Raw genomic sequence first — 72,089 nt, 5'->3', positions numbered from 1 at the left:
TATCTGCGATCTCCCATCCATCGGTCAAGATTTCTCTTGAACAAGGCCAGCGAGGTGCTCTGCCTCACATATACCGGGATTTTGTCCCACAGCATAGGGAGTCTTTGGGTGATGAATCTATCCCTCCAGCACGTCCTATTAATAGCCGTGTCGAGGTTTAAGTCTCCGCCTTGTGGCTCTGATGGATCTAGATTTTTTGAGGTGAAGCATATTCATCAAATCTGGGTTTGACATGGCCTTGTATGTTAGGCAAAGGTCACCTCTGAGCAAGCGTAAGCGACTGAATAGAGCTGGAGTTCTTTCAGTCGGGCAGCATAGGACAGATTTTTGAGACCCTTTATCCTTTTGGTGAGGAACTTTGTGGCCTCTCCAGCTGCTGCAAGTGTCGGGTCAGATACATTCGAATGGGGCATTGTACTCAATCATTGGTCTGATGAGTGATGAGTAAAGGGAGACTATGACCTCCCTTGATCTAGATGAGAATCCCTTCATGATAAGGTGGGCAATGTAGAAGGTCTTCCTAACTACTTTAGCTACATGGGTGTCGAATGTCAGACTACTATCAACCTGGGTCCCCAGGTCCCTGATAACTTCTTCTGTGCTCAGTGGATTGCCACCTATTTGGTAGCTAGGGTAACCTTGTTTTTCCCGAAGGGTATGACTATGCATTTTTGGCATTCAACTTTAGGCCGTGGCTCTGGCACCAGTTATCCGTTTCTGTGAGACCCTTCTGAAGGATATCTGTGTCAGATGTATTTTCTACTATGGCCCAGTTTGCAGTCATCTGCAAACTTTGTCAGCCATAACCCTCCTGTGTTTGCTTGTACTTCAGAAAAGTAGATGCCAAACAAGAGTGGGCCCAGGACTGAGCCCTGTGGGACACCACTTGTGACAGGCTTTGAGTCTGACATGGCGCCAGCAACTCGGACCCTGTGGGTTCTGTCACTCAGCCAGTTTGCAACCCATCTTGTAATGTATGGGTTAACATTTAAGCTGATGAGTTTTTCAATGATACCCGAGTGGGGTATTGTATCAAAGGCCTTAGCCAGATAGAGGTAGGCTGTATGGACTGCCTTTCCCTCATCAATGGCTTTGGTGACTGTTTCGAAAAAGTCAACCAAGTTTAAAAGGCATGATCTGCCTTTGACAAAGCCAAACTACTACATAACGCAGGGGGGCAAGCACCCCCCCACGTGGGGGGCTGTGCCCCCCACACCCCCCTACTTAAATATTCTTACTCCGAGGTTGCACTCCATACAAACACACACAAAACACCACCACACAAGCTACATTCTCCTTGCACACACACATCACAGCAACAAAACACACTAACACACACCACAGCTCCTACCCAACATCCTTAACACATACACACTTACTTGCATCCATAACCACAGCGAAACCTCAGAAGAGTGAAATTCAAAACCTCCGGTATTTGAGGTTTTGAATTTCACGCTTCTGAGGTTTCACTCTTTTCAGGATTCCACTTTATGGGCTCGAAATACTAAATTTCGATATTTCAGTATTTCGAGCTTCTAAAGTGACTCCATATAGATATATATATATATATATATATATATATATATATATATATATATATATATATATATATATATACATATATATACACACACACACACACACACACACACACACACACACACACAGAGCTATTCATAGACATATATTTCTACAGAATCAAATGTTATATTTACATCTAAACTAATTATTGATAACTCATTTTTTATACTGTTGGCATAATCAATTACTGTAATTATTCCTTTGATATTATCATACATTTGGGGGAATTTAATAAAGCCTACATGGTGTTTTTTACCATATAGGCACTGCGTTGCACTGCTTACACAAAAGTAAGCAGGTTTCAGATGCGGTAAACACTGTTGAGTGGCGTACACACATGCACCAACACAGGAAGTTCTATTGGTAGGCAAATCACCTCATAATCAAGTGAATCTCATGCAAACGAGTCAGGTAGAGTGATCCAGCAAGCAGATAGCCAGCTCTTCAAACCCTGTGTCAGTGTCTGTAGTGTACATGGAAAAATTCCATGTACAGGAGTGTAGACAGACAAAAGGGGCTGTAAAAATGTAGCTATATGGCCATAAATAGCATACCACATGCAGATATGAGTGAAATTATCCTCTTGTGTGTCTGAAAAATTAAAGGAAATAAGTTAAATTAATTTTATTTTTTTTAATAATCTGGGCATGTTTGCACAGTGTGGTGCAGTGCACAAACTTGCTTTATAAAAAAAAAATTGGAAAAAAAACAAAATTAATATTGTGTGACAGAAATAAGTTACAAGATCTTGAATGGATTATCTACAATGGTACATTGGTGCTGTTGCTAATGTGCTAGGGCTAGGAAACATAGAGTTTCCAAACTGTGAGCATAGATCCCTATGCAAATCGGTGGAGTTACTGAATAGCATAAAGGAGTTATCGTGTCCACATATCCCCTTCGTGTAGGCAGAGAATCATGTAGGTGTTTACAGAGGAGGTAGCTGACATCAGGGGAGGGTGTGTCCAATGCCTTCTATACTTATTTCAGTGTAGCTGTGCCTGTTTGCATGGTGTGCTGCCTTGCTGAGTGTGTCCTTTCAGGTGGGGTGTATACACTAACTTCTAAGCTTTGTTTAGTTAAGGGGCATGAGTTTGTGTTGTGCACCACTATGCTGAGTGTAGAAGTCTGGGGGGCAGTGTACAATCAGTGCTTAGCTTTGTTTATTTACAGGGCACATGTTTTCATGGCATGCCATAGTGCTGAGTGTATCTAAAAGCCAATGACATATTAATTAGTTTTCACCCTGTTTAACTTAAACTAGGTCCATTAAATTATGTTAATGATATACTAGACAGGTGGAATGCATCAAAGGTAGCCAATCACACAGTCTGCACTTACAGCAGAGGACTATAAACTATGCATACATCTTACAATCTGATTTTCCACAGACTTTGCACCATTGGAGTACAGACTTGGGAATTTTAACTGAGAGAATGCTAGGGGCTGCTGCAGGTCTGCTACATCTCTATGTGCTAGATGCTGAGGTAAGTGCTGTTGGTGCTGCTGACAATAGGCCTAGGCAGAGAAGGAAAAGAGTGCTCAGGCCCAGGGTGACCTTCCAGGAGTTACATGAGCTGGAGTTTGTAGAGCACTACAGGATGGACAGGGACATATTACAAGAACTCACTGAGCTCTGCTGCCCTCAACTCAGACCCAGAGCCAGCATAGGGGAACCCATCCCAGTGGAAACAAATGTATGTATAGCCCTTAGGATACTAGCTACAGGTACTTCCCAAAGACCAACTGGGGACATGATGAGGGTCTCACAGACATCTACTTTTAAGGTACTCCAGCAGTTCCTGGATGCCATGCTACCACATGCCAGTGAGCACATTTCTTTTCCCACCACCCCTGAGGCGAGGGCCAGCAATAAGCAACACATCTACCATGTAGCACACTACCCTGAGGTACTGGATGTGCACTCATGTGCACATCAAATCACCACCCATTGAGGAGTGCAGAATCTACATCAACCCCAAGGGGTACCACTCCATCAACTGCCAGGTCATGTGCAATTCCCAGGGGATTATCATGAATGTACATGCTGGGAGCCCTGGCAGTTATCACGATTCCCAAATCTGGCATGCATCACAGCTGTACCACATGTTTGCTAGGGGGGCATCCCACATGGCCATTTACTGGGGGATGCTGGCTATGCACTGGAACCATGGATGATGACACCCATCAGAAATGCACACACAGCCATGGAAGAATGCCATAATTAAGCACATGCACAAACTAAGAATATTATAGAGCATGTGTTTGGGCTTCTGAAGTCACAATTCAGTGCCTTGCTATATCCAGTGGAGCCCTGCAGTACTCTCCAGCCACATGTGTACATATGTTTACAGTATGTGCCATGCTACACAATATGATCCTGTGGAAACAGGCACAGCAGGAGCAGCAAAGGGAAGGGATACACAGCCCTCCAGCAGTGCCTACATCACCACAGCCACAGTCATAGGAGAACTCAGAGGAGGAACCCCCTGATGATGTCCCTACAGGCAGACATAGGCGTCCCCAGTACACCCTGGTTTTGGCTAAGAGACAACACATAGCACATTCACTGACAACCTAGGGGCCTAGGGACTGCACCTTACTCCTTCTAACATACATATAGTATGATTGTTGATGCCAAGCAACCCACATGGGTTTATATTAGATGAGTGAACATTCAAAAGTTTGACTGACATATGGTCGACACTATATGACCAAACTTTTGAAAGTTCGAACATTTTAATGAAGATCTCCGTACCACGCAGAATGAAAAGATTTCCCTTTTCTGCACTGTAGGGCGATCTTGGAGATGGTATATTTAAAGAGTGGAGGGAGTGGGGGGTGCAGGGTGGCTTGACTCCCTGCTTAAAACATTCAAGTAGGTTATTTGTGTAGTTTATTTTTTTTATTAGATGTTCGAACTTTTAAAAGTTCAATCATATGGTGTCATCCATATGACCGTTGAACTTTTGAAAGTTTGTTCATCTAATATAGACCCACCCACACAACCTGTACCTATTCATGTATTGGCTGTGTACTGCTTGCATCACAGAGAGTCAGCCTTGAACTACAGTTCTATCAATTGCTACATTCTCAAGGTAAGTCTCTAACCTACACACTACCTGTAAGGATTACTATAATATGGTATTGTATGTATGGATCTGCTGCATTTATGCAAGGAAATATACTGGGCTATGTGTCCAAAAGTAACATCCATATGGGACTACAGATACCCAGTCCAATAGTATGTGTTCCCTAATAATCACTAGGCCTCATGGTTGGAATATTCACTGCATCATTCAAGGGAGATGTTAAACAGTGGGGTCATATGATATTTTTGACTACTGTCTATCCAGCAGATCATGTGCTGATGTTTTACCCACACCCAGTGCAGCAGTGTTCCCATATAACTGCTTTAACAGTAAGTCAGCAATGGTATATCAGCAGATCAGGCAATCTCAGGGATGTAACATCACATACTGTATGTCACACATAATGCAGGAATAACAACGTACATATTTATGCTCTTGATTGTGTGATGGCTGACTCCTGTCTGTCTGGCAGCCTGTGTGGCTCAGTGGACTAGGAAAGTTAGCATGGGTGATGGTGTTGATTGTACTAATCTGGAAACAGTCACATCCTTTGCATGTGAGGTATTATTATGTTGGTGTAATATTATGAACCTTAGTCACATATTAAGTGCATCAGGCAACTGGGGAATGCCGTGGACATTTTGAGTGAAGTCCAGTACTGCAGAAACAGGGATAGAGATCATTGTCTGTAGCACACAAAATCCCGGACTGGAGTACAGGTAGGTGTGGCCTGGAGTCAGTTTATAAGTACTGATAATCCCACTGGGCATGCCCATATGCTTCGCTAAAATGAGTGTAATTCTGTTGCCCCTTCAGCAAAATGACCTGTTATGTATAGATATGTCTGTACATACAGACATACATGTATACATTTTAATTGCAAAACACCTCACAGATTCAAAAAAAATAAGAAAACACACGACCAGCCAGTACTTCACCAGTAACTTGCTTTCCTTTATTTCAACGATCTGGTACCTCGGCAATTCACCTTCAAGGATCACAATTAATTCAATACAATCATCACATTTATATACATTCTCATTTTAACAATTAACAAGTTAATCTCCTAATTAATTAATTAAAAAGTAAAAAGACTTTTAAAGTGACCATGAGCTAATTATAAATTTCTATAATATAAATGTAAATATGTAAATAAATAAATAAATAAATAAATAAATAAATAAATAAATAAATGAACGTGTACTAAACATAAATAATTCATTAAATACCTAATTCTTGATTCATGCCATTAGGCTTTAAGGTATGGAACTTAAAAATCATTCTAGTCTCAAGCTCCAGTAGTTTTCCTACAACATCATCTCCCCTCTGAAGGAAGGGCTTTCCCAAGACACTAAATGTTAAACTATTAGAAGACCCACCATGTTTCTCTTGAAAGTGCTTAGCAACAGGGCTAACCAGATTTTGGTTCCTTATATCTTTTAAATGCTCCAAAATCCGTACCCTTACCATCCTTTTTGTTTGTCCTATATACCACATATTTTTACATAAACATCCCAAAATATAAACCACCCCTGCTGATTTACAATTGAAATGGTGTTTGGGAGTAAAATTTACATCATTGATAACACTCGGGTTCATAACCTTATCACAAATATTGCAAAAACCACAGGGGTATGTGCCCAGCTTTGAAGTCATGATATTCTCTTTCCTTTCAATTAAATTATTATTTAACAATTCCTTAAGATTTTTCCCTCTTTTATATGAGAACGTGATATGTTTAGGGAATAAATGACCAATGGATTCATCATCACTGACTAGATACCAGTATTTTCTGACCAATGATACATGTATACATATCTGTCTGTCATCATCTCTCTCTCACATGCATGGTATATCTATATTTAGTGTCAAATAGGTATATACCAATATATAGCTATAGGTATTAAAATGGCAAACAGACTCTCCCCATATAACTACATAACAGATATACATATCATATACACACACACAGCTACATTTATACATACATCCCTGTTATATACATAAATATGTGTGTGGATGTTTGCATTGTCCTACATACCCTAATAATGGTGAGTAAAGCTGCACTATCACACATCCATACTGTTGCCTCAATGTAGCCATGTCTGTGTGTGAGCCTGTTAGAGAATTTTATAGCATGTTATGGAACCATAGGATACTTGAACTTTGCTAACATAATGGCCATACAGCCTTCACAATCATAGACATCTTTATATCCGTTGTTACCACCCTTTCCTGTTCAATGTCCCCACCCTCTGACTGTCCAATGACTGTGGCCACCAGGAAAAGGGTATGTGTGGGCATACTGACTGTGTGCAGGGACAATGAGGGCAGAAAAGGGATGTCAACTTCTGGAACAGATTCAGCCCCCAAAACCCCCACCTGTGCCAAACTGTGGTCACCATCATCACCAGAGTGTGAGGAGACACTGAAATAAGGTTGTGTAGGGCACATTGGCATTAATACCTGCACTATTATGCTCTGCATTACTATGTTGTGATATATGTAAGGCTCTATACACTGTCATCACTATGACAGACCTGTTGAAAACCCAACCTCATATAGTAGGACATGAGGACAGTACCCTTCACACTAACAGCTGTAATTATTTGAAAATAGCATCTCATTACACTGCAATCTCATTGGCAACAGTGATGTACACTGTTGACATTTGTGTAGACTCTGCACAGTTGACAAATATGGCGCTCTGTAGTGTCCTGACAATACCGTCATATCTATCAGTGTGGTCACTGGCATAGGTATGAGTTTAACATGTGTTCAGTCAGAATATATGTTTACAGTTGGCAATTTTGCCAATAGTGCAGCAATGCAGGCAGCAGGCCTGGGATGACAGTCTAGGGACTACAATGCTGCAAACCTACATCTATAACAAAACAGAGTTATGCTTACCAGGATCAGGACCACGGACTTGGCTAATACCTGACAGACCTGTGAAAAGTTGAGGGAGAGGTAATGTCAGTACCGCTGCATGTTCCATCACCACAAGGTAATATGTCCATGTATCTCATATTTACAGTAGTTACTGTGTTAATTGTTAAATTGGTCAAAATCTGAGCATGAAAAACTGCAGAGAAACCCTTCTCTCTGCCCTCAAAATCAGACAGACCTGATATCCCCATAAGATTATGTATGCCCTGACACACTGAATGCTACAGTATTACAATGCTGATCAAACTAAACTTACCTGCATGCCCCTCTGCTGTGGCCACTGTGGCACCCACATCCATGATGTAGGCTGTGATGAAGGACCAGAAGCAATGGTGTTTACCTAGAATTGCCAGGAATTCCTCAGTGGCTGAGAGTAGTTGTTCTGTTACAGGCCCTTCACCGGTGGCACCACATTCCCTGGCTTCATATGCTGCTCTTCTGCATGCAGCATTGATCATGTCCATTATGGAGTATTGAACCTGCTCATATGTCCTGCCCTGATGACCAGTGAAATTGACATCACGGGCAAGGTTAGCCCACAAAGCCTCCCACTGTTTCCTGTTGTGCATCCCCCTGGACAGTAGGACTTTGTGGTGGTGATGCTTCCACTATTAACTCATTCTCTGCATCCGTGGAAGCTGCATGGCATCTTGCATACATGTTCCCTGAAAGACAACAACATGGGAACACATGTCGGGATCACATACATGGAAGTACACTATGTAGAGCTACAGCAAGGACAGAATGACTGGCAATATCTACTGCTTGATCACACATGTCATATTCTACAGTGTACAAACATACTAAGCATGTGGATACCACTAGGATACTAATGATAGTCAGGTATTCCCATGTGTGCCATGAAAGATGCTGCTGTATGTTCATACAGCCCACACTGGAGTCTATTGTAGTGTGCCACCAATGGGCAACCCCCTGATAATATGTCAAACCAAATGTAACAAATGAATAGCAGTGTGCTATTACAGCCACTGTAAAGGGAGAGTTCCATGAGCCCAGTGTGCCACATTGACAATATACATTCTACCCTTGATGTCTTTCACATCCTCTGTATGTGTAACAAATCTGGAAATCACTCACATGTCATTATTACAGTTCTAAGAAAGGCTTAATGCTGTAATCCGTATTCCCCATAAGTATAGTCAGACATCTCCATCCTGATGTAAACAAGATGGTTACATACCTGATGGAGTGCAGTACTCCTCTGCCGATATGTGCTGATAGTTAATATTTTGCAGATGTGTGGTCTGCGTGAGGAAATTCTCATACAGAATGGTTCCCCATAACCAGCTGCTTGCCTTTTTAATATGCTTCTCATCAGCAGGTTATTGCCTCTTAACCAATATGTGATTCTGAAATGCTAATTGCAGCCAACACAGCTGATGTGCACTATCATCAGCCAATCACATGCAACCACAGTACAATATATAATGCCTTCATGTAAATTAGAGGCCTTTTCTAATATGTTATGCTGGACATCACTGGGGTGAGGAGACTACTTCATCCCAGAGGGTAGGTCTGTAGCAGCAACATTTACATAGAGATGGGTATGCTACAGGCTGCAGTTGCTGCTGTAAGTAATAGGCATAGACAGAGAGTGTGCACACTTTGGAGGACAACAAGCCGTAGGACTAAGTGTGGGCGATGTGTCAGCCTTGTTGTAGAGCAGAGCCAGAGTGAGGCTACCATTTCCAGTACAATTAAGGCATGTGTTTAAGGTAAGTATGTTAGGCAACGGTATCACTAACAGAATGCTAGGTCACATGTTTGTTGTGTCCTTGAACAACATGGTGGATTAATATAACAATATGTCCACCATTTGGGCAATGGTCAGTCCATGTGTTACAGTCTGGTAGTAATTTGGAGCATGTATGAGGGCAGTCTATGTTACAAGCAGGTACTTCAAAAATGTATTGTTGTGTGTGCAGCTGTGCTAATCAGCACTGTGAGTTTGAAAGGATTGCTGGTGCACTCTGATATTAGTGGCCCTGATTTGCAGTACCTGAGTTGAATTTTTCTGTGAATGCATATTAATGCATGATGTGACACTTTATACACTTATACTTTTGCTCTAGGGATATGTGAAGTGTGTTTCTATCTGCAGGCCTGTGACTTCCATCAGTGAAATGCAGACATTTCATTTGATATGCATTGTGTAACTAAAGAGTGCATGACTCAATCATTATTTGCTGACCTCACAATACTATAATTCCAGTGCTACAGACCACTGGATTTGAACCCATGACCGTGTGTAGCAAAATGTACTGTTTGCAAAGCAATTAACAGACTGAGCTACTGAGTCATTGCTACAGCAGTTGTATTTGCAAGAAATATGTGCACACATACAGGCTTTGACAAACATTTCCTACATCCATCAGTATGTGCATAGCTTTATATGGATATATTTCTGCACAAGGGTCCCAGTTGGACATGTATTTTGCCATTAATGCCTCAGCATGTGTCTTTCCATGTGTTGCTGATAAAAGGGCACATTTACCTGCTAGTATAGGCCTCACTTACATCAATTATTGTGTCTTTGGCTTTCTAGTGGTGTACTATTGCACCAGAGTCCAAGGCACACTGTCATTTCTTCCATTATTTTTTAATCAAGTTTGCGCAGAGTGGCATGCAGCTCCACTGAAGCACACTTAATGGCTGTAACTGGCAATTACTATGTTTTGTTTAAACTACCTATTTTTTAATTAAGAGTTGTGTGGCATGATATCATCCTATACATAGCTCTCCATTTCACACACATGCCCACTTGACACATGTGATTTGGTACAATTGTCTTGACAATGTTCAAATCCAGTGGTCTGTAGCACTGGAATTATAGTATTGTGAGGTCAGCAAATAATGATTGAGTCATGCACTCTTTGGTTTTGAAATAGGGGACAGGTGTTTATTTTGTAAGTGTGTATTACAATTTTAAAAACACATATAGTCAATATAGCTCTATTTAGCTGAGCTTAGTGAACCTGTGCAATGTGGCGCACCATGCAGCATCACTCTAAAAATATAAAGAAAAGAAAAATGTGGAGATAGGAAAGTGGTGAAATGGGGTGCAAACAGGGGGAACCATAGTGAAAGGCCAGTAGGGATGTGCAGGAAGGGTATAGGATGGAACCATAGCTATCCATTTCTTGTACAGCAACAACTGTGAACTTTGACAGAATTTGTTCATGACTTTGAACTCTTTCCCCAGAGAGAGGGGTGAGGAAACATAACTACATTGTCAAGACAATTGTACCAAATTACATGTGTCAAGTGGGCATGTGTGTGAAATGGAGAGCTATGTATAGGATGATATATATATATATATATATATATATATATATATATATATATATATATATATATACATATTTTTTTTTTTTTGGGACAGGTGCCCATTTTTTTTAAGGTCAGAGTGGAATGTTGGGGAAGAGACATAGGTACATGTGGGAGAGGTAAGTTGGGTAGGTGAGAATGCATTTAAAGACAGACAAGACAAACAAGACAGCAGACAGGGGCAGTGTGTGACACATGAGGGGGGTGAACACTTTGGATAGGGAGGGTGTTGTGGAATGTAAGTCCTATGTGCCTCCACAAGGTAGCAGCATGACTCACATTCCCACCCATGTGACTGTCTTAACTGCTCCGTCACTGCCCCAGGGTGGCAGTGGTGGAGGCTGGGCACTGGGGTGAATCTGCTCCACCAGGTTGGCCAGCATGTCCTCAATCCTGCGCAGGCAGTGGTCAAACCCACAGTAGACTAGCCTGTGCACTAAAACTGGCAGCTCAGCCTGGGTGACAACTCCCACCGCTTCCAGACGGGGGCCCAGCCCCATTCTGTGGGGTGGTACTACCCGCCACCACAGTTAGTACAGGGACAGCAGAAGGGGCACCACTGGTGTGGGTCCTAGACATGCTGGGACCCAGTGCCATGCCTGGATGAGACAAGGTAGGTGGATCAGCTGGAACCAGCCTACCTTGATGTGCTGTGGTAAATGAGGTATAGCAATAATTTAAGGTTAGTAATAACCAAACCATTGTTAGTGTTAAGAGAATGGGACATCATATTTATCAATTCAAATACATATTAATGTATATTATGTGTAACACAACATTAAGTAACATAACAATCATTATGTTAACAGCATGGCAGTAAGAATTAAACCATAAGGCCAACAAAAGAGTTAGTTTAACAAAATATTTTAATATTGAATCATAATAAAACCTAACAATAATAAATCAGTTTACCAAAATATCGTTAACTTAATAAAATATGTTAATACAAATCATAATAATAAATAACAATAATAAATAAATGAAGATAAGGGGTGGGGGGAGAGAGAGAAAATATTCCATTACTGACAATGCAGACTATATCTCTGAAAACAGTGATAATAAATTTTCTACATGTATGTAGTATCAGTTTTGAGTACAGTGACTTCAATTCTCCTATAGCTGATGTAGCACATGCATACCTCTCAAGCTGTTAGCATGGGTTAATATGGGCCAAGCAATAACAAATGCAGGTACACAACTACACAGAACACTTTCACATAATGTGGACTTATATAACTACCAAGGTGTACTGTAAGTGGATTTGGTAATACATTGCATTTCAGGTAATCATTTTTCTGGTAATCCTGTGACAGACAGAGTAGGCAGTTTTAATTGCATTACAGGAAATCATGAAATTTGAGAGGCATGTTTGTGTACAGTATATAAACTAGACAGCCGTCATGACTTAGTTGGCAGGCATGGGAATAGAACCCAATAGGTGTGACTGCAGGGGACATCTGCAAAAAAAGTAACAATTGACTGCATCAGCTTAGTACAAACATGCAAGGAATACAGCCGTACTGGAAGTATGTAGACAGATTTATTTAGGAATCAGCATTGCTGCTTAACACTTTATTGGTATTGCTAAGTGTCTGTGAAATGTAAACACAATCATATCTGCTCATGACATGGGCTACCTCAACCATATACCTTTTATCCTGAAGTGAGAGAAAGTGAGAGCATTATGTGACTGAATTCATTTTGCATTCTAAACCTATTACAGTATTATACTTGACTGCAGTGGCAGTAGAACACACATGCATGGAATACAGCCTTACTGCATTTACTAAAACAGATTTCTTTAGGAATCAGCAATGCTGCTTAACACTTTATTGGCATTGCTGATAAATGTCTGTGAAGTCCACACACAATATCTACCTACAGAGTGGTCTATCTCACCCATATACCTTTATTACCTGGAGTACGAGGAACAGAGAGCATTACATGACTGATACTGGCCTGGAGACAGTGTTACACTTGACTGCAGCAACATTGCCATAGATAAGCAATGCATACAGCTCTAAAGCAATGATTATGACAACACAATCCTGCTGTAAACAATTTTTCTTACTGTTATTGGCATTGTTTATTGTTTATTGCAATACAGTCATTATTGTTCATTTATTTCACTACAGCTCTAATTGTCCATTTATTTCACTACAGTTTTTATTGTGTATACTTTATTGCAGTAAATGCTTTACTCATTTTTGCTTATTGTACTACAGTTAGCATAATAAATCCATACTTACCACAATCATGGCACAACTTGGCCAGGCACCTGGCATGGGACTCAACATTGTGAGCCCTCTCAGCTGCAGTTGTTGGAAAAGAAGCACACCATTATGCATATCTGTTTTGCAGGCACTCAGCTTGCAGTTTGATAAACAGTGGAAAATATACTTACATATTTATGGGGCATTCCCAACTCATGCCTCTTGGACCCTGGTGTCCAAGGTTCTCCTCTTCCTCCTTTTCAGGTCATCATAATAGTGATGACACTGCTCACCAGTGCAGGTGATACCAGTAGCACTGGTAAGTTTCCTGGCCAACTGGTCCCAGGCCTCCTGTTAATATTCCAAGCTCTGGAAACTGCCCTGCATTAGCCTGGGTTCATAATTTATTACCAGGAGCCCAATAAAGACCCTGGACTCCTGAACACCCAATCTTTGTGCCCTAAACCATGCACCCTCTTCAGCACTGCCTGGTATATCTGCAGATAACAAGATAACAAGACTGCAAAGAATGGTGCAGAATTCCTGCCTGTTGTGCCTAATATATGCTGTTTTCCCTTCCTAACATGTTATTGAGCAACATTCAAAAAAGTGCTACATCGCTTAGCAGCAGGCAAACCAGCTAAACAGCATGAATACTTGCACAACTGAGGTTTTAGCTAAGCTTAGCACCACACAAACAGCAGTAGCCATTAGCATGTTTAAGCAGTGCTCAGCACAGCAGTGTCATATTTCACAAATTTGTTTTTAAAATTAAAGATACATAATAAATTAAATTAGAGATATCCTATGAGTGCTACTGACTCAAAGCCAGGACCTACAAAGCATTAGGCTGCAAATCTACTCACTTAGCTACTTGGATATTATGAAAACTAGTATACCTTCACATATACTACTGGGTTACCTGTTAGTGTTGCTGAGCACTGCACTACACCATGCAAACATGCTTAAATAGACCCATAAATAAATAATTACACCTGGTTTCTATTTCTAGATATCTGGCAGCTGTCGGCTATGTATGAATGAGCGCTGCTCAACTCTGCAGTGCTCTGAGCCATGCAAACAGCAATTAAAAAAAACATAATTGTGATAATTGATTACATCTGGTTTCTATTTTTAGATGTGTGTCAGCTGTCTACATGTGAGCACAGGTTAGCATTGCTGCACTCCATGCTGCTTCATGCAAACATACAGAAAGGAAAAAAAAATAATTCATAAAAATAAAATATTACACACTTGAGCCAATTCACAGCATTTCAACAGTAGCGGGGATCATTATAGGGAGCCTCACCCTCTAGATAACATCTGAGCAGACATCCGCAACCACAGGTAGCCTCTACACTTCTCCCTACAAGGATTCAATATCCCTGTTCCTATGCTCTCCCTTGGCAGTCCACCATGATTAATATGCATGGAGTACTGCCGAGGGGGAGCTGTGGCCATGTACATGGATACATTCCATGTAGGCTCTACATGGTGCCAACATGGATTTTATTAAATCCTGAGGATTGTCTTTTTAGTATAAAGCCCATTTCATCTTCATCTATTAATAAAGGAAGAAAATATTTAATTCTATTAGCATAAATAGACGTAAACAGCTTACAATCAATATTTAATAAAGATATTGATTAATATAAGGAACATAATGACAGATCTTTATCTTGCTTTAACATAGGAGAAATAGTTGAACATTTCCAAGATGAGGAATATTAGATACATTTTAACTACAGAAAAAAAAACTCTTAATAAAATAACAAATTCCTCTTTTGACAAAAAATTGTATAATTAGGGTATATTTCTATTGTAGCAGGAGCTTTATTATCAATTAGTTTTTATATTTGCTCTTTTAGTTCTGTTATTGTAATATGTTTTCTATTTTCTTTATTTGATATTCAGTTAATTTATAATGTATGCTATTTCTTAAGAAAGTTCCAGGTACTTCTTGCATCATTGTATCAGTTGTTTTATTAAGTTTATCATAGTATTTCTTAAAGGTGTTTAAAGTCTCTTCTATATCTATAGCATTTCTATTACTATCTGACTCAGAAATTTCTTAAATATGGTTAGATTGTATAATCATTTTTGATCTAATGGCTAGTTTATGCATAATGTTAGAATATAGAGAGTATAATTGCATTTTAACTTTTTCTAAATTAATTTAGGTTGTAAAATTTAAGATATTTTGTATACTATTTTGTTCATTTCATCAGCTAGATGCTTACTGCTTTTTAGGCTGTTGGATTTTAGTCTGTCAATTTGTAGTTGTAATTTTAATATTTCTTTACCCCATTGTTTCCTTTTGTTGATGTACCAGTTCATTGTTTTACCACAAACATATACCTTTAAAGGGAGCCACAAAATAGCATCTGGATCCTTATCATTGTTATTTATATTTCTAAATTGCCAAATTTCATCAAGAAACAATATTTTTAAATTCTTTTAGTTTTATTACATATGCAGGTAACATATTACATGTTACTAAGTTTCCTGGTTTAAACATAATTTATTTATTTATTTTATTTAACATTTGTTTACTGGGAAAGTCGGACTTTGAATGAGCCAATTTTTAGCAGAGGCCTGGGAAGAAATGCTTATATGTATTAGCACTGTGGTCTGATAATGGGTGTGAGACTACCTTAACCGACCCTAATTTAGAAACAAAATCATTAGATATATAAACCCTATCTCTTCTAGGTTGAGTTCCACACCTATAATAATAATGAGTATAAAACAATGAATCAGATAGAGAAGTCATCAACGTCTTTAGTATTACATAATTCCAGACAATTTACTAAAGATTTAGCAGTTGCAAATATTCTAGGATAAGTAAATGTGCTAGTAATGTTTTCACTTAATAAACAATTAAAATCTCCAACTATCGCAAGAATTCCTTTTAAATTTGACTTTATAATATTTAAATATTTTTATAAATTCCTGGAGTCCAATATATATTTAGTAATGCATAAATTATTCATTGAATTTATAATACTACTACAAACATCATTCCTTTACTATTTTCTTATATTTCATGACTATGGCAATGTCATACCAATATATAACTTTGTAACTCCACTGTAGGTGCAAAAAATAACATTTGGGATAGTTGTGCTTTTTCTTCCCTCACTTCTCTGCCTGTGTATATAAAAGAATTGAGCTGCATTTCTGTTGTTAACTAAAAGCTTAAACAGGTATGAAATGCATTACAGATGAAATTAAACTGTTACAGACACTTCTCAACTTTTGCAAAAGATACATTCAAGAGCACCATGTACCTCTTGGGGGAAGGTCAGTAAGCTAATGCCCTAATTATTGGCCAAGAATACTGCTGCTATTTTAACTTTGCAGTTTGTCCATTTCAGCAAGGATATATTCATACAGGCATGACTGGCTGAAATAAGTAAGTAGCACTATCAATAAATGAATTGTGTACACTACTTCAACATACATTTATTGATAATTCTAATCACATACTTCAGTCTGAGTCATGCCTGCTTGAAAGATCTTTTATTGATGTTTTAATGTGGCAGATTGCAGAAAGAGAGAATGATATACTGTCCTGTGCCAGAGGAAGGCTTGGCAGAATGCAATTGCTTGTAGTACCATGCTGGTGAGCCTTTCACTGTCCAAAGTTAAACATCTGATGTGCAGTACTGCTGTCTCTTTGAAGGGATGACTATAAAGTAGGGCATGAGAGCAGTAGATACAGTCAGTTTGGTACAGTTCCACATACAATTAGTACAGAAGTTCAGTGTTTCCATATAGTATATTCTGTTAGGACATGAGTCCATCCAACCATCAGCCAAGGTTCACACAGCCAGGTGGCTAGTCCTGCCATGGCTGCTCTTCCATACCACAGACTCGCATACACACTCACACCTATGACCTGTTTAGAGTGACCAATTCACCTTATGCATATATTTGAAATATGGGAGGAAATTGTAGCACCCAGCGCTAACCTATGCTAATGTAGGGAGGACATGCAGACTCCACAGAGGAGGCACCCCAACCAAGAATCGAACTGGAGAACCTCTTGGAATGAAGTGCAATACTATCCACTTATTGAGACATGAATGCCTGCATATAAGTTTGAAATATTTCCTCATCGGATACTTCATCATCTACAGTAGCACTACAGTAGCAGACAGGTCATCGTACATATGAGCATCAGTAGCTCCAGCCTGTATTAAAACTTCAGATACTTTAAAAACAGGATAGATTTCTCAAATACTTATTTATCTGTTTGAAGGAGCAGTACCAGAACTAATGACATGCAGTCGTAAATCAGAGCGGACTGATGTTGACAATGGAATGGCTGTTGGCGGTAATACTATTACCCGCATATGCATGTTACAAAGTATGCTGGCAGTGCCCACTTCCCATAAATAGGTGGTTAAGTCCATAATCATTAATACAGACTCACACATAGTGCATCATAAGGAAATGCCTTTACTCAAGGGGAGGAACATCTCTTTCTTGTGGATAGTCTGAACCTATGGAGGAAGACATAAAATGTCTAAGGTTTAGTTAACCAAAACAAATGGAAAACGTTTGCCACCAGTTCCTATAAAACACAATCTGCTTAAAAAGACAGAACTCATAGGCAACAAGGGATCCAAAAGTAAAAACATTAGTTATGACTGTTAAAAAATTATAAAAATTATAAAATAACAATGGTAAATGCTTTAGTCTTTCAGTACCTCTTCCGCAAGGCTACATCAGACCACAAAAGTTTCATATACAAAGTCACTCTAAATACTGTTAAAACTAGGTCTATATCACATTGTCGAAAGGGCAAAATATAGAATGCCTCTTCATCGATCCCTATTCGTCAAACTCTCTATCCATTGAACAATTGTTTCTGAGAAATTTTCCCCACGGTTAGGTAACCAGTGGGCCAACCTTCCGACCCCATCAAAAACAGCAAAATTTAAAACCCACCCTGGTGGGGAGCTGCACCCCCCCACACTCCCAATGCAGATTGGCTGTGTCCCCACACCCTCCTAACTAAATATTCCAACTCCAAGACTGAACTACAGTGGGAAAAAGGGTAAATCCCAATCATGGCACAGCGGTTACTTACTGTGGGAAAAAACTTAATGGAAACAATCACTCGGCAGATTCAGCGTTTGATGAATGGGGATCAATGAAGAGCCATTCAATGTTTTGTACTTCTGATGATGTGGTATTGACCCATTAAACCATATGGTCACCTTATGTGATGAAATTTCCTTCTGAGTTTATAATTTGCCACTTGTACCCTAAATATTCTAGAAATTCATAAGGTGCATGACCCAAGGCAAAAAAGAGAAAAATCTTTTAAACCCCCTTACAACAATTAGCAAGTTTACATAATGCATTGGTTAAATTAATAGCCCTAATCATATAATAATGCTCATACATTCTTTAGTAGAAGGTTCTGCTTGTTTTTCCAATGTAAAATGATTCACAGTGTAAACAAAAGGCAAAATAAGCAACAATACCTGATTTACAAGTAATACCCTAGAGAGTTAAGTAAGGGTGGTATTACTGCAAAATGCTTTGATATCTTCATAGATAAACTTATGGATGCTGCAATCCAATCATTTAGCTGTTCCCTTTCTCTTAATACTGGTTTCATCTGCTAAATAATTATTATGTTGTAAAATGTATTTTTTTTTCCCTCTTGTGTATAACCTTAGAACCTTGCCCCATATACTTCCAGACCTCACTGTTTGGTTGAAATATAATCCTTACTGTCATTATTGTAGGTCACATATACGGACATGTCCAATTTTTCTTGTGATACTTCCCTTTTGTTGTTTAGTAGAAAGGGAAATTTATCATCTACAGCTTGCTTGGAGTAACTCCTTGCAATAAACATCTCTATCAAAATAGGATAAATATAATACTGCTTTTCATCCTTTGCTTTTGACTGGCACACCTGTGGACTATACTTTTGATTAAACCTCTTTTTGGAGACAAGGGCTGTTACCCACTGTGCAGTCTGCACATAGGGGCACCAAGTGAAGATATTAACCACAGCTAGCTCCAGAAACCCACAAGGCCTTATCTGTGCAGCAGCAGATGTGCCGTGACATAGTTCAAGTACAGGTCAGGTAGGGATGGAGTGCTCCAGGGTATACAAGAGGAAATTAACCAGCATGTCCCATTATGATCCTCATGCATAACATGATGCTCCATCAGCTTCCATGCCTGCCTCTGTCTACACACTACTAAAGATTTACCAGACACACATTGCTTATGGTGCTGAACATGGCTGAAGGATGGTCTACATGCATGGTGTACACACAGGTCAGACACCTTGTGTGTACCTACATCAAGGGGTAAGACCTCTGACTCAAAGTCCAGATACCACGTCAATGTTCAGTCAGTGTTAAAAGCTTCCCCAGCATCTAGTAGATCTCAGCATTTTAACAACTCAGTTTTACACTCAGATGCAAGAACTTGCTCATGATCTGTAGGACAATCTCTATTACTATAATTAGGAAACATTGTATATACTACAAGGGTCTATATTAAAACACTGAAAAGACCAAATGTTGACTGGCTTAAATCCCAAAAATGCAGTTAATAGAAATTGCTTTTGTGGGGGGCCAGCCCCCCTGCTAATTATATATACCAACTCCGAGATTGCACTACAGTGAGGAAGGATCAAATTTTCCAGTCTTCACTGTACCACAATCTCACAAAAAAACACCTTGATGAACAGCATTTTTGAGTTTTAAGCTATTTGACATTTGGTCTTTTCAGTGTTCTAATATAGACCTATGCTACAATTCATATTTGACTCAACTTTAATACATAAATCAACCAGCAACAACAACACCAATAAATGTCTAAAGGAAATTCCCCAAGTAGCAAACTACTTAGGTTGGAAGTGACATTTATCCTTACCTGCATGCTAAAAAAAATCCAAAAAGCAAAGGAAAATACCCAAGGATGAAGAAACTGACATACACGAAAAAAATTCTGATTGCAATAGCATGGAGATTTGAACTATGAGCTGAGAGCACCTTCATTATCACAATACAATTATTTAGCTGTATCAGTGCGAGAGCACATTCATTATCACAGCAATACAATTATTCAGCTTTATTATTGCAGTACTGCACATCTGCTGACACTTCATTACCACCTCCTTCCCTAGAGGTATAATTAGTAATTGTGCCACTGACCACTTAATACTGTGGAAATGATGATGGCTATGACCACATGAACAAATTCATCTGTGTATAATATGTGGAGAAGTGTCTGATGCATTCTGTGAGTTGACCATGCGCTACTCAGCAAAGCCCACAGATAACACTGCATACACCAACTATTATCATGTTGATTTTATACCATTACTTACTGAATGTCACAACCCACATTTGTGGGCTAAATGCTTCCACTTCACCTGTGTCGTCATTTACCATGCAAAAGCATATCAGAGGGGGTGCTTTACTCCTGCTGTTGACTGTCCATTTTTGGTATCATCATCGCTGATTGGGACAAATGACTGATTGAGATGCACTGTGAACATCAGTCACTACTTCTTGCAGTTGCGCACCTCATGGACACATAAACATGTTAAACAGAAAGCAATCTGGAGTAAACTTTCAGCATAAAGTAGCAGGGTCATACTGAAGGCCATCTTCAACTCATCCAGGCAACTGAAACTGAATTTCAGCAGGCCAAACATTCTCTGTTTGACTATCTATGCCAAGGATTCCTGCATGTTATGGACTGGTGTCATTAGCCAGGGTCTGAGTAGGTAGTCTTTGTTACCTGGAAAACATAGCAGGGAAGGGACACCAGAAGACTGGGCTGTTAGCCATTAAAACATTATTCACTATTCTGAGAAATAGCTGTGGGGGAACAAAATTATTCAGTGTACACTTACCAACAAGGTGAACTTGAAGAACCCTATCATGTAGAAAGTGACATTACAGTGAATTTGTATGCAATATGTGGGAATATTTGGTGTGATAACCCTTCTTATTGTGAGATCTCTTCCCGTCTGGTACATCTAGAGTCCCAATAAAGACATGGGTGCAATCTACCACCACAAGCACCTCAAAAAAGCATGCCATTCCATAAAATGCATATACAGTACTACTTCAGTTCTGTGTTGACAATGGGAAATTAATATCCTCATCCACATGGACCAGGAGTATATTGAAGAACCGCTGCATTATCCCTGAGGCAGAAGCCTGTGAAATATCCAATGTGTCCCCAGTCTGTCTCTGAAAGATCCCTTTGGTAAATATAGTGAAAGCTATACATACATTGGTATCCACAGGAAAAGGAAGGCTGCTTGTTTCCTTAGTTCCAGTTTGTGGAGTGTACAAGTTCAGCAAAGCCTTTATAATCTTCCTGTCAACCCTGAATCAAACAGATCTTTCTGTGCAATGTTGAAATGTAGATTATTTGTCTGTTTTTCTCTCTGGCTGCTGAATGTTGCTCATCGTATCAGGTTGCAGTACAACAGAAGTAAGCAGTTCAAAACAGGATACAGGAATGCTAGCAGCAAGACCGATTGTCTTAGGTGATTGCAAAGTGACTGAAAAAGGCATAGATTTGCTTTTAATAAGCAGTGTGCACACCAGGTACTTATCAGATTGCAACTCTGAATCAGAAAAGGCAGGAATAAAACGTCATTTACATGGTTAAATCACAGCTGTTGCATGCATTTCTCATTTGCTTCTCATTATGTAGCCATTTGTCTATGAAGTTCTTTACAGCTTTCTGGCTACTGCACAGGGGTGCAACTTATGTCTCTGAATCCCATCTCACCTGTGCTTGTGTGCAATCAGAAAACAAGCCCACTGCACATTTGTGTAGTGACTATGGATACCTTCCTCAACCTACTCTCCAGTTCTCAACTTGGTTTTAGACTTAACACTGATACCAGAACTGACATAGCTGATTTTACAGAATATGTCCAATGTCAAGCAGAACTTGGTAGCATAGTTGGTAACCTTATCAAGGACCTTTCCAAAGCAGTTGACATTCCTGATTGTATTAGATGTATGACATTTTAGTTAACTATGCTGCTTGACTTGGTTTCACTGGATGTATTAGTAGTTATCTAGAAGGTGAAATCCAATCTGTTAAATGTAAAATGGCACCTTTCATACTTTCTATATGAATGTTGGAGAACTCTGGGCTTTTTACTTGGTTCACTTATTTTTTACAATTCTTACAAATAGCATGATAATCATTGTGAAAATACAAAAGTATGCCTATTATATTGGCAATTGTACAATTCATTACAATAAATACAAAATTGCAATCCTGAAATTTATTCGCTGCATATATGGATCAGTTCCATGTTAACATCTCAATACTGTTAAGACGAAGTAAATGTTCTTTCAAGAACACAATGATCATACCACATCCATCCTAACATAAGAAATCACCTCTCTGCTTAACTCACTTACTGAGGAAATAACATCAATAAAACTTTGCAGTGTCATAATAAGTAACGGATTATGTTTTGATAAGCAAAAAAGAAAAGCAAGTCAACTAGGTAGATGTTACAGAAGTAAAGCATTTCTTTCAGCACAGTACTAGACTATCAACTAGAATCTTATAGTTACTTCCCTCTCTTGTATTCTCCATTTACCTTCTAAAACCTGCAGACTTCACTCTAGTCAGATGTGACATTATCTGTTGTATTTCACAGTTAGATTTACAGATGGTCATCAATGAACAACGTATAGCTGCCCATCTCTTTGGTTAACCACAAATGGCTGCTGTCTTTGACTCAAGTAAAAATTTACTCATAAATTTCTTATTCACTTAAATTTCCTTCTTTGGCCAATGCCTTTCTGTTGCAATGTTGTTAGTAGAATCACTAAGGAGGCTGACCAATTTTCCAATTGCCCCAAAACACTGTCTCAGTAAATGTCTTGCTCAAAGTCATACAACAGGCAGATGGAAGCTGAAAGACTCAAACCCCAGACAACAAGAATCAGCTCATTATCAGCTCACAGCTTTAATCTTCTGCAATACAATGCCCTCCATTAGATTTTCTGTATGTATCAGAAATGACGAACAGATATAGAAACTTGCTAGTCTGCATTTATTTGTAAACTGTGGAACTAGTTTCTGCATATGCAAAGGTAGTGAAAAACAATATTGCTGAGGAAATTAACTCATGACACATTGGGATGGCAGTATGGTGTAACTTGATGTTTTAGCAATAGCAACAAAATTGCTCTTCCAATGTCTCCCATAAAATGTAATTACTGCTTCTGCAATCATTTTACTATATACTGTTTCAGCTGCCTACAGCTTCATTACCGATATCTGTTTAATATATATTTTGCCTATTATTCACTTGTGTATACTAGATTTTGTCACACTAATAGAGTTATCTGAGGCTAACATACAGGTCATACTTCTCAGATTTGCATGCAAGAGTTTTTGTAATGCTGGAATGTTTCCTAATTTATATAAAATTGTACTTTATGACATCTGATATTTTTGGGTACAAAATGAGTACAAAAAAGACATACCCCTCCACAAACTGTCACTCACCTAACACACCTCAACATATTACTCCCAAGCTGTCACCCACCTAACACATCACAACGTATTACTCTACAATACTCTACCACCATTTTCCAGTCTCTTCCTGGCAACCCCACCAACCTCTGTAGATATTTCCAAAAATTAATCCTCACTACAATTTATGATCAGCTAGGAAAAATGAGCCAAACCTTTCACCACTTCCCACCTGAACCAACCATAAACTGCTAAAGAGAAATAAGGATTTCTTCTTTATCTTCACACAGCCCCCCCCCCCCCAATTTTCTTAAACAGTGCATTCACAGTTGCCTATCTAGTCTCTATAGTGGTAAATAGAGAAATAAAGGAAGACCTTGCATCTATTTCATGGAAGTCCTCTACCATAATTGCACTTCAGAAAGGAGAACCATCCCTGAAACAGACCAAGATAAACTTAATGCAATTCCTCCATTGCTAGAAATAATATGCAATAACTCAAATTATTGCTGATTCATTACTAGAAATAATTACCAGAAATCCAAATTAAGAATTTGAAATATTACTGATTTAAATAACTGTCATTATCAGAAAGGACTATAGTATTTTATAAACACTTTGTTCATTCCTTGTAGGAAGCAGACTCCAATGTCTTACACTAAAGGTTGCAGCAAGTTTGAATATTTCAGCTTTTACAATCATAGTGAGATAACAATTAAAAGAAGATTATGGACCAAAAGGAGAAAGCAGTTAGACTGCTAGAAATTTTCATTCTGTTCCTTTTTTAACACAACACATTTTAATAAAAAAAAATTGATTTATATTCTAGGAATATAATAAAAGTGAAGTTCAGTTTCTATGAGGCATTACCACCATGCATGCACTAAGGATCATAGGATCGTAGGAAGTTACTAGGCTATTGGCCCTGAGGCCCTTATAAGCCTAGCTAAGAGTTTAGCCCATGCATAGACAAATCTGCATCCGATGCCCCTGTCCAGCAGGGACACGGGTGGAATCCCAGGAATGCATTTTCTATTTCCCATCCAGTTATTCAGATTGCGCTTAAATAGGAGTAGAAATACTCTGCTTAACGTGGAGAGAGATAGTCTATTCCATAGATGGGGGAGTCTCTGGGACATGAATCTGTCCCACCAATAAGTCCTATTGAGGTCACAGACCAGATTGAGGCTGCCTGTGTGGGTTACTCGAGTGGAGCTTGACTGGCGGATATGCAGCAGTCCAATAAAAGCAGGGTCCAAGATTGCCTTGTATGCCAGACAGAGGTAACCTCTGAGGAGTCTGTATGAAACAGAGTAGAGGGAGAGGTCTTTTAGCCTATCTGTCTATGGTAGATGTTTGAGGCCCTGGATTCTCCTGGTGAGGAACCTCTATGGTATCTCCAGCTGCTGTATGTGCTTTGTGAAGTACATTCTGAAGGGGGCATTGTACTCAATAATTGACCTTATAAGGGAAGAGCACAGGGATGTTATGACCTTGTTGTCCCTGGATGAGATACCCTTACTTATGAGGTGGGCCATGTTGAAAACTTTCCATACAATGGTAGCAACATGGTGGTCAAATGTCAGGGTGCTATTAATCTGGGTGCCCACATCCATCATGACTGACTGCATGCTTAGAATGTTGCTATTAATTTGATAATTTGTGGGGACATCTCTCTCCCTGAAGGGGATGACAATGCATTTTTTGTATAAGCTTGAGGCCAGTGTTTCTGGCACCAGTCATTTGTTTGGGTGAGACCTTCTTGGAGGATGTCCACGTCACTAGGGGAATTGATGACAGCACCCAACTTGCAGTCATCTGCAAACTTGGTCAGCCATCGCCCACTGGTTTTGACCTGTACCTCAGAAAAGTATATCTCAAATAACAAAGGCCCCAAGACCGAACCCTGGGGTATGCCACTAGATAAGGGTCTACTGCTTGAGGTGGCTTCCCCTGTTTTGATTAGGTGGGTTCTATCAGTGAGCCAGTTGGCTACCCATCTGGTAGCATACGGATTGATGCTAGTTGAGAGAGTTTATCTATTATGCCTGAGTGCGGAATAGTGTTGAAGGCTTTGGCCAGGTCAGGGTACATGGCTTTGGTGACTGTCTCAAAAAAGTCGACCAAATTTAACAGACATGACCTCCCCTTGATGAAGCCAAACTGTGTGGGATTGAGTGTTTGGAGGTTGCCAAAATCCTTGTTAATGAGGTCCATGATAATCTATTCCACGGCCTTGCAGATCAGGCTAGTTAGGCTGATGGTTCTATAATTTCCTGAATCAGTTGACACTCCACCTTTGTATAAAGGGTTGACAGTGGCTGTCATCCACTCAGCTGGGACAAAACCGGTACTCAGGCTTTGGTTGAATAGGGTGCCTAATGGTGCTGCAAGTTTCTGCCTGCATTCATGTAGGATGCAGCCTGGGATGTTATCAGGTCCCATGGAGGCTGTATTTTTTGCCTTTGAGAGAGCAGTGATGACCTGATCCCCAGATATAAGGGGAAGGGGGCAGGTACTGGGAATGTCCTGATTTACTGATGGGGGGGGGGGTGAAATTTTCACTGAATCTGTCAGCCAGCAAGTTTGCTATATCTATGGCATTTGTATATATGGTGTCCTTGACCACCAGTTCTGAACAGATCTAGGTGCTACCTTTGAGATTATGGACATATGTGAAGAAGGCCTTATGACTGTCTCTAGTAGATGTGGCCAATTTGGACTCAAAGTCTGCTTTGGAGGATTTCACTAGTGCTCTTCTTTGCTTGTTTAGGCTAAGGAGCAATTGCTTCCAATTGGGCACCAGCTCCTTCTTGGTCCTGGACAGCAATTTTTTTCTTTTGTTATAGGGTTTATTTATTGCAGATGTCCACCAGGCAGGTTTACTCTTCCTTGCGGATAATGATTTAGTCCTGTCAGGTATTCTTGATTCCATGCATCTGTATAAATGTTCGTAACGTAATTTGGTATAGTTTTGGATACTGGTGCCAGTTCCTAGTGAGGGGGAGGGGCTGTGAAGCTGTTTATACCATCCCTCAGGTGGCTGTAATTAGCTTTGGAGAAGTTTTTTTGATTGACCCTAGCTAGAGGGGGGGGGGTCATGGGCAGATGGTGACTTCGAATATGACCACTTTATGGTCGGATCTTTCAAGGGAGGATGATACTGCAGGGATAAAATGGAAAAAAGACTTTGATATCTAGATCACCTCACCCCCAAAAAATAAATGTTTGTGTGCACATGCAAATACACACACACGCGCACACACGCACACACACACACACACACACACACACACACACACACACACACACACACACACACACACACACACACACACACACACACACACACACACACACACACACCATCTAAGATAATATGTATCATTGGTTAATATACGTGTCAAGACTAAATGGCTCCCTATCAGAATGAATGCACTCATAATGCTGAGTGCTGACAGACTTGAAAACACAAGGCAAAAAACTCAGAAGAATGAAACTCAAACATCGCTGTTCTCCTTGAAAACTTATTTTTTGGAAGTGGATAGATAATATATCACACACCAGTGTCTCACCAGTCAAGCCCCTAAAACATAACACAAAAACAAACAGCTTAGTCATAGGCAACTCAGTTGTGAGACACACACAGATGTCCTTCTCACCAGGTTGGATAAGAAAAACGGCACGGTTAGCTGTCTGTCAGGTGCCAGGATCTACCACATCACACACACTGAAATCTCTCAACAGGAGACACTGTTATGACTTCATCATAGTCCATGTTGGTGTGAACAACATGAGACATACCTCACTGGACAATATGAAGAGAGACATGACTGAACTCTCGGATTATGTGTCCCAGGCAGGTATGTCCCTAGACTTAAGCAGCATTTTACGTTTGCCTAGGATGATACCTCAGTACAAACAAAAAATGATTGATTTCAACAATTGGCTTAGTTTCTGGTATTATTCAAAGAGGATCCAGTATCTGTCAGCCTGGGATGACACGGTCGACAGACCTTGATGCTTTGCTAGAGATGGTCTTCATCTGTCACCCCCTGGGATTTCAGTTACTGGTTAAGGCTCTTGCCATTCCCATAGTGCCTTTTTTAGGCAATGTCACAAGAGCAAAATTCCTGACATAAATATACCCTCTAAAAACAACCTCAAGGTTATGCTGCTAAATGCTAGGAGTGTAAACCAGAAACTGCACTCACTGGAAGCAGTTTACACCCTGGAAGATGCTGGCATTTGTGCAGTCACTGAGACCTGATTTAAGGCTGCGGAGAGCACCCCAGCTATACCAGGTTACATTTCCTTCCACACATTTAGACCACAAACTGAAGGCATGAGAACTAATGGAGGTGATGTATTAATATTCATTAAAGATAAGCACACCTCTAGATTGGTTAAACAGCACGATTCACTTGAATTAATTCAGGTACAATTGACTGTAGGTAAGACCCCTCTTCACGTCATTGCCAGCTCTAGGGCCCCCTCCATGAATAAGGACATCCACTCAGCCTACTTGGATCTACTTGAGTCAATCAAGATACAACCAAACACCCTGGTTTTGGGTGACTTTAATTATCCATCCATAGACTAGGTAAATTATACATGTTTTAACTCACTTGCCCAGAGGTTCCTGGACTTCGTTAACTGCAATGCCTGGACCAGCTGGTTGACACACTCACAAGGGGCTCAAACATCCTGGACCTGGTGCTCATTAACATGAGGGACTGCTACACCACTCTCACTGTGTGGCCATCTTTGGTGAGATCTGATCAAAAATCAGTCTTGCTAGAAGTAACTATAAAACAAGAACCCCCCCCCCCCCCAGCAACAACTAGACTAAAAAATTTCTCCAAGACAATTGCAACCTCTTATGTGACAGCATAAATAGCTTCATAGCCCCTCCCCCACTGATAAAACAGACACATATGCTGAATTATACACCGATGCTTTACTCAAGCACCTGTACAATTGTATTGACTCTGCTGTACCCGATAGAACCAAAGCAAGATCTTCAAGGAAAAACAAACCTGCCTGCTGGAGAACTGCCATCAATAGGCTATACAACAAGAGAAAGAAATTGCTAAGAGTAGGAAGGAACAGTCTCAAAACTGAAAAAGTCCTCCAAAGTAAACTATGAATCCAAATTAGTTTCCCTAACTAAGGATAACCACAAGGTGTTCTTTAGTTAACATCCTTAACCACAAAGGTAAAGCCCAGATTATCGCTGAACTCTTAGTTAATGGTACTACATATACAGAACCTGTGGATATAGCAAACCTGCTGGCTGACAGATTCAGTGAAAACTTCACTCCCTTTTCCCATCACATATACTTCAAAGCATCCTTAACACCTGTCCCCCACGTAGTATCTCTAAGGTGCAGGTATTAAATGCACTCTCCAAGGCCAAAAACATAGCCTCTGTGGGAGCAGATAACATCCTGGCTGTGTTCTATGAGTTAAAACAGGAATTAGCATCACCAATGAGCATGCTTTTCAATCACAGCCTAAGCACTGGCTTCTTCCATAGGAATGAAAAACAGCTACCATCATCCCTTTGCACAAAAGTGGTGCATGCACAGAGCCTGAGAACTATAGACCCATTAGCCTGACCAGCCTTATCTGCAAGGCTATGGAATGAATCATCATGGACCTTATTAACAAAGATATAGGAAATCTCCAAATGCTCGACCCCACCCAGTTTGGCTTTGTCAAGGGGAGATCATGCCAATCAAGACAATCACCAAAACCCTAGATGAGGGTAAATTTGTGCATACAGCCTACTTCAACTTAGCTAAGGCCTTTGACACAATCCCACACTCAGACATCCTTGATAAACTCACCCAGCTGGGTATCAACCCATATATTGTCAGATGGGTTGCAAACAGGCTCACTGATAAAACTCATACGGACAAAATAGGGGACTCCTCCTCCTCCGGCAGACCTGTAACCAATGGTGTTCCACAGGGATCGGTTCTGGTACCCCAACTGTTCAGAATCAACTTCACCAAAGTACAGGCTAAAACTAAAGGACTGTGGCTGACAAAGTTTGCTAATGACTGCAAACTAGGCGTGATCATTGAAACCCGTAGCAATGTCAACATCCTGCAAAAAGGTCTTACTCAGACTAATGACTAGTGCCAAAGTCATGGTCTTAAACTTAATGCAAAAAAATGCATTATCATCCTCTTCAGCAAGTGTGATGTTCCTGCAAACTACCACAGCAATAAGAATACCCTAAGCTCAGTGGAGAGAGATCTATTCTCACAGGTTGACAGCAAACTTAACTTTGATCACCATGTCTCCACAGTGGTAAGAAGGGCATTTTATATTGCTCATCTCGTAAGTAAGGGCACTGTCTCCAAAAAAAAAGAGGTTATAACCTCCCTATACTGTTCCCTCATCATGCCAATAATAGCATACAATGCTCCCTTTGGTATGTTCTTTTCCAAACACCTGCAGCATTTGGAGAGACCAGAAAGGTTCCTTACAAAGAAAATTCAGGGTCTTCAAGATCTCTCTTATGCAGACAGACTGAAATCATTGTCATTTTACTCCTTGTCATACAGACTGCTCAGAAGTGACCTGTGCCTTGCATATAGAGCAATCTCTGACCCAGTTTTAATGGAAATGCTGCACATTCACAAGTCAAATGGCACATGGGTCACTAGCTCAAAGGACCTTAACCTGGTATGTGACATCAACAGAACTTGCTGGAGGGACAGATTTGTCTCACAGAGGTTGCCCCACCTTTGGAACAAGCTTCCTATTCATGTTAAACAAAGACCCTCATTGGCCCTATTCAAGCACAATTTGGACGATTTGATGGGTAACTGGAAATTCACCCCAGGGGATCTACCTGTGTCCCTACTGGACAGGGGTCACAGATGCTGATTTTAGTGTCTGCTTGAACCAGACACCTTTGGGAACATGGGTTGAACTTGACTGGGCTTGTAAGGGCAGTGGGGCCATTAGCCTAGTAACCTCCTATGATATGATACCCACACCAACCTAACTTATATATACCAACTCTGAGATCTCCATACTGTACAGAAAAGGGAATATTCTGGGAAAAGGCCATCTCAGACGTAATATATGTAAGTCTGTTTTTACAGCCATTCAATCTCCACTTTTTGTGACTCCCTCTAGCGACATTTCAAATGGTAACCAGACAAAACTTAAGAAACATACTGCTTACACTGATGTACCGCACTGATTACAATAAGTTGACTAATTACAGATGTAATGCCCTGATTACAATAGGTCAACTAATTACAGAAAACTGTGTTGATAATGCTCCTCTAAATGTGTGCAGTTATTAGAAAATATTTCAGACTGGAAGAAATGACCTTACATTTGAATTAAATTCTAGAAAAACAGCCCCAAATGCTGAACAGGTTAAACAGTCTGTCAGTCTCTATAAATCTGGAATGTTTAAATGATATACAATGCAAAAGATGGAGTGCTTAGAAGAAGAATTTATTAGTAGAAAATATATCTCAAAATAAAAGTACTGTAAATGTAGGCATAACAGGATAAACCTGGAAAGGCATGCATAAGTAAACAATTGCAAAAAGAAAACACAATGTATGTTGAGAGTGTGTGTGTGTGTGCGTGTGTGTGCATGTGTGTGCATGTGTGTGTGTGCGTGTGTGTGTGTGTGAGTGTGTGTGTAAATGTGCATGCTTTGGTAGCAATTTGGATACAGGCTTATGATTTCATTTTTGTTCATATAGCTGAGGCAAGAAAAATACATTAACTGACATAAATGAGCTGCTCAAATTGTCATACAGTTTATTTTTCAGACACTGCTTTATGGTTATAGCACTGTATTTAGAAAACAAGTCAGTCACTTCAAAAGAAAGGTATTCTCAGCATTTCATTTTCTCAAGACTATTAAAATGTTTTCAACAAATTCTTTGATGGGAGCTATCTTATTATCTGAAATGTTTTCAAAAAGAAGCCTTTTATGCAGTTCTCATTTATTTCAAGAAACCTTTATATAAAAAACATTTCATTTACAGTTAGAACATGTTTTAGGAATAGTGTATTGTAGGTAACTTAATAGTCTTGTTTTGATTTTTGCTTCATGCTCATAAAATGAAACTTGTTATTCAACTGCAAATAATAATCAAATGCCATATCACAGGAACATTAATAAAGGGACAGTTAATAAACTGCATTAAAGCAGTTATACCACTGCATATTATTTGATTATTTTCTAACATCTGCTGTATCCTGTTCAAGGTTGTGAAACTGCTACATCATATCCCTTCAAGCAGCTTTCATAAGGCAGAGACCTAATACTGCAAGGGTCACCAGTCCATTAAAGCATGCACACAGACACACTTCACCCATTCCTATGGGCAGCACCACAACTAAGGTGGAGTTAAAGTGCTGGCAATTCCTGCTGGTGCAAGTTGTTAGGGAGTGCAATGATGTGGGAGTGCAGTACCAGCTTCATAAATAAGTGGCAATACTACATTTGTGGCTATGGCAGAAGTACTGACACACCGTGTGTGTGTTGCTATTTATTTGTAGCAAGCAGCTTGCTACAGTCTCAGAGCAGAAGGCAGCTATGGTTCTGGCTCTGGTCTACTTAAAGGATGGCAGTTGTATCTACCCAGATGCATTTCAGATAAAGAAGGAAATGAGATCCCAATAAAATAAAGTCTTCCCTTTACACGACAGTTTTCTCCATTGGTAAATTCAAAATATTATCTCACAGCTATCTCACGTGCATATATTTTTTTACTTCTGAAATTTGTACATTATCTGTGTTACTTATATTCAAGGTTTCAGTATTACTTTACTGGAGCTTTCCTACCAAGGACTCCACTGAAAAGGATTCTCACGTGTTAAACTATCTTAGCTAACAAACAGAAGTAAATAAATAACATAGTAACACTGACATGAAACATTCAGTACACAAATATGAAAATAAATAAAAAACATATTTCTTAAGTAAAAGTTAAACAACCTACATGCCCCAGCAGCATTAGTCACTTTTGCATTTTAGTGATACTTTGCCCTCTTCTGGATCATCCTCCTCACCTGGTACTGATACCCTATACTGCATTTTTGACCAAACAGTTTAATCTAGAATGGCCCTGCATGTTAGATGATCAACAGTTATTTATTGTAGGAGGTGAAAAGTCCTTGCTGGTGGAAGTGGAGGCAGTGGTGGCAGCATACCCTCCCCAAAACAGGGCCAGGATGTCACTATGGGGATTTCTGTACAGTGGTTAGCTATACTCAAAGGAGGTTGTCACTGCCAGATCTCACTGATGACATGACATGACATGACATTTTAGTAGCCCTTGCTGAACCTGTAATGATGTAACTGTTGTTTTTCTGACAGCTGTCTGAAATTCACTGATAGGTTCATAGGTTCATAGGTAGGTACTAGACTATTTGCCCAAGGGCCTCTGTAAGTCTAGCCAGCAAGGTCTCCTGGCATTCGCCACCTAAGAAAGTTATTTTCCTGTGCCCCTGTCAAGCAGAGGCACAGAAGTGATGCCTGGGGTGAATTTCCTATTTCCCATCCATTCATCAAGATTTTTACTGAAGAGTGCTAATGAGGAATTCTGCTTGACATAGATGGGTAGCTTGTTCCAGAGTATGGGAAGTCTCTGGGACAGGAATCTATCCCTCCAGCATGTTGTATTTATTGTGGTGACAAGGTTTAGGTCCCTAGAGCATGTAGCTTGGAGGGATTGGGATTTCTTAAGATGTAGCATGTCCAACAGCTCTGGGTTAGACATAGATTTGTATGTTAGGCAGAGATCACCTCGGAGTAGGCGATATGCTATGGAGTAAAGCTGGAGTTTTTTGAGACGGTCAGCGTAGGGCATCTGCTTGAGTCCCATAATCCTCTATGTGAGGCACTTCTGAGGCCTTTCAAGTTGTTGCAGATGTCTTGTGAGGTACATTGCAAAAGGGGCTTTGTACTCAACTTCACTCCTCTTTTTTTCTGGATGAGAACCCTTTCGTGATGAGGTGTGCCACATTGAAGCATTTCCTGACTACTGTGGTGATATGATTATCAAAGGAAAGACTACTGTCCACCTGAGTCCTTTGGTCTCTTATCACACCTTTGGCATTAAGTGGACTGCTGCCTATGGAGTAGTTCATGGGTACAGAGTTTTTTCCAAAGGGGATGACAATGCACTTTTTGGCATTGAGCTTGAGGCCATGGCTCTGACACCAGGCATCTGTCTCAGTGAATCCCTTCTGTAATCTACCAACTCCTTCGCTCAACGCTTACACAGACATCTGTGATCTGGCATCGGACCACAGCACTGCAGATCTTAGCTGTACACACAACAGGTATGTAACATATGTCCTGTACATTCACATGCAATGTCTGCAGATTGTAGTAGGTGTGCGGCTGCTGACCGCAATGCATACACACCACGTGCGGATGTGTGTGCACACCCTCATCATGACGGTTTATCATACCTCTTGTTGTGTGTACTACAGCAGTCACTGCTCATGGCAGGGTATACCAGCGTGGGCCTTCTGCAATTGCCAGTGTATGTTCAGCCAACCCTACACGTCTCCCTATTCTGCATGATTGCAAGGTTCACTCATGTGTACATCTCATGGTGTTCACACAATGCCATCACTATTGCAGTGTGGGTAGGGTTATGGCTGCCACAGGTCCTGGACTTGACTATATGCAGATAGAGCAATTCCTACCATCCTTAGGATCCCTGCTGCAGTGCACTGGTGTTTCATGCTGAGACCCCCCCCTCAGCATTAATGCAGGTGCATGACAGGTAAGCCCTACACATATGTGTCAGCTTGCAGTGTCCCATACACTGCACACCACATGTTTCAGCTTAGTCCCAGCTGATAATGTGGACTAGTGTAATGCCATATGCCACAGTGTATCTCAGCAGCAGTTGGCATTGCCCTACAGTTATGTACACTGGTGTTGCACTGTATATGGGTGTTGTCTAGAACATGTCGCTACTGTAGGCCATGTCTACCAACAGTATGTTACCCCCTGTGGACACATTCCGCAATGACAGGATGTTAGTTGTCATGCAGGTGTGTGACATACCCTTTCAATACCCCATTATATTCGCCCCTGTGAGACCATGCATTTCACAGCAACAATACATGCACATGTACAGCATGCATTCAGGGTAGGTGTGTTAGATGTGTGCATGGAATATTACCTCACCATTACATTTCCGGTATGTTGGCATGCATCTACATAAGACATATTCACCAGCTTCAGGCTGCTGCCTTGCTGTTACCCTGGAGGGACCTACATAAGTGGGTGAAAGATGCAATGTCAGTGCCCACACCTGTGGCACTGCTACAGGCTGGGTGCAGTGCTACCATACATCAACTGTAAATTTGCACAATACTACCACATCTGGACATCTGTTTATCACTACAGTGCAGCAACATAATATTTGTATAACATATCAGATATGCATGATCTGCATGTACCACTGTGGATATTTACACAACAGTGGTCTACTGATGTGCCCTGTTGCCTTACCTACATGCTCCTCTGCTGTTGTGTGGGTGTCACCCACCTCCACGAAGGGGTCCAGTGATTGATGGTGCTCAGGGCAGGCAGGTGCACGAGGCTGGTCAGGAGATCCTCCACATGTGTCGGGGGGGTGGATGGCATGGGCCCCCTGTGGCAAGGTGATCCCCCTGGACTGCAGCAGCATGCAGACGGGCATTGCAAAGCAGGTCGCCACAATGATGCTGGACCTGCTCATAACTGCGGTTATGCAGGCCGACGTCATTGACCCTGTGGATGAGATTGTTCCATGGGACAGTCTGCTCCTGCTGTTCCTGTGCTGTCCTGACAAACAGGACCTGGTAGTGCAGTACCAGGTGGTTTATTATTACATTGTTCTCTGCAGAATATGCTGGCAGCCGGATGTGTGCCATTGTGCCTGAAAAACATGAGGATGGGAACAGGCCTGAGCGACTCATATGGCAAGGTTACCACAGTTCATAATATACATCTCTGTCACCCCCCACCATATCAGCTTCAACAGACTATACACACAACTCATTAGGTATGGCTACAGCTTAACTACCATTTGGACAGATTGTGCAGTGTACCACACCTTCTGCAATGTGATTGTAGCTATGTCCCCTGTGTGGACACTAACATTGCTGGCATGTTACAGACTATTCACTTGCATGCCATTGTCAGAGCCACTGTGGTTACATATATGCCAGTGGTATGGCTGCTCTGAGATTGCTGCACATCTGACAGTCTGTGTTCTATGCATGCTGTTGGACATGTACCGGGATTATGTAGACTATTACTACCAACATATGTTCTATGACAGTGACATAATAACATGTATATGTTCCATTGGCCAGCTGATCCACCTCTCCACACCCATCTGACCAGCATACCTGGCCCCATCACATGTGTGTGCCAACCTGGGGCCTCCTCGTGTACTGTTACAGCCATACCATCAGGTGGAACCAGCCAGGGGATGTTGGCCCACCCCCCTCGGGCACACACCAACATGTCACTGTCCCCTGAGCTTAGGTCTAGGTTCTGCTCCATACCAGGCTCCACAGAAACATACAGGATGTACTACATCCATCTGAGGCACCCAGTACACATTCACATAGCCAACATGCTCCTCCTGCTCAGCCACCAGACCTGGCACCTTCAGGACATGTACTGTTGTTGTGAGTGGGAGTTGGTGGAAGTCTTGTTCCCATTGTGCCCATCTTGGGGACCATGGGGCATCCATATCACAGACCACACACACCATCCACGGTGTTTATCCACCACATGTGTCACATACCACCCCTGTAGACTGTCCTCTATATCTACCAATCCTGACCATCTCCACGTGTGTAGCTGCCATACTTCCCCATATTCCTATTGCATACTTCACAGGCAGGGGCATTGTGGTGCTAGGACGGGACTAACATATGACATACCCATCCATTGTGCACACACTGCCAGCTGTAGATATCTGTCTGTATTGCTATGTCTGCTGCTGCCTCGCACATAGCATGCATCACTGTGGTATTGATATAGGGGACATGTCTTACCATACATATCTGTTAGTGTGTGTGTTTGTACAGATGTAGACATTTGCATATCAGTATTTATCTATATGTGTGTAGATATATGTGACTTCATATATATGTGCACATATATAAATCTACACATGGGTATATGTATATTTCTGGACATACATGCTGATATACATTTATCCTTAGATATTACATCTGTGACATATGTACACATATGCATACCTATATGTGGGGTACATTCAGACATCAGCTCCCATAATCTCATGATACCTCCCTGCACAACTGCACTGTTCTGCCTTGCTACAACACAGACAGGTGCCACATATGGACATGGCCTGACATTGGTGGGGTATATGTGGGACCTGTTTGCAGGTAACTCTATCACACACCTATGGCATTCTGCCATGCTACATTACAGATTCACCTGGGTATCCTGCCAGTGGTGGTCTGTGGCTCCCACATGTCCATCATACTGGCATTACTTCCACCACTGGCTATTGTCCATGTCATATGCATATTCCCCATTACACAACACATACTATGATAGCTTACATCCTGTCTGTCAGTGCTGACCTGCACAGTTAACAGCTATGGCCCTCTGCCCACAGGGACAGACACTATTGTCCATAGCAGTTGTTCAGTTTACCATCATCACAACAACACTTGCTGGCACATATAATGCATTCCACATCATCTATCACAGTACTATGGACCAGGTACTACATTCTAATACATGTACATATATTTCACATACCTGTTGTGGGAAGTATGTAATACTGCCTGGCAGCTGCATAGCTGGGTGTGTTGTCAGCTGTAAATGTTAATTGGGTTTTTATTCCCCTTTCTTTTTTCTTGCTTGTGTTCTCTATCCTGTGACTGGATTGAGCTGTTTGGGATAGATTGCAGCCTGGCTTTAGTAGGTGATGCACTTGATCAGATGATGGCCTCTGCACCAGTCAGTGTCCTACTTTTGCTAACTGCATGCAGCTTGCTGTGTAGTACTTCCAATTACCACTGTCATGGCAACCAGCTACTATAAATCACCACATCATGTGGGCATAGTCCCTTTACCTTTCCTGTGTGATATATTGTCATCACCTTCCGATACTTCATAATACATTAACGGATTCTCTGTTCCTGAAATGGCATTAAGAAAATGTTCTGGTGCTCGTACATCCTTCCTGCCAGAGTCTGGATTATAAGGTAGTTCAATTGTAGTAGTTTGAGTATCTGCCATGTTTCTAGGGAGCTGGCAAATGAGTAAAACAAATAAGAAATACAGCAATATTTAATATGTTTTTTTAGTAGTATATTAGTCCAGTATTAATTAGAGTCCATAGTCTGAATATGATTCAATTATTATTTAAAATGTTTTTTAAAAAGTTTGAATATGAACAATTCATGATTTTATATTATATTATATTATTTTATATTACATTTGATTGTAGGTCTTGATCATAAGGAAAAGTTGTTATGACATTTTTAAGTGTTCTGAAATGAATAATTCATGACCTTACATCATATTGAATTGTATACTTTGAATTAGAGGAAGTGATGTCATTAATTTTAAATTAGCTTAGGTTATTTAAATGGTTCAGTAATTATTGTTGTAAGTCTGAAGAAGCCCTAGAGGTGAAAGCGCTTACTGTTTTTTAATAAATGGTTGATCGTTTACCAGTCGCCTTTGATTTTATAGTTTAAAAGACGTTATTTCTACTTATTCATACGTATTATTATAACATGCTGCCTTGGTGGGTCCCTGGATGCTACTTGTACTTTGGAAGTTAGATTATAGTTTAACAGTTCTGGATAGGATACACTCAAGTATTCAGGTTAAAATTTAGTTATTCCATACCTGTGTGGTAGAGTAGAAGAGAATAGTGAAGGAGTAGGTAGGTAGGTAGAGGGGGAGACGTAACTGTATATTAGGTTGTGGGAATAATTGGTAGAGGAGCAATAGGGAAGGTTTAAAAGATGTTGAGATATGTATGTGAGGCAGGAAAAAGAGGTGTTAGTTTCAGTAGTTGATGTAGGGGTATAGAGTGTAAGATGGGGGGGGGGGTTAGCCAGGTGGTGAGCATGTGCAGATCCAAGTGTGCTTGAGGTGTTCCTTCAAGTGTTTTTTTAAATGTGTCCTTTGAGACAGCTGAGGTAATAGATGTGGGTAGGGAGTTCAAGATTCTGCCAATATAGTTGGGAAAGAGGGTGTCACCTTATTGTGACTTTAAACTTTAAAAGAAAAGAACAAGGGGTTGATAGGTAAGTGATGTTAAAGGGGCACAAAGAGGGAAAGACAGTAGGAGAAATAGCCAGGGATGTGCAGGAAGGCTGAAGGGAAGGTCCACAGCTGGTCATTTCTTCTACAGCAACAGCTGTGCATATCCACTGAATTTGGAGGTAGATTTGGACACTGACATCTGTGGGTGGGGGTGAGGACAACAATAATAAGTTGTGATGCCAATTAGAACAGATTACATACCTACAGTAGGGAGCTACAACCATGTGTTATTTGGTGTTATTTAGTGGGTTTTGCAACAACTGAATTGTTTATGATGTGCTTTGGCATCTAAAATAGGTTTTGCTGCAGCGGGACTTGTACCGAGAATGGCTGCTCATTAGGCGACTGCTCTGCCCAATTCACACTATTGCGTACATCCATGAGGCGGTCCACTTAGAACCCTCCATCCAACCCCTGCACGCCTTGACCCATAATTTCATACCCATAGTCCCCCCGTGCTCCTCCTCCTCCGGAATCATCCTTTCTCTGGGTGCAGGTCGGGTCTAAACACACCACTACACACTTCCCACTCTCCATTTCTCAGGACCCATCATGTATGTTGTCTCGACCCATGGAACATCTGGCTTTCCCAAACTTGTAGTCCGAGAACATACGTGTCCTGCCTTGATGAATTGGTGTAATGACGGGAACCCAAAAATGCTATAATTTTTGGGTTGTCCTGCAAGGGACATTCCTGTCTTTGTTTCTAGATTAGACTTAGCGGGTCCACAATGTTTCTTCCACTGGTAGTATCCTGCCTGTGGTTTGGGAAGCAGTGGTTTGTTTACTTTGTTTGTGTGTTTGTTTGTATGTTTCACCTGTTTGGCTGTTGGGGGGTATTGGTACTTGTACCGCATATGTTGATCGAGACCCCTCACCCCCATTGGCAGTGCCTGTGATCGTATATGTCATTCTTATATGCTGTCTCATATCATAGATATATATCTGTGTATATATATACACACACACACACACACACACATATATATATATATTTCTAACGACATATAGATGTATGGCTGTCTGCATATGTATATATCTATATGTGGATATTTATATATATGTATGTCTATATATGTATACATATGTAACATAGTGAGGAAGAGGTATATGTCTATTTAGTTATAGATATATGTACACACACATATACATCTACATATTTAGCTACATGTCCTGTAATGTTGAATGGTATTGCTGGATGCTATGTTTGTGGAAATGTCAGGGTTATGTATATCTGCGGTGGCTTAGTGGTCAATCACATTGCCTATGGTGTGCATGCTCCTGGGTTCTAGCCGTGCAGGGACTGTCTAATTTGTTGCTTGCCAGAACAAGGCCCATTGGATGCGGAGTGGTTGAAGCACTTTTACGCAGTTGTCAGCGGGTTTGCGTGATGGTAAGCACTGCTAACTTCCAGTGACATCCGCTTATACATGGTTAGCTTCACTGTTGCTTACTCTGTGTAAGCACTGCTTTCTGTCTTGCAAACAGACTTCCACTTGCTTACTCATGCTTATTTATCCTTACTACTGCTCTATTCATAGGTTCATAGGTTGGTACTAGGCTATTGGCCCTAGGACCTATACAAGCCTAGCCATAACAATTCCCTGGCTGTTTCTTCCCACACTGTTTACTTCCCTGGACCCCTGTCTAGCAGGGTGACTGACATGATCCCCGGGGTGAATTTCCTTTCTCCCACCCAATCGTCAAGGTTCTTTTTGAAGAGGGCCAAGGTGGCGCTTTGCTTGACATGTATGGGCAGTCTATTCCAGAGTCAGGGGAGTCTCTGGGTCAGGAACCTATCCCTCCAGCATGTTTTGTTTATTGTGATGACAAGGTTTAGATCCCTGGAGCATGTGGCTCTGAGGGATTGGGATTTCTTTAAGTGTAGCATGTCCAGCAGCTCTGGGTTTGACATGGCCTTGTATGTTAAGCAGAGATCACCTCTGAATAGACAATATGAGTATAGCTGGAGTTTTTTAAGGCAATCAGCATAGGACATCTGCTTTAGGCCTGTGATTCTTTTAGTGAGGTATTTCTGCAGCCTTTCCAGTTGTTGCATATGTCTTGAGCGGTACATACCAAATGGGGCATTGTATTCTATAATGGGTCTAATGAGGGATGAGTACAGTGGGACAATGACCTCCTTTTTTCTGGATGAAAAACCCTTAGTGAGAAGGTGTGCCACATAGAAGGATTTCCTGACTGTTGTGGCAATGTGGTTATTGAAGATGAGACCACTGTCCACCTGTGTCCCTAAGTCTCTTATCACACTTTCAGTGTTTAGTGTACTGCCACCTATGTGGTAATTCACAGGTACATGTTTTTTCCCAAAGGGGGTAACTATACATTTCTTGGCATTGAGCTTGAGCCCATGGCTCTGGCACCAAGCATCTGTTTCTGTAAGGCCCTTTTGTAGAGTATCCACATCATTTGGGGATTCAATAATGGCTCCCAGTTTGCAGTCATCTGTGAACTTTGTTAGCCAGAGTCCCTTAGTGTTGGCCTGTACTTCAGAGAAGTAGATGCTAAACAAGAGTGGTCCCAGGACTAAACCCTGAGGTACTCCACTTGCCACTTGTCTGGAGCTGGATTTGGAGTCAGCTACTTTTACAGTGTGGGTTCTGTCAGTAAGCCAGTTGGCAACCCATCGAGTGACGTAGGGATAAATGCCCAGCTTAGTAAGCTTATCTATGATTCCAGAGTGGGGGATGGAGTCAAAGGCCTTGGCAAGGTCCAGATAGGCTATGTGGACTGCCTTACCCTCATCCACGGCTCTGGAGACTGATTCGAAGAAGTCAATCAGGTTCAGGAGACAAGATCGTCTCTTCACGAACCCAAACTGTGTGGGGTCCAGTGTTTCAAGGTTGCCAATGTCTTTGTTTATAAGTTCCATGATAATACGTTCCATAGCCTTGCAGATTAGGCTCGTCAGACTGATGGGGCGGTAGTTCCTGGGATCCAAGGTGGATCCCCCCTTGTGGAGTGGGATAACTGTAGCTGTGCAATAGTCTACTGGTTCTTGGGGAGGTGTATGGGGTTATCATGCATTACACTGCTTCCTACTCCAGTTCACACATATATGTTATTTATTAGGTTATACAACTAAATATATTGATCATGACAGTATTTGACATGTAAATGGAATGTACTGCAGTGGGACTCGAACGGGGACTGACTGCTTGTGAGGCGAATGCTCTGCCCACTACAATATTGCTGAACTGCTTCCTTTGCACATATCCTGCTTTTTATCCTTCTTTTGCTATTTCAGCTACATTAACTGTAGCTAAGCGTTGGGCACACCTGCGCACCTACGGTTAGCTTTAATCGGTGTATTAAAATATATAGATGGGTTTCTTATTTTAATTTATGTGTCCTGTTGCTGTTGTACACATGGGATCTGTTGGGGATATGAGGACACCTGTGGGCGATCTCGCTTATTTCTTAACAACTTCTGCTGTTCGACATTGCAGGGGCATGTTTATTCTGAGCGATCTGCTCTCACACATGCCCCCTGCACTCATACATGTTCCATGTAAGCCTAGGAGCTTGCCCAGTGTGCTTTCATTACTATGCATGGCGCGCTGTCGTCCTGCTCCTAAACAGGTGCTTCCGTGCAGGACTAAACTAGTCCTGCACAGACGTTTAGTAAATCCGGGGGATAGAGAGATATAAAACAAGCACTTGGAGAATTAGGAATGAACAACAAGATGGATTTAGTACATAGTTTTCTTTCTTTCTTTTTTCTTTTTTGCAAAACAAAAAATAAATGAACGACTGGATAAATAAAATAAAATGTATTAATTCGAAAATAAATAACAAAATGATTGAAAAGGAAAAACACATACTCAGCAGGAACAGTGTATAATTTGATTTAGTAATTCAGCATGACCTACAACAACAAATTGTAACAGAAGGTGTCACCTTGACCAGAATAGCATATCTTCCAGCTATAAACATTTGCCCTTATGCATCCACTTCTTCCACTCAAAATTACTCTCACTAACTTCTCTCCCAGCCTCACCTTGGTAGGAAATATGTAGTTTGGGGGATAATCCCTTAATATCTTTGTTAATTTTGTGCAAATGTTATATCACTGTTCTCATCCAACTTTTTAGTATTATAGAAATAATATTATATAGTTTTATTTTGCCAATCTGAGCAAAATTCTGCTATGCACTAATAAGTAAAAACATCACCTTGATAAAGACAGACTAGTGGCATCCCTTACTTCACTGAAGTACAATCCACCTTTATTTTTCTAACAATTCATCAGTGATACTTTAAGCTCTACTGAACCCATGACTATACCTTTTCATACTGATTTTAGTAATCAGTGCTTCATCTAACTAAGCCGGCACAGTACAATGTAAACGAAACATACAAGAAATTGCTACAGTAAATGTTAAAGCCAAAAATACAATCAGTATCCAGAATATTGGGCTAGATTCATGAACACCTGCACTAAGTGCACACTAATTGTATATGATCTGTATTCAAAAACATCCCTACCATCTATTCACTCATAAAGATTACACTGTGTGCATGCAGTCTACACTTTGTGGTAACCTTTATAAATCCCAATCGATATTTATGGCTGCAAGGAAATCGATGGGAACTAAAATTAGGAGGAAGAAGGTGGGAGTTATGCTTGTGCTGTCTTCACTCAGAATATGGTGCACTTAGTGTAGGCACGAATGATTCCCACCCATTGTTCACTCACAATTACTAAAATAAGATAAAATAATCCCCTTTCAGCCCTCAGCCACTCAGGCTTCCCAAAAACATAACAATAATACAATACCAACTTTTAAATTCTGTCATCATCATTAACAAAACCAATGGTCCTATAGCCCATAAACTAATGAGCAATGCATTCCATAGACATTTAAATATAGCTTCCGTTTAGGATAAGTTATAAGCCCATATACAGATAACACCATCATTGACATAATGAATGAACTGTCTGTGTAGATTCAGCTCCTTGGTGGTCATCCAACAGACATCTTACATAAGGATTGCTAGCCATACATTTCAAACACTAATAAATGTTGTCTTCATGGAGGTAATCTGGGAAAATAAATACAATGAGCATGCACATAAATGCAGCATACATTATTATTATAGGCAGGTTTGTTGCATAATTGCAACAATTATTTTATTTATTTAACATCTGCTTACCGGGAAAGTCTGACTTGAAACAAAGCCAATTTTTAGCAGAGGCCCAGGGAGAAATGCTCCAGATGCATGTCATAGTAATGTGGGCGGAAACCAGAGTACCAGGAGAAAACCCACACCAACGCAAGGAGGACATGCAGACTCCACACAGAAGACACACCAGCCGAGAATCGAACTGGAGAACCTTTTGCTGGGAGTCGACAATTCTACTGGTCCATCACTGTGCCATCCGATAAGGTTCCATAGAAGCAGTATTCCTTGTGATATGTACCTATCCTTCTAACATGTTGTATTTCTTTTACAAAAGAGATTAAGATCCCCAAAGTTAGTGTTTATAATACCATTGGACTTTTGAATGTGTAATAGGCCTAACAAATATAAATATATATATATATATATATATATATATATATATATATATATATATATATATATATATATATATATAATAAGACCATGAACTATTCAGGAAGATGTAAAACTAAAACCAGAAGGCACTCCAGCCAAGAATCTAACCAGAGAACCTCTTGCTGTGAGGAGACAATGTTACTACTGCACAGCTGTGCCATCTGAAAGCTGAATGGTCTGTTGGGGTATTCAAACCGTGCAACTACTGCACACAAAGCCATGACTCTAACCACTATAACTTGCATATATCATGAAAGATGGTACACTTCAATATTAGAACACCATCCTATCACATGAATGTTGGTAAAACCATTTTAAAGGTATGCAATAACTTATATCATAGTAAGTTTGAGGCAGTATTATCATAGTGTGTAACATAAAACATTTCTGAACATTTAGTGACACAAATAATATTCAACTAATTATTGAAAGGCTGTCAGTACAGTGCTCTTCCTGCTACCACTGAGCATGTCCAAGTGTCCATTGCTAAGCAGGCTCAGATTCAGACAAAACCTTCAAGCAATATGGTGTGGAACTGCAAGAAGAAGTTGGAAAACTAACAGACCCAAGTAGGATAAGACAGGAGCAGCATATTAGGTGCTCCTAAATGAGTCCAATATGTAGTCAAAGTGATTCCTTCTGCATATGTAGTTAAAGTGCTATCTGCATGAACCCCATTTATTCGACAAAATTCTGGCTAGGCTTCTATTACATTCTGGATATAGGTGAAATCAGTCTTAAGAGATGAACAGAAAGTCCATTCTCCTAACAGAAAGATAAATGAAACTTCCGACTTTAATTCTGTCCGCATTTCAAAATATCTTAGTTAATTGCTTTGAAGCGCCTTCTCACTTTGCAGTCTCCTTTCCTTCTACAGCCTCCTGTACTGTGTCACTGAATTACCCGCTAATCTTCTCTATTTTGTTATATGAATAGCCAAGAAACCTGAATATAAAACACATTCTTATCTAAATGGCACATAAGCTAATGAGCTAATATTTATTTATACATGCATGAGATCCCCGTACAGTGTGGCAATGTTAGTTTTACATTGTCTGCACTGTAGTGCGATCTCAGCATTGGCATATTTAAAGAGCTGGGGGGTGGGGGTGTAGGGGGGCTTGCCCTCCCCCCCACTTAAGCTTTCAGGTAGGTTTTTTCTGTTTTTTTTTTTTTGAACATTTAAGAGTTCGAACATATGGTCTCGATCATATGGTGTTTGAACTTTTAAAAGTTAATTTATCTGATATAGACCCTCATTTATTTACTAATGTATTGCTTGTGATACCTTTTATAGTTAATCCAATTTTCATTGGAGACCTAAAGAGAAAAGTTTCACATAAGATATACAGAACAGAAAATGTTATGATATCAAATATAAATAAAGTAACATAACATTATAGAGCAATGACCTGATGTGTAAAAGTGAAAACAAAATAATTTTGGTGATTATGTGGATGAATTAAATAAATACTAATTGAAGTTGAGGGATGTGTAAATATGAATTAAATAAATTAAAAGGGAAAGGTCTAATGGAAGGAATGCAGAATAGAGAAAAAATATTTCAAGAAATCAAAACAAATTCAGAGACAGTATTGGGAGAAAAAGGGTGATGTCAACAAGTATGATGTCTGCATTAGAAAGAGAGTGAAATACATGCAAATGAAAGAGAATGGAATTGGTAAATGAGGCAAGTAAAAAAAAATAGGTGGGTATAGTACAAAAGCATTGTACAACATAATTGGAAAAATTGCATGTGAACTTTAAATGATCTAGGAAATCCTAAAGCACATGGTTAGGGTTTGCATCTTACATAAATTAACTATATATACCAAGAAATGAGATATGAGTGAATCCTACAAGGGGTGACACAGTGGTGTAGTGGTTCGCAGTGTCACCTCACAGCAAGAGGCTCTCTGGTTTGATTCTCAGGTGGGGTGCCTTCTGTGCAGAGTGTCCATCTCCTCTCTGCATCCCCAAGGGTTTCCTCCAGGTACTTCAGTTTCCTCTTGATTCCAAAGACGTGTCTGGAACATTTCTTTCGGGGCCTCCACTGAAAATGGGCTCTGTTACAGTTGGACTTTCTCATTCAGCAAATGTTAAATAAATACATTTGTATTTGGAAATGTAAGATCAGGTATATCCTTACTGAAGATGTATATTTAATTATTGAAGAATAGGGTAGGGGGGGTCTGGTGATTTCAAATCAAGAGGCAGGTGTATGGAACACTAGAATGGATAGAGCTAGTATTGGCGTGAGTGACATGGTTTCATTTTTGTATAAATGCTTGGTCACACATCATAACAAATGTTTACCAGGTGTCCTATAATAGCAGATTACATAGCTAAACAGAATGTGCACTAGATCTTTGCGATCAGTCAGTGAATAGATAATTATCATTTTCTCCCCGTTGTCTACCCATCATAAGCCCTCCCTGTCAAACTGGTAGCCTTTATTTGGCTTGTGGTTAGGTTTCTAACCCCACTCCTGGTGACTGACATGAACACCTGCATCACTGTAAGGGCATTCTGTGCTCTCCCTTTACTATGTGCCTGCTATTACAAACATGCTTATGAGGGCTAAGTTCACTGTCTCAGACCACCAAACCCACATTTCCTAGTCCTATGACACTTGCTGTGGAATCTCCCACTTGCACTGGATCAGTCTGGCTTACCAGAGCCATAATTTCCCTCACACCAGGTTGGAAGTTCACTCCAGCCATCTTCTGCCCAAACCTGGTCATCTTTGCTGTGGCAGGGTTTCGGTCTTCTCCATCACAGAGCCAGGCAATCAGTTGAACTGTCTGACAAACGTGAAGGAGGTGTACTCAGCAGCAGCCTAACTGTTCATTTTTTCTTCTGTTTAATAAAATAAATAAAAAAATATTCAAAATCACAATATTGTTGGTGAAGTGCTGGTGGTCAGTGTAGCTTACTAGCAAAAATAGCAAACCAAGTAACAGATGCAGGATGTTCATCAAAGGAGTCACTGGGCTTAAGTAATAAACCAGAGATGTAACTTCTAGAGGTGTGGCTGAAGGATTCAACACTGCATGCTGGCTAGCCCATTTTGTAGTCATTTGGCTACTACTACCTACTAACAAACCAGGCCATAAATGTAAAACAAAGGGAGAAGGAGGCACAGAGCCACATAGGCTAAGCAGCATAGCCTGCAAATGCATATGTTGTGATTTGTGGACAGTACAGTTCTGTCAACTTCAGTTCAAATGCTTATAAGGCTATGGCAGGGATGGTACAGCTTAATTAAGGATGCAAAATAAAACATAAAACATAACTTGTTCCTAGCAGGCTGTGGATGTTAATTAACAAAACAAAATATTTAACATTATTTCTACAAGTAGATATGTTTTCTGTTGATGCTGTGTGTGTGAATGTTGGGGGAATAACAGCAGAAGCTCCTTCTAAAATGGGGATTTTATCTGTGACTTAATTTTCTGTTCTTTTTATATTAATTAAGAAATTTTAAGTTTTTGCTTGCGAAACAATGAAAAGAATACTTCTCCAGACTGATGTTAACAGTGAAGATTTAGTTGAGTGAAAACAGAGTAAGCAGAAAGTGACTTAAGAGAGTTAGACAAAGAGATCATCATCAAATACTACCAGTTACCCTAAACACAGACAGTGTGATTCCTTGAGTGCCCAATTGTCCGGTGCTGAAAGTGTTGAAGATAAGATCAAAAATGCTGCCTTCCACTGGAAGTCATTATCAGGGAGATTTCTAAGTGGGAACCAGCACTGATGCCATTTTTGGGATATTTCTCCCTCCTTCAATATAGTGCAACTGTAGAGCTGGAATATATAAGTTTGTGGTATGTGGTGGCTTGCCTCCACATATTGCAGAGTGTAGGGGGCTTATCCTCCTTGCATAAGAAGAACACATTTTTTGGCATTTTGTATTTCAAGGATTAGGTATTAGCAATTCTGATAGCTGAGGTTTGCTGTTAAGTGACCCATAATGAAAGGGATGGTTCTATTTTGATGAAAAATTACAATGTAGGCATTTTAAGCATCAGGTCAGTTCAGTCCAAAGTAGAGGTTTCAGAGATAAGCAATAATGGTCTTCAGATTTACTAGATATGCAAATCTACCTGCCTGATGATATGGCTTTACCAGTTTTACAGGCACTCCACAGAACAGGTGTCTATAAAAGAGCCACCGAAACCTGGTTCAAAGCTGTGAAGAGCACCCCAGCCTTACCAGGTTACTCATCCTACCATACTTTCAGACCCCAAATGGAGGGCTACAAAGCCAAAGGAGGTAGAGTTTCAATACTTATCAAAGACATACACACCTCCAGGCTGGGCAAACAGCATGATGCCCAGGAGACACTCCAAGTGCAGCTATTTTTTCACAAAACACCTATTGAAATCATAGTTAGTTACAGACCCCCAACAATGACTCAGGATGCCCACTCCACCTTTCTGGACTTACTTGAATCCATGAATATTCAACCCTCTACCCTGATCCTGGGTGATTTTAACTACCCAACCATAGAGAGGAAGACCTGTTCTAGCCCAAATATGAATGCCCAGAGACTCCTCGACTTTGTCAATGCCAATTCATTGGATCAGCTGGTCGACACCCCTACGAGAGGTAAAAATATCCTGGACATGGTCCTAATCAATATGAGTAGCCACTGTAGCATCCCTACAGTGTCATCTTCCTTAGTAAGATTTGACCATAAATCAATCACTTTTACAGTCACCATCTCCCCTGACACCCCCCCTTGTCAGGGTAAAACAAAAAACTTTTCTAAAGCTGACCACAGTCTCCTCAGATTAGGTATAAACAGCTTCACAGCTGCTGTCCCTTCAGCTGGAACTAGCACTAATGTCCAAGCTTACACCAAAAAACTATATGAGCACCTAAATAGCTATATGGACTCAGCAATACCTGACAGGACCAAGTCATCTTCTTCAAGGAAGAGTAAACCTGTCTGGTGGACAGCACCAATAAACAAACTCTGTAATAAAAGGAAAAAATTGCTGTCCAGGACCAAGAAGGAGCAGGTGCCAAGTTGAAAGTGATCTCTACTTTGTCTGAACAAGCAAATAAGGCCAATAGTGAAATCCTCTAAGGCTAACTTTGAGTCCAAATTGGCCACATCCACAAAGGGCAATCACAAGGCCGTCTTCACATATGTCCGCAATCTCAAAGGTAACACCCAAATCTGCTCTGACCTGGTGGTCAGTGACACCACATACCAAATGCCATAGATATAGCCAACCTGCTGGCAGACAGGTTCAGTGAAAACATCCCCAGTACCTGCCCTCCTCCCCTCATCACCAGGGAACAGGTCTTTAATGCCCTCTCAAAGGCAAAACAAAAATCTCCATGGGACCCAATAACATCCCTGGCTGTATCCTACATGAACTCAGGTATGAGGTCTCAGCTCCATTAGGCACCCTATTCAACCAAAGCCTGAGCACAGGCTTCATTCCAGATGAATGGAGGACAGCCACTATCATCCTTCTACACAAAGATGGAGCGTCCACTGACCCAGGCAATTATAGGCTCATTAGCCTAACTAGCCTGATCTGCAAGGCCATGGAACCCATTATCATGGACCTTATAAACAAGGACATTGGCAACCTCCAAATGCTTGACCCCACACAGTTTGCTTTTGTCAAAGGGAGATCATGCCTGTTAAACTTGGTTGACTTCTTTGAAGCAGTCAGCAAAGCCATGGACGAGGGGAAGATGGTTCACACAACCTACCCTGACCTAGCCAAACCCTTTGACACTATTCCCCACTTGGGCATAATAGATAAACTCTCCCAGCCAGGCATCAACCTGTATGTTACCAGATGGGTAGCTAACTGGCTCACTGATAGAACTCACTCAGTCAAAATAGGGGAAACCACCTCTAGTAGTAGACCCGTAACAAGCAGTGTACCCCAAGGGTCAGCTTGCAGCCTGTACAGTTTGAGATATACTTTTCCGAGGTGGAAGCCAAAACTAGTGGTCCGTGGCTGACAAAGTTTGCAGATGGGCTGTCTTAAATTCCCTAGTGATGTGAACATCCTCCAAGAGGGCCTTACCCAAGCTAATGAGTGGTGCCAGAAGCATAGCCTCAAACTGAATGCCAAGAAATGTTTCATTGTCCCCTTTGGGGAAAATGGTATCCCCACTAATTATCACATTAATAACAACATACTAAGCATGCAATCAGTTGTGAGGGACTTGCACACCCAGGTTAATAGCAACCTGACTTTTGACCATCATGTTGCCTTCATTGTATGGAAGGCTTTCTACATGGCCAACCTCATAAATAAGGGTATATCATCCAGGAACAATGAGGTCATAACATCCCTGTACTCCTCCCTTATCAGACCCATTATTGAGTACAATGCCTCCTTCGGCATGTACCTTGCCAAGCACATACAGCAGCTGGAGAGACATACAGCAGCTGGAGAGACCACAGAGGTTTCTGACCAGGAAAATCCAGGGTCTCAAACACCTATCCTATACAGATAGGCTAAAAGCTTTGTCCCTCTAGTCAGTCTCGTACAGACTGCTCAGAGATGACCTGTGTCTGGCATATGAGGCCATCTCAGACCCATCTTTGATGGAGTTACTGCATATCCATAAGTCAAACTCCACTCACGCAACCTGCATGCAAGGCCTTAACCCGGTCTGTGACATTAATAGAACTTGTTGGTGGGATAGATTTGTGTCCCAAAGACTCCCCATCTGTGGAATAGACTCCCTGTTCATGTCAATCAGAGTACCTCTCTAGCTCTCTTTAAGAGGAACCTGGACAACTGGATGGGAAACAGATCCCCCTGGGATCCCACCTGTGTCTCTGCTGTGCAGGAGAAAAAGGTTCTGACTTTAAGGGAAAATGGGCAAAATTCTCAGCTAGCTTATAAGGGCCTCCAGGCCAATAGCTTAGTATCATCCTATGAACCTATAACCTATGAGTCTGGAAAGAAGTACAGACTTAACCAGTTTGACCTGAGGAACTCATAAGTCTGCATTCAAGTATGCACCTTACAATTTGCGTCAGCAGCCTTGCCCTTCTAAGCTGGTTATTGCTTGCCTGAGCATTGTGAATCCAGTTATTTATTAGATTCTTTGATCCCTTTGAGCATCAGGGTCATTCAACATGCATTAATAGTAGCACTGGTTAACTTGTTCATTAGAAAATGTCTTCTGTACTCAGGTAGTTGTGTTTTGATCACCTCTAACAGTCACTAACTTGCTTTTATCAGAAAAGTTACTGAGAAGAAAGTTTGCACTTAGCTTTCATCATGCTTAACAATACCCAAATTCATAGATCTAAATCAGACAAGGTTTTGCACTTTTTATTGCACTGCTACCTTAGTTAAGGTAGCATATGATCCCGTTTATGGCAGGAGGTCAATAGTTCTGCTAAATATCTCTCCTATTTAAGTTTCCTGCAGAGCTTGGCACTAGCAAACATTGTGTTCTCACTGTGTTTTGACCTTTTTTAATTTCCCCAAGTCTTTTGGGTTTCTAATACCATGATGGGAATGGGCCCTATTCCTTAGTCAAAGTATAATTAAAGTTCATGAAATTAGTATTGTTTCAATCTTTGATGTCAGCCAGAAGTGCTCTTCACAGCACCCACAATGTGCCCAGTAATGACTCCTTCTACAATTCGCATGGAGTTACATGTATTGGTAACATATCTAAATACAATTGTAGATTATTTTTATAAGACTCATTGCTCCTACTACTATTGGAACTGTCTGGGTACCTTTCTTCCACATTGCTCTCATTTCTGCCTGCAAATCCTGATATTTTATGACTATGTGTCTCTCTGTACACAAAACGCTGTAGCCACTGGGTGTGGTGATTTCAATCATCAATGCTACTTTTGTCTTCTTTTCATGGACCACTATATACAATTTTCTAGCATCTATCTTTTGAACTGTTGGTAATGGGTGATCCCATGTAATGTAGACTTCATCATTTTCTGTGATGCTTTGTGGGTCACGTTTCCAGTGTTTCTCAGCCACCTCAGTACCGTAATGTTTACACAATCCCCAGTGCAACAGTCTTGCCACATTATTATGCCTTTTATAGTACAATACCTATTATACAGTCCATCTGCCATTAGTATGTCATAACCACCAACGAGGTGTGTAACTGTTTCCAAGTCTGTTTTACAAAACTTACATTTGTCTGTTCCTCCCACATGTTGAATGTACTTTGTAAACCAACGTCTATGTAGCCCTTGGGCTGCCAATATTAGCCTTTCATCTCTTGGTTTGAATTTGCCTCTCCTTAACCATTCTTGCACTCGATCATGATCAGCATGAGGTTCTTCCAGACATTTTCTATACTCGCAACTATATTTATGCTTTTTCCACATTTCTTGTCTTCTCATCTGATCCTTCACCTTATATTCTTTCTTTTGTTTTTTTTTTTTGGTACATTCAGTTGCTGCCTGATTTTTTATCTACTTCTGATTTGATTTCCATTCCTGCTTGACACCTATATGCTTCTGCTAGATTAAGTAGAGATCTCATCTTAGATTTATTCTCCTCATGTTTCAAAACTTTCACTACATTTGAGTCTTGTGAGGTCAGCAGATAAGTATGTGTGCAGTCCCATGATTGCAGATTGATACAGTTCTCCACTATGACTTTATTTAACAACAAATGATCCTTTGTTCTGTATGACTTTGTTTTGTTGCTCTTTTGTTCTATTGCCATAATTGAGCTTTTTTCTAAATGACTATAAACTCTGTCAGAATCAATTCCAGTGTATAGTTTATATGTTGTTGGAAGGCAAGTTATTGGTCTACAATTTTTTAGGGTAGCTTGCAGGTTCACTCTTAAGTAGGAACATTGTTTTTCCTGTTATAAGTCAGGCTGGTGTCTGTTTGGGGTGGGTATATAAATAGTTCTTACTCACAGCTAAATCTTCATGCAAAGATGTTAATACTTTTAAACAGACTTTAGGGACTGCATCTGGGCCTGGGGTTTCCAATTAGAGCCTTTTCTTAACTTTGTTTCAATCTTTCTGACTGTTACTTCATCCCATTTCATATCCTGTACCTTTAAACTTCTTATTCTTTCTTTTACTTCTTATATCCATTTAGTATCTTTGTTATGTTCCACAGGATCTTCATAAATACTTCTCCAAAATATATTTATTCTTCTTTTTTTGTGGTCTCTCATTTCCTTTACGTTGTTTCCCAATTCTCTATAAAACTTTGGGTCATCAATAAATTGTTTATTCTATACTGTTCCTTTATATTTATCTGGGTATCTTCTTGTGCTGAGATTTTTAGTTTGTTATTTGCGATAGTGCATGATAGACCCTGATCTGTTCTAATATTGCATATTGCTTTTAGCATGTCTATCTTTCTAAGTACTTTTGTTGAGCTGTTCCCTCTTCTATACTCTTCTAACAGTGGCACGTCTTGTATTAATTGCTTTATAGTTTTCTCTGTTCGATACTTCCATGATGGTATTTGATTTCTCCCCTTCTTTTCCTTCACTACACTGTTTTCTTGTGGTAGAACTTTAGCAGTTATTAATTTAGTTGCACAGTAATATATCCTGTTTACTTCTGTTACATCACATGGATCTGTATGGACAGTCTTAATTACTGTGTTCATTTGTTTTATCAAATATCTGACTTTTTGGGTTTTACTGACCTTCTGCAGTCTATTTCTTTCATTGATCTTACTATGTCTGTCTAACTCTATTAAATTAAAAACACTCTTCTCTTAGCTCATTTCTTCTAAAACGAGGGCTCATTTTTTTGTTTTCCATTTCCTGTGGGCATTCTATAGAAAGTTCTATAGCACCTTCCTGTGGCACCTTCTCTTCACTTTCATCCTGTGCCATCTGTTGCTCAGTGATATGGGAACTCATTAGCCCATCACTCCTCAACATTGACTGCATCAGAGTTTCCACAGTTTCCTGTTCCTTCCCTTGCTTCAAGTGAACATTTATACTAGTTTTCTGTGTAAGGCTCCAAAATATATTCGTATGGCACCCGACCAATTGCTTCCTCTTTCACTGGTTTCCCCCTAATTTGGATGTCCATTGGTCTATCCTGTTGTGGTACCTTTTGAACTAGATTTTCTATGCTGAATCCTTCTCTTCGTAGGTACTCCATAATATCAATTTCTATTTCTTTAACTTCTCCATTACTAATCTCCTTTTCTACTTTTCCTCTTTGTCTTCTTATTTTTTGTATTGTAGTTTTCCATGCCTGGATTCCTTTGCCTGTATTTCTCTTAAAACATCTTTGATGCTGCTCTTTTTGTATTGATTAGTTTTGCTTTCCCCTTTGTATAGATATTATGCCATATTAAATCTCATTTTCTTTCACATGTCCATATTTCTTCTTCAGATCTCTCCTGATCTTCCTGTTTCTCCTTACTTTGGGAACTTGTTCCATCATACTGTGATGTAACTTGTGTTAGACCTTCTACACCAAATCCTTCACTTCACACAGGCACTCCATAACTTCAAATTCTATTTTTTTAACTTCTACTTTACTAATCTTTACTACATTCCCTCTTTGTGATATTATTTTTTTATTTTGAAATTTTCCACATCTGGATACCTTTGCCTGCATTTTTCTTTGAATATCTTTGAGGCTACCTTCTTTATATTGATTAATTTGGCTTTCGCCTTTGCATAAATATCGCACAATATCAAATCTCTCTTTTCCATGTCCCAATATATTTTTTATACTTTTCAAAAATCTCTAGACTTTGTTGTTTATATTTTTGCACTTCCTCAGATGCTTCTTTTTCCAAACAGATCAAAGTTTATTGGTCTATGTACTGTTTTTCACAAATCTGTTGTCTTAATGAACACAAATTTTTATTTGAGGCTTCTGACAGTTTTTCTTGTGGAAGTATTTTTCTTTTGTCATACTTCTCTCTTAATCTTTTTGTATATCTTGTGTCTGGAAATTCTGAGCTTTTTTGCATAACAGTAACAATACATAATTTCTTTCTTATCCTCAATAGTCCACTCTATCATCTCTATGGCTCTTCTTTGGCCTATCAGTTTTTGTGATTTTTGTGGACTGCTACTTCCTTCTACAACAGGGGGGCCATCCTGCACCTGGGCCTGGCCTAGCTCCATTGTAGGAATGTTTCCGTATTTTGAGGATTCCACACTGTCATTTTTTTCCACTCTTGGCACCAGTGCACCTACCAGGATTGGGCACTTTTTTTACCCTGGGTCTTGTGCACCCAGCTATCTTGTTTCATTTTTGACCTACTTCTGTCCATGGTATATGCTATATAAATATAGTCTATATATGAGTGTCATCTTGGTGAGATTTTGTGAAAAACAGGGTCCACCTCATGAGGATACTCACCAAGACTTGAGGATGAATTCAATTTCAGCAATACCACTCTCCCTTGCTTGCTGACTTATCATCTGTCCATTTGGACCCCCGGATTTCTACTGTATGAGAACTGTACTGATTCTTAAATCCTAGCCCGAGCTTGGAGAGAACAGGGTGGACTGAGGCTCACTCTTAGGTTCCCTGTGATTCACTAGGTATTTTCTGCCTTTGGGAAATCACAGTAGATGAAATGGATTAATTATTACTATAATGCTGCTTTCACATAGATGCAGTTTTCTTTCCCTCAGGAGCATATGCCAAGTGTGAGTTCTTTAGCAGATAATTTGGATACTATTTCTTACTAGTTATGCATCAATTGCTTAAAACTCTGTAATTCTCTTGCTCTAGCTTTGATGCCTTATCTTATGTTTGATGGTAATAAGCCTGAGATTAAACCTGGAGTGTAAGGTCTTGGTGTATTCAATAATTAGCTGCCAAACTAGAGCAATATGGCAGTCTTTGTTAGGAGATCTTACTTTTATTTGGGCACTATTACACAGATAAGGCATACAATATTTCCTGACGATTTCTCCACGATAGGCCATGTGTTAGTTTCTTCTTGCCCTGACTACTGTATTATTATAGGTTCATAGGTAGGTACTAGGCTATCAACCCAAGGGCCTAAGTAAGCCTAGATAGCAAGGTTCCATGGCTTACGCCACCCAAGAAAGTTAATTTCCTGTAACCCTGTCGAGCAGAGCCCCAGAAGTGATCCCCGGGGTGTATTTCCTATTTCCCATCCACTCATCAAGATTTTTCTTGAAGAGTGCTAATGAGGAACTTTGCCTGACATAGATAGGTAGCTTGTTCCAGAGTATAGGAATACCAAAACCAGCAGCAGGGTGAAATAGGCCAATAAATATCCAAGTTCCAAAATATCGATCCAAAGCACAGCTGTTTGTCCAAACACTCCTTTATTTTAACGCAGACAATTCTCACAGTACACCACGTTTTCGTTGCTGAATGCAACTTCATCAGATAACATCAAGCAAGTTTGGTAAGGCTTAAATACAACAGATAACAAGCTCTCTAATTGATAAATTAATCAATTACAGAAGTTAAAGAAGCTTGAAAGTTACTGCAACTGATGTTGTACAGGAGTTTACTAGACACAAAAAACATATATAACAAATAAACTACCAAATATATATATATCAAATTCCAAAATAAAATTTTTTGTTTAACAAAATGTTAAAGAAATCTAAAAATATGTTTAAACATATATCCATGGAAAATTGTGTTTTAAAAAATATATATATATATTCTAGACTAAATTAGCTTTTAACTTTAAAATAGGCTTAATAGAAACATAGTCGTTTAAGCCTGGTTTTTTATTTGATTCTAGGGAAATTTGCCAAAAAGTCTCCCTTTGCTCCAACTTAGCCTGCCATGGTCCACCCCTAGGGTCTATATGTATACTATCCAGAACAAAAAATTTGAATCCAGCTGTAGGACATGTAACTGTATGCTTGAACAAAGCATTGTTGTTATTTTCTTTTTGTACATCATACATATGTTCATATATCCTCCGTTTGAGACTTCGCTCAGTCTTCCCCACATAGTATGCTGGACACTTTGTACATGTGGCGAGATATATGACTCTTTGACTATTACAATTGTAATATGCCCTAGCTTTAATCACTCTGTTCAATACAGTAAGTGTCACTTGTTCATCGTGCAGAATATAGGAACACTGTACACAGGTCCCACATCTAAAGGTACCCTTACGTGTACGTGAAGAACTATTTTGTGTAGGACCATGCTCCAACAAACTTTTTAGATTTTTCCCTTTTCGGTAAACTGTTTTAATGTTTTTACCATACAAATTAGTTAAATCAGTAATTTCCTTAAATGTTTCCCACTCCTTGGAAATGATGTCCCTGATGTAACTAGAATTAGTACTGTATTGCGTAATAAACGCTTGTTTGAATTCTAAATTATTGTCGTTGCTGTCCTGACTATAGGAGATAGTACCTGTACCTAGGACAGGACTGAACCTGTCCCTTCTACCCGCTGTAACTTGGTCCCTAATGTTGTTAATAAACACTTCCGGGTAACCCCTGTCACAGAACATGTTAGCTAATTTTTGACATTCTGTCAAGAAATCCTCATCGTTAGAGGTCATTCGAGATATTCTAACGAATTGACCCTTGACGATGCCCCTTTTTTGATACATTGGGTGTAAACTCTTATAATGAATATAACTGTTTGAGAATGTTGGCTTTCTATATACAGTGGATTTGAACCCTCCTTGTCCATCTTTACTAAGAAGGACATCCAAGTATTCCACCTTGTTCTCATGAATTTGATGTGTGAATTTTAAAAAATCAGTCGTGGAAGCCAAATACTCCATAAATTCTTGAATAAGTGTATCCGATCCTGTCCAAAAAATACAAATATCATCAAGGAGCCTGTAGTAGGCAACCCAATGTTGTTTGTAAGTACTATTGAATGCATATTTACTCTCCCATATAGAGAGAATAATATCCGCATATGTGGGTCACAATTAGCCCCCATAGCAACCCCTGAGGTCTGTTTGTAGTATTCACCTGCAAAGTATATAAAATTGCAGTGCAGTACTAGTTTCATAAGGTTCATTATTAGAAAGTTAACTTGGTTGTTGGCCTTAGGACAAGATGTGAGTGCTTCTTCTAGCCATTGCAGGCCTGTTTCATGTGGGATCACTGAAAACAAATCTATTACATCTATGGTCAAAAATTTTAAATTAGGTACCATTAGGCCAGGAGTTATTTGTTTCAGAAATTCCCAAGAGTCCTTAAGCAAATGGTTAGTTTTAGGCCAAAGCTTCTTAAACTGATAATCCAGAAACTTAGAAATAGTGGAAATTTTTGAACCTTGGGCTGCAACAATAGGTCTTAAGGGAGGGTCTTGCACATTTTTATGGACCTTGGGTATTCCGAAAATGGAAGGTACCCTCGGTTCCGCATTGTGTAAAAAAGTGTAAGTACTTTGATCAATTACAGATATATCCAGAAGATTTTTTATAGCCAAATCGATTTTTTTATAGGCTATATTAATTTCATTAAGTGAAACTGTACTATATCTGGTTTGATTGTTCAATATATGTTTCATTTTACCCTCATACAAAACTTGGTCCATTATCACCATGCCACCTCCCTTGTCCGGTTCCATAATTCTGATACTTGTATCCTGTCTCAAACTATTCAAAAGCTGCCTTTCAGGAAAAGTTAAATTAGGGACAAATCTGTTGTGTTGACTAGAGTTCCTAATCCCTTGTTCCATTCTCCTTTCTAAATTTTTCAATTGAGGGTGGAGCGGAGGGTTAAAGGAACTACTTCTGTGTGGATATTGTTGCCTATTTGAGTCGTTTTGACCCATTAAATTCTCTAAATTGAGTTTTCTAATAAATAATTTCAAGTCCACAATGGCCTGAGTAGTATCACTGCACCTACTGGGAATGTATTTAAGTCCTTTAGTAAACAGGTCAAAATAAATGTCAGTAATCTGTAAATGACTATAGTTGTAAATGGAATAACCCCCTTTCCTGCATATACTGTAGGGAAATTTGGTGTCATCCTCAGCACTGTAAACCATCTCTAAAGTGTCCGTTTCCCTAGTTGAACTAGAGTTTAATATTCCTCCCTGTTGTTCCTCGGGTTGTTCCTCCTGTCCCCCATGTGAGGGGGACATTCCGGGGAAAAAGACTGAGGTGTTTTCCTTTGGTTGCGGATCCTTTCGGATCTTCTAGGAAGCGGGTCTACAACCCATTCGTCAGACCTTTCTGCTACTTGTTCCTGCTCATACATAACATGTTCTGAGTAGGATACCGTTCTGTGTGTTTTCTGAGTGTACCCGTGCTTAGATGGCGGTACAGGGTACTGACACCCCTCGTTATACTCCCTAATATCTCTCAATAATTTTTTATGTTTCCTTTTAAGAATAATGACACATTTTGTATCAACATCATGCCTTATCTGATAATATTTCTTTTTTGCAGCTTCAACCTGAAACATAAGATCACTGGTAACAGCTTCGTTGTATTTTTGAATATCCCTGTCCAGTAACAATATCTCTTTTTCATTATTTGTAACAATGGCTTGCACAATAGCAAGCCCACAGTTGTCAAATGCATTTATTAGTTCAGTATGAAAGTCACTTCCTTTGATCGCATTGTTGGGATACTTGTGTACCCTTAAACCTTTAGGCACTAGACGTTTGTTTAAGCATTCATTTAGGTACATGTTGTCTAAATTTAAACTACGGTACCTATATAATGATGCCTCAAGTGCCCCCAAAGAGTCTCTGAAGCTGTAATTCCTATCGTTCCCCCGAACGTTACTTTCATGATTGGTAAACGAGGGTATGTCCTTGTACCACTCCTGGAACGTAGAAGTCGGTATATTGGTTAACTCAGCTTGTCCTGGAGACCTCGAACCATGTTCGTTCCCCATGTGTAGGAGAAACGGCGTTCTCTGGAAATCCGTCGAGGTGTGATGACGTACCTCATCAGGTTGAGGTAATCCCCTGCGCTCCGAAGGACCAGCAATGACCGGTGAAAATTCACCGTTGGAGTTTTCAGAATGAACAGGTTTCGATAATACCTGTTGTAAGCCCATCCCCAAGGGCACAAGCAGATCTATCAATTGGCTTAACTGCCCAGTTAACTTACGTATTTCGCCCACCTCAGAGCGAAGTGAGTTGGAACGGATATCGGCTGCACCATTCTCCCCTGAATCCTCCATAAATAACACAAAGTCCAAGAACCAAGAGGCAACTGGTAAAAAAGCAAGGAATACCAAAACCAGCAGCAGGGTGAAATAGGCCAATAAATATCCAAGTTCCAAAATATCGATCCAAAGCACAGCTGTTTGTCCAAACACTCCTTTATTTTAACGCAGACAATTCTCACAGTACACCACGTTTTCGTTGCTGAATGCAACTTCATCAGATAACATCTAGCAAGTTTGGTAAGGCTTAAATACAACAGATAACAAGCTCTCTAATTGATAAATTAATCAATTACAGAAGTTAAAGAAGCCTGAAAGTTACTGCAACTGATGACCAGGCTTAAACGACTATGTTTCTATTAAGCCTATTTTAAAGTTAAAAGCTAATTTAGTCTAGAATATATATATATTTTTTAAAACACAATTTTCCATGGATATATGTTTAAACATATTTTTAGATTTCTTTAACATTTTGTTAAACAAAAAATTTTATTTTGGAATTTGATATATATATATTTGGTAGTTTATTTGTTATATATGTTTTTTGTGTCTAGTAAACTCCTGTACAACATCAGTTGCAGTAACTTTCAGGCTTCTTTAACTTCTGTAATTGATTAATTTATCAATTAGAGAGCTTGTTATCTGTTGTATTTAAGCCTTACCAAACTTGCTTGATGTTATCTGATGAAGTTGCATTCAGCAACGAAAACGTGGTGTACTGTGAGAATTGTCTGCGTTAAAATAAAGGAGTGTTTGGACAAACAGCTGTGCTTTGGATCGATATTTTGGAACTTGGATATTTATTGGCCTATTTCACCCTGCTGCTGGTTTTGGTATTCCTTGCTTTTTTACCAGTTGCCTCTTGGTTCTTGGACTTTGTGTTATTTATGGAGGATTCAGGGGAGAATGGTGCAGCCGATATCCGTTCCAACTCACTTCGCTCCGAGGTGGGCGAAATACGTAAGTTAACTGGGCAGTTAAGCCAATTGATAGATCTGCTTGTGCCCTTGGGGAAGGGCTTACAACAGGTATTATCGAAACCTGTTCATTCTGAAAACTCCAACGGTGAATTTTCACCGGTCATTGCTGGTCCTTCGGAGCGCAGGGGATTACCTCAACCTGGTGAGGTACGTCATCACACCTCGACGGATTTCCAGAGAACGCCGTTTCTCCTACACATGGGGAACGAACATGGTTCGAGGTCTCCAGGACAAGCTGAGTTAACCAATATACCGACTTCTACGTTCCAGGAGTGGTACACGGACATACCCTCGTTTACCAATCATGAAAGTAACGTTCGGGGGAACAATAGGAATTACAGCTTCAGAGACTCTTTGGGGGCACTTGAGGCATCATTATATAGGTACCGTAGTTTAAATTTAGACAACATGTACCTAAATGAATGCTTAAACAAACGTCTAGTGCCTAAAGGTTTAAGGGTACACAAGTATCCTAACAATGTGATCAAAGGAAGTGACTTTCATACTGAACTAATAAATGCATTTGACAACTGTGGGCTTGCTATTGTGCAAGCCATTGTTACAAATAATGAAAAATAAGATATTGTTACTGGACAGGGATATTCAAAAATACAACGAAGCTGTTACCAGTGATCTTATGTTTCAGGTTGAAGCTGCAAAAAAAAAAAAAAAAAAAAAAAAAAAAAAAAAAAAAAAAAAAGAAATATTATCAGATAAGGCATGATGTTGATACAAAATGTGACATTATTCTTAAAAGGAAACATAAAAAATTATTGAGAGATATTAGGGAGTATAACGAGGGGTGTCAGTACCCTGTACCGCCATCTAAGCACGGGTACACTCAGAAAACACACAGAACGGTATCCTACTCAGAACATGTTATGTAAGAGCAGGAACAAGTAGCAGAAAGGTCTGACGAATGGGTTGTAGACCCGCTTCCTAGAAGATCCGAAAGGATCCGCAACCAAAGGAAAACACCTCAGTCTTTTTCCCCGGAATGTCCCCATCACATGGGGGACAGGAGGAACAACCCGAGGAACAACAGGGAGGAATATTAAACTCTAGTTCAACTAGGGAAACGGACACTTTAGAGATGGTTTACAGTGCTGGGGATGACACCGAATTTCCCTACAGTATATGCAGGAAAGGGGGTTATTCCATTTACAACTATAGTCATTTACAGATTACTGACATTTATTTTGACCTGTTTACTAAAGGACTTAAATACATTCCCAGTAGGTGCAGTGATACTACTCAGGCCATTGTGGACTTGAAATTATTTATTAGAAAACTCAATTTAGAGAATTTAATGGGTCAAAACGACTCAAATAGGCAACAATATCCACACAGAAGTAGTACCTTTAACCCTCCGCTCTACCCTCAATTGAAAAATTCAGAAAGGAGAATGGAACAAGGGATTAGGAACTCTAGTCAACACAACAGATTTGTCCCTAATTTAACTTTTCCTGAAAGGCAACTTTTGAATAGTTTGAGACAGGATACAAGTATCAGAATTATGGAACCGGACAAGGGAGGTGGCATGTTTGTAATGGACCAAGTTTTGTATGAGGGTAAAATGAAACATATATTGAACAATCAAACCAGATATAGTACAGTTTCACTTAATGAAATTAATATAGCCTATAAAAAAATCGATTTGGCTATAAAAAATCTTCTGGATATATCTGTAATTGATCAAAGTACTTACACTTTTTTACACAATGCGGAACCGAGGGTACCTTCCATTTTCGGAATACCCAAGGTCCATAAAAACGTGCAAGACCCTCCCTTAAGACCTATTGTCGCAGCCCAAGGTTCAAAAATTTCTACTATTTCTAAGTTTCTGGATTATCAGTTTAAGAAGCTTTGGCCTAAAACTAACCATTTGCTTAAGGACTCTTGGGAATTTCTGAAACAAATAAATCCTGGCCTAATGGTACCTAATTTAAAATTTTTGACCATAGATGTAATAGATTTGTTTTCAGTGATCCCACATGAAACAGGCCTGCAATGGCTAGAAGAAGCACTCACATCTTGTCCTAAGGCCAACAACCAAGTTAACTTTCTAATAATGAACCTTATGAAACTAGTACTGCACTGCAATTTTATATACTTTGCAGGTGAATACTACAAACAGACCTCAGGGGTTGCTATGGGGGCTAATTGTGCCCCCACATATGCGGATATTATTCTCTCTATATGGGAGAGTAAATATGTATTCAATAGTACTTACAAACAACATTGGGTTGCCTACTACAGGCTCCTTGATGATATTTGTATTTTTTGGACAGGATCGGATACACTTATTCAAGAATTTATGGAGTATTTGGCTTCCACGACTGATTTTTTAAAATTCACACATCAAATTCATGAGAACAAGGTGGAATACTTGGATGTCCTTCTTAGTAAAGATGGACAAGGAGGGTTCAAATCCACTGCATATAGAAAGCCAACATTCTCAAACAGTTATATTCATTATAAGAGTTTACACCCAATGTATCAAAAAAGGGGCATTGTCAAGGGTCAATTCGTTAGAATATCTCGAATGACCTCTAACGATGAGGATTTCTTGACAGAATGTCAAAAATTAACTAACATGTTCTGTGACAGGGGTTACCCGGAGGTGTTTATTAACAACATTAGGGACCAAGTTACAGCGGGTAGAAGGGACAGGTTCAGTCCTGTCCTAGGTACAGGTACTATCTCCTATAGTCAGGACAGCAACGACAATAATTTAGAATTCAAACAAGCGTTTATTACGCAATACAGTACTAATTCTAGTTACATCAGGGACATCATTTCCAAGGAGTGGGAAACATTTAAGGAAATTACTGATTTAACTAATTTGTATGGTAAAAACATTAAAACAGTTTACCGAAAAGGGAAAAATCTAAAAAGTTTGTTGGAGCATGGTCCTACACAAAATAGTTCTTCACGTACACGTAAGGGTACCTTTAGATGTGGGACCTGTGTACAGTGTTCCTATATTCTGCACAATGAACAAGTGACACTTACTGTATTGAACAGAGTGATTAAAGCTAGGGCATATTACAATTGTAATAGTCAAAGAGTCATATATCTCGCCACATGTACAAAGTGTCCAGCATACTATGTGGGAAGACTGAGCGAAGTCTCAAACGGAGGATATATGAACATATGTATGATGTACAAAAAGAAAATAACAACAATGCTTTGTTCAAGCATACAGTTACATGTCCTACAGCTGGATTCAAATTTTTTGTTCTGGATAGTATACATATAGACCCTAGGGGTGGACCATGGCAGGCTAAGTTGGAGCAAAGGGAGACTTTTTGGCAAATTTCCCTAGAATCAAATAAAAAACCAGGCTTAAACGACTATGTTTCTATTAAGCCTATTTTAAAGTTAAAAGCTAATTTAGTCTAGAATATATATATATTTTTTAAAACACAATTTTCCATGGATATATGTTTAAACATATTTTTAGATTTCTTTAACATTTTGTTAAACAAAAAATTTTATTTTGGAATTTGATATATATATATTTGGTAGTTTATTTGTTATATATGTTTTTTGTGTCTAGTAAACTCCTGTACAACATCAGTTGCAGTAACTTTCAGGCTTCTTTAACTTCTGTAATTGATTAATTTATCAATTAGAGAGCTTGTTATCTGTTGTATTTAAGCCTTACCAAACTTGCTTGATGTTATCTGATGAAGTTGCATTCAGCAACGAAAACGTGGTGTACTGTGAGAATTGTCTGCGTTAAAATAAAGGAGTGTTTGGACAAACAGCTGTGCTTTGGATCGATATTTTGGAACTTGGATATTTATTGGCCTATTTCACCCTGCTGCTGGTTTTGGTATTCCTTGCTTTTTTACCAGTTGCCTCTTGGTTCTTGGACTTTGTTCCAGAGTATAGGAAGTCTCTAGAACAGGAATCAATCCCTCCAGCATGTTCTCTTTATTGTGGTGACAAGGTTTAGGTCCCTAGAGCATGTAGCTTGGAGGGATTGGGATTTCTTTAGGTGTAGCATGTCCAACAGCCCTGGGTTTAACATAGCTTTATATGTTAGGCAGAGATCTCCTCAGAGTAGGCGATATGCTACAGAGTAAAGCTGGAGTTTTTGAGACGGTCAGTATAGGGCATCTGTTTGAAGCCAGTAATCCTCTTTGTGAGGTACTTCTGTGGCCTTTCCAGCTGCTGCAGATGTCTTGTGAGGTACATTCCAAAAGGGGCGTTGTACTCTATAATAGGTCTAATGAGTGCCGAGTAGAGAAGAACAATGACCTCTTTTTTCCTGGATGAGAGCCCTTTTGTGATGAGGTGTGCCACATAGAAGAATTTCCTGTCTACTGTGGCGATGTGATTATCAAAGGAGAGACTACTGTCCACCTGGGTTCCAAGGTCTCTTATCACACATTTGGTATCAAGTAGACTGCCGTTTATGTGGTAGCTCATGGGAACAGAGTTTTTACCAAAGGGGATGACAATGCACTTTTTAGCACTGAGCTTGAGGGCATGCCTCTGACACCAGGCATCTGTCTCAGTGACACCCTTTTGTAGAATGTCCACATCATTTGGGGACTTAGCTATGGCTCCTAGTTTGCAGTCATCTACAAACTTCATTAGCCATAGGCCTTCTTTATTGGCCTGTACTTCAGAGAAGTAGATACCAAACAGGAGAGGTCCCAGGACTGAACCCTGTGGTACTCCACTTGTCACTGGTTTGAAGTCAGATTTGGAGTCTGCAGCTTTTACAGTGTGGGTTCTGTCAGTGAGCCAGCTGGCAACCCATCTTGTGATGTAGGGATTTATACCTAGTTTAGTGAGTTTAGCTATAATTCTAGAATGGGGGATGGTGTTGAAAGCCTTGGTGAGGTCAAGATAGGCTGTTTGAACCACCTTACCCTCGTCTATGGCTTTGGTGACTGTCTCAAAGAAGTCGATCAGGTTCAGAAGGCATGATCTGCCTTTCACAAACCCAAACTGGGTGGGGTTCGGAGTTTGGAGGTTACCAATGTCTTTGGCTATGAGTTCCATGATGATACGTTCCATGGCCTTGTAGACCAGGCTCGTCAGGCTAATAGGGCGATAGTTCTCAGGATCAGTGGTGGCTCCCCCTTTGTGGAGTGGGATAACTGTTGCTGTGTGCCGTTCAGTGGGCAGTGGAGTGGAATAACTGTTGCTGTGTGCCATTCAGTGGGCAACAAAGCCTGTTGCTTTTAAACATAACCCTAATCAATATGTTAGTCTTCACTGATTTACCAGAAAACTAAGACACATACAAACACACACATATCTATCTATATATCTATCTATATATATATATATATATATATATATATATATATATATATATATATATATATATATAATTATATATACACACACACACACACATACATACATATATATATATATATATATATATATATATATATATATATATATATATATACACACACACACGCACACACACACAATCCTGCCTAGCCTGAAGGAACCAGTACTTTTCAAGGGACAGAGCAAAATTAGTGAGAGTTGATAAGCATGAGTGGGAGGTAGCAATGCTTCACACTGTATGACTTTTTTCATTCCTTTGATCATAATGAAACATCTAAAGTGTGCTTAGAAGAGAAATCCGCAATGGCTAGGCATGTATGTTTCATTCTACATGTGTGTCAGTCTGGTTGTCTTTGGCTATGCATGTGTGTGTGTGTGTGTGTGTGTGTGTGTGTGTGTGTGTGTGTGTGTGTGTGTGTGTGTGTGTGTGTGTGTGTGTGTGTGTGTGTGTGTGTGTGTGTGTGTGTGTGTGTGTGTGTGTACAGCTTTGTGTGCACATATGCTTGGATGTAAAATACTTTCTCCAACAATAGCTATGTATGCCACATCAAGTTTAAAACATTAGACACAGGAACTATTTTACATCAAAAATATAAAAAAAAAATATATATATACTAATTAACAAATCATACAAAGCATCCAAGATGTTGTAGTTATGTTGCGAAAGAGATTTAGATCGCTTAAGAGGGTGTTTATGCCCCCACTGGACTTGCGAATGTTCAGTAACTCTGACAGGATAGGTTTGTTGAGAGTCTACCTCTCAGTAGCCTGTATGACGCTGAGAAGAGAGGCAAGGCTTTGAGATGGTCTCCATAGATTTTATGATTTAGATCCTTTATTTTCTTTGTAAGAAAACAATGTGGGCATTCAAGTTGTGACAGATGTTTGGACAGGTACATACCAAAGGGGGCATTATGCTCAGTGATCAGTCTGATGGGTCTACAATATAGTACAATGGCCACAACCCTGGATCTCGATGCCATACTTTTAGTAACAAGTTGTGCAACAAAAAAAGACTTTCTTCCAACAGTGGATAAATGTTGATCGGGTTCATTGTCTACATAGGTGCCCATGTCCCTAACTACTTCACTAATTTTCAGGGTAGTGTTGTCAATGTGATAGTTACGAGGGATTTCTTGCTTGCCAAAGGATACTATCGTACATTTCTTGACATTAATTTTTAGTCCACAGTTTTGACACCAGCTACTGCTTTGTGAAAGGCCATGTTGGATGATCTATGTGTCCTCTAGGAAGTTTATGACAGTTCCAAGTTTACAGTCATTTGCAAACTCAGTCAGCCATAAACCTGTAACAGTAGCTTTGGTGCCCAAGAAGTAAATACCAAAGAAGAGTGGCCCAAGGACTGAACCCTGGGGTCCACCACTATGGACAGGTCTATAGGAAGAAGTAGAGCAGCTCACCCTAATTTCTTGGGTTGTATTTCTGAAACAATTTTCCATCTAATGATTTAAGATAGTGACAATGAATGATAGTGACCTACTTTATGCTGATAACGCAGATTTTTTTTTACACAAAGTTGCTTCTGTCCTTGTCTTTGGAATGCCTTTACCACTGAATTTGGTCATTCATATCAGTGGTTTATCTGCGATAAGTTAAATTCTGACAAGTTTCTGCTCTTTGTTTGCAGATTAAGACTGGTTTCCGCTTCCATTGCTCTTAATAAATCATCTGTCGGTTGTGGTTTTCATTATGTCTCCTATTTTCACTATCTTCAGACATGCCTGATTCCACTATTATCTTTATGGTTTACACAACTACCTTTGAAAAATCTGTAAATGTCAGACCAGAAACTGTGTTTAAAAACACTATGAGGCTTAATACACATTGGGATTATATTAAAGGTGTTTCATTTCTTTTGTCTCCTATATCTTATTGGACTGGTGTTTATTTTCTCACTGACTGAGCAGGAACACTCATTATAACTCCTGTTTGCCTTTTTACTATCTGTTTCCTCAGAAGTTTTTCTAGCATAGATTCCCTAAACTGATTCCAGCTGGCTAATCCCATGCTGCATTACCTTGCTTACTCTCCATGGCCTTGTTACTGACATCCTTCTCGGCAAACATGCCTTGACCTCCTTAGAGAGTGATGTCAATGCTATCACCCTTGCTCACACCAATGTCCTCATTAAGCTTTCCTGCTTATGGCAGCCAAGGTTTTTCATCACTATAGTATGTAGCGCATTCGCATACCTTGCTCTTTAGCCTATTACATTCTGCTTTGCCTGCCATGAAGTTTGTCCTACCTGACAAAGCCTTTTTCTTCATCTAATCACCATCTCAGTACCAGAATGTATTAATAAATATGACTCTGTCACGGCATATGAATGCTCTACTGCCACTGGTTAATGCTAAGAATCTTAGCAGAGTATCACTAAATCAGTTTTTTAAGTAAGCAAATCATTGCCACCTGTTTTTGCAGCTAATGCTTCCCATAGACCACTTTTTCAAGTATTTCTGTTATAATGACATCATGCAACCATTGTGGTGTTCTGTGGCATCTTTGACAGATTTAATTTCCTTGGAAATAAGTTGTCAAATGTTATGAGCTACTATAATATATCATATGACTTGATTGTTGTAAAAGTCATGATACTTTGCTAAATTCTTCTGAAGCTCTTGTTATGAGTTTCCATTTAATTTGGGTCCATGTTAATATCACCACTGATGCACTGGACTGCTTTTATTTACTAAGGTATTGCTTGTCTCTAACATATCAGAGAATCTATCTTTCTTAAGTGGTGTCTGAAAGGTGATCTCTGGATGGTAATACAGCTTTCTGAGTTTACCTACATTTCTGAGTAAGATATGTTTTTCACTATGGCTCACCTTCACATTTGCTTTGCATAATTTGCTGAGTAAACGAAGTTCAATAATTTAATGTTATGGTGAGTTTTTTACAATGTACTACATTGTGTGAGCTTCCAGTGTGCTTTTTGTTTTGTTTTGTTCCTTTTTCTTCACTGTGGTGCAACCATGGAGTTGGTATGTATAATTTTGTGGGGAGTGCGAGCCTTGCCCCCTCCCACATTTGTGTTGCAGAGGTACTTGCCTCCTGCAAAGACTTTTTTGTGTGTTTGTTTAGTTTTTTTTGGCTGTCCATTCACAGAAAGTATACTGTAATGAAAGATGAGCAAAGTAATCAGTCTTAGCAATCTTGTAGGGGAAACCATTTCACTCTAGCTGTTTTGATAATTACTTTATACCTAACATGTATGACTTTACAATGATACACCAGGCCTGGCTAGCAAATGAGGGCTATAACTCTGACTGGGCCCCAGATGAACCTGATTTTGACTAGTGTCTCAGATGTTGGATAATCAAAGTGAATGGCTAATACCAACTCACACATCTGGGGGGGTGTTGATCTAGACCAAAGCAGTGCTGTCTGGAGAAAAGTCTAGAAGTGTTACTTTACAAAAGGAGATTCATGCAGCAAACAGAGCTAAGAAGAGCTCTTTACTACAGCCAGGCATTGCAGGAAGCATACACCTGCCCCAGGCTCAGCGTAGCAGGGCACAGTATTGTGCCTGTAAGGAAACTGAAGGAAGTATAAACACTGTAAATGTCACATAGCTCTCCTCCTGCAAAACAACTACAGTAATGCCTAGCTGTCCTCACCGATTACCTGTTGCTGGAAGAGACAGTGCTAATGGGTTCTACTGTAATGAGAGTGGATCGAAAAAGTGTACAGGAAGGAGAAAATAGTGCAAAAACCACTACTACATGTAGTACAGTGCATAGAATCAAGGGAAAATATGGAGTAGTATGAGCTGTGTGTAGGAATAGAGTGGATCTGGTACACACCATGATGTTATTCATCTTTTGGAGTAATATAGTTTATCTGTTATTGAATTAAATAAAACTCTGATAAAACTGTTAATGATTTCACTCTTTACTGGCATAGAAAAATGCTGTTCCCCAGAGCAGGCAATGAGTTGTTTGTATACACTGCTAAATGGAGTGTTGAAGCTCTGCAGAGCTGTTTAGCATAGCCATCAACCTTTCAAATAATGAATTAGGGACAAAGCCAGAAATAATCAGAGGAAGAAGCCTAGAATCAAGATTATATTCTAAATATATCTACTATTAGTTTAGAAAGTTGATAAAAATAGTATTTGTGCATCAATCTATCGGCATCTTAAACAGCTGATCAAAACTTCAGCACATCGAATGGCAACTGATCAAGTACAACTTGTCAGTCAGCAGCTGATCAAAAACAAAGCAAATCAAATCTTGTTTTTTTATGTGGGGGCTGCACCCCCCCCCCCCACACACACACACTAATTGCAGAAAACAACTGGTGGCATGTTAGGATCAGTTAATTTTCGATCAGCTGTGCAGGCTGTTTTCAAGGTTTGACAAACTGCCATTTTGCAACTTGTCAGAAGCACAGATATAGATATAGATATAGATATAGATACAGATATATGTGTGAAGACACATTTGTATTATACACTATTAATCTAAACTTTTTGGCCTAAAGAACAATTGATCAACAGAACAAATGTGTGAATAAATTTTATCTAACTATATTTTGTTAACAATTATTTAGAGATGACCACCGTGGTGTAGTAGATAAGAACCCAGTGGAAATCAAATGGAAAATGTTATTAACTACACACACACACACACACACACACACACACACACACACACACACACACACACACACACACACAGATAGATACATATTTTACAAAAGGTAACAAGAATTACATTGATGCATAATGTAATCTATTAAATAAAACAAGAGAAGAAAACTCTTTCAAGTTTGCGCATGTCATCCCATTTGCAGTTGTACATTTGTATTCAGTGTTTGTAGGAGTTTCATGATATTATAGATGTCTCTGTTGCGTAATATTCAAAATGTACTTGTTGTGATCATATACTGTTTCCTCTGTGTTGTTATTGTAATGCCTGATGCAATTCTTGATTGTATCTCATCAGCCTGATTTTGTTCATGTAAATGACATTAATAACTACAAGTAAATCTACTTTCATTCAACTCAGGAGACATCCGACTCTGATATGACACCTCTACCAGGTTTTGTGTTCAAGGTAGACTGCTGTCAG

The sequence above is a fragment of the Protopterus annectens genome, chromosome 8.part1 (genome assembly GCF_019279795.1).
Source record: "Protopterus annectens isolate FY-2018-M chromosome 8.part1, PAN1.0, whole genome shotgun sequence".
NCBI classification, from domain to species: Eukaryota; Metazoa; Chordata; order Ceratodontiformes; family Protopteridae; genus Protopterus; species Protopterus annectens.
This window is presented reverse-complemented; position numbering follows the sequence as displayed.